At 26.9% G+C, this 72,089-nt stretch overlaps 1 protein-coding gene across 1 annotated transcript; it reads left to right on the top strand.

Moving 5' to 3' along the window:
- Positions 1-43,605: 43,605 nt before the first annotated feature.
- LOC100203474 (histone acetyltransferase p300) lies at positions 43,606-70,454 on the top strand. The gene is made up of 26 exons (XM_065813974.1): positions 43,606-43,903; positions 46,058-46,908; positions 47,087-47,296; positions 48,538-48,790; positions 51,112-51,240; positions 51,322-51,364; positions 51,453-51,545; positions 51,746-51,869; positions 53,831-53,945; positions 54,034-54,383; positions 57,094-57,688; positions 59,449-59,567; positions 59,671-59,757; positions 59,899-59,982; positions 60,123-60,191; positions 60,287-60,375; positions 60,720-60,800; positions 62,083-62,139; positions 65,097-65,174; positions 65,252-65,476; positions 65,562-65,816; positions 67,207-67,372; positions 67,516-67,719; positions 67,811-67,984; positions 68,106-68,384; positions 68,495-70,454. Exons 1-26 carry the CDS (start codon positions 43,801-43,803, stop codon positions 70,082-70,084), a joined length of 6,423 nt encoding a protein of 2,140 aa, XP_065670046.1. The 5' UTR covers positions 43,606-43,800; the 3' UTR covers positions 70,085-70,454.
- The last annotated feature ends 1,635 nt before the right edge of the window (positions 70,455-72,089 follow it).

Here is a 72,089-nt window from a genome sequence, read left to right as displayed (position 1 = left end):
TCAGTGGGATGCTTGGTTTTCAGATGGTACCTGATACCACTAGTGGATCCATCAGTTAACTTGATTTGGATTTGACACTTTTTACATTCACCACACTTAAGACTTGACACAGTAACTTTATTGAAATAATTCCATAAAATTGTAGCTTTTATAGGCATGATTATATGATTGAGAATAACTATGATGTTGAAACAATTAAAATGATGACTAAAATCAAAAATTCTTTTTTTAGTTAAGTGAAAATTAATTTGAATGTTTAAGATCGAAAATGTTTACATCCGACAGATAAAAAACTGGTTTTTTCATAAAATTGTTTTTATAATAACTTTTTAATAATTTTCAAAAAATATTTTTGAAAGTTCAAAAAATATTTTTGAAAGTTATTAAAAAAAGTTGGATATTTTTAGGAGAAACAATTTTTATACAATAAATTAATTAGTTTTGCAGAATATTTAAAGTTAACACAACAATATCGTATTTAGAAGGTTGTATAATAGAATTTGAAGTATTTTATTCAAACAATGATTGCAAACTCTTCATGCGAGTTTATATACAAATATTTAATTTATGTCTGATGAACTTAAAGTTAAAATTTGATTACAGTAAAACCTACCTACAGTAGACAAAATCTTTTTTAACTTCGTTAGATGTGCCTTATGAAAATGATGCTATTGCATTGCTTTGTTAATAAAGCTTTTAGTTAAACTTTCGTTTACGAAACATTAAGTTAGTAAGTATTAAACGTAAAAGTTCATGAATTGCTCGGGGGCGTGGGAACCATGAAATGTCTTTTTGGGGAGGGGAGTTATGAAATCTTCCGTAAAAACCGGTACGAAACAAAACAAGTTTATTTTGTTTCGTAAATAACGGTACAAATCGAAACAATAATTTCATGTTTCGTAACAACATGATACGAAACGAAACAAGATTTACGTGTTTCGTATAAATGCGATACAAAACAAAATGATATTTTTTGTTTCGTAAAAACGGAGCAAAACGAATTATCACATTTTGTACCGTTTCAAACCGAACTTCCGAGAGGATACGAGCAGACGCAGACCCGTAGATATATATATATATATATATATATATATATATATATATATATATATATATATATATATATATATATATATATATATATATATATATATAAGTTAGTAAAAAACACTTATCTAACTCTTTTTTTACTAATTTATTATTGCTCTGTTCTTTAAGAACATTGAGCACTCTATTTGTTAAATACACTAACATAATTTACATTACATAAAGCTTGTGTCCGTTTGTATAACTGTAGCTTTGAATACACACAAATATGTGTAATACACACACTCACATATTACAGTTATATCCCAATTGTAAGCGAAATAATATACCATGTAGCTCTCTATATATATTATTTATATACAGTATATATATTCAAAATATATAGGGGAGAGTATGCACCCATGATCCTAAAAATCTATCAGGCCAATTTACTGAATATATGTTTTCATTTCGATCTCTAAAGTAACAGTGCATAATAGCAAATTTTATACCTTATTATAATTCAATAATCTTTTTTTACCAGAATATTTTAAGTAGATTTAAAATAATAAAAACTAAGAACCCTCAATTGGGATCATGGGTGCATACCAGTATGCTCCCTTGATTCTACCTATATGCACCCTTGATCCTATGTGTGTATACTTGTTCCGTGATCAAATTTATACTATAAATGTGTAAGAATTATTTTTAAGTCGTCAAAACTATGTCTATAATAAATACCAATAAAGTTATTAATAATTTTACTACAAATTTATCTTTCTTAAAAGAAAAAAAAAAAATTTTTCATTACTTTCAAGATCAAGTTTTTTTTTCCTTGTCATGAAGATCTTATTTTGCGTTTCATATTTTTTCTTTTTTGATTGAGACTTTATTTTTATTTCCTGAAGCCTATTTAGTTCATTTCGAACAGGGGTGTCTGTGAGTATTCGGGTACATTGACGCTTATGTCCTTTAATGAACTTCCTTGATCCAGCTTTCGGAAATGGCCTAATTTTTTCTAGACTTGTTTGATGAGAGATATTAATAGAAACACTGGATAGTTGACTTACAGGGTCAGATATAGGCTGAATTGGCAATACACTACAAGCTGGCCCTGATGACAGACTTGACATCAATGATTGATTAAAAGCTGGGGCATGAACAATAGCAGAAACTGGATCAACAACACCTGGAAATGGGTTAACAGTAATAGGTTCTGGACGATCTGTTACATATGAAGCCAAAAACTCATTATCAGAAAATACGTTAGGATTAAAGGGTTCAATTCCTGCCACAGCAAATCCTGCAGAAATGTTAGACAAAGTAAAAGCTTGTGCATAAGCTTTCCTTACAACTGCAGCTATATTATATATCGTCATCGGTCTTGGATTAGATACAACCCAATCATCACAGACTGTATTGTAATAACGTTTCAAAGGCCCATAAACTGATCGATCTAATGGCTGCAGCTTGTGACTACAATGTGGTTGAAAGGACATCATAGTAATGCCATTTTTTTTAGCTAAACCTAAACACACAATTGAAACATGGCTCTCATGGTTGTCAAGAAGTAAAAACACTGGATTAGCTGGTGAACATTTCACATTTTGAATAAAATGTTTCATCCACTTGAAAAATGTTGCACCATTCATCCAGCCAGATGGGTTTGCAACCTCAACACATCCAGCTGGACCACCATTTAACATACTTCCTTTGAAATGAACTCTTGGGAAAATAAAAAATGGAGGGATTGAGTTTCCTATTGCATTAACTGCACAACAAACTGTTACCAATGTCCCTCTTTCTGCTGAAGTTATCCTTCCAACTTGTTTATTTCCTTTTTCAGCAATTACTTTAACTGGTTTTGGTTGACAATCCATAGTGATGTTTTGAAGCCCTTAAAAGATAGTCTGATAAAGATGTTTCTTTTTCATTGGTAAAGATTTGCATGGTAATGAAGTTAGGTTTGCAGACTGTACTTGGATTTAATTGACATTTCCTTACATATCTCTTAAGTGTCATTAAATTGATTCCCCTCTCTTTAGATACACGATAAACTATACCACCATTAAGAACTGCATTAACAGCTGCTCGCATTTCATTTTTATTAACTTTATATATATATATATATATATATATATATATATATATATATATATATATATATATATATATATATATATATATATATATATATATATATCATATATATATATATATATATATATATATATATATATATATATATATATATATATATATATATATATATATATATATATATATATATATATATATATATATATATATATATATATAAGTGAGGTTAGTATTGCGGTGTAAAATACAAATACTCTTGTTCGTATGACAGTGCTCAATATTATAAAATAAAATAATAGAGCAATTTATACTTTATGTAATTAAATGAATGAAAACAACTAAATAGCGGGACTTAAAGTTTCATGCCCGAAGACAGAGTTACTCTTAAAAAAGATGAGATGGAAAGCATTATTTTTTATTAATAATGATCCAACAAACAAAGACGATATGAGTTATACAAGCTACGGTATTAAATCTGCAATGTGTCCGCCGCAAATAAACGAAATGTCTTTAAAAGAAAGAGACCTTATTAAACTAATTAAAGAAATAAAGTTCCGTGATGTAAGTAACACTTTTCAAAACAATATGAAAAAAGATATTAAAGCTATACGTTTATCAGACAAAACCCTAATACAAGCTGACAAAACATCCAATATGTTCAAACTATCAAAAGAGCAGTATTACAAACTTTTAACAAATGCTATCACCACCACATACAAAAAGGCTAACCCAAAATTAAAAGATCAAATTATTAAAGAAGGAAAAAATATTTTATCCAACCACGATGTATACCGAAAAATTGAAGTAAACGGATCATCCGAATGTTTCTTCACTTTAAAAGATCACAAAGAAAACTTTGATAACAACCCATCTGTACGTCTTTTGAACCCTTCAAAAAATGAGGTAGGAAGAATTACTAAGATAATATTATCTAAAATTAATTGTGAACTTAAAAGTAAGCTTTATTTAAATCAATGGCAAAGTACAAAAAATGTAATCGATTGGTTTAAAAAAATCGGCAGTAAACATTTAAACAAGTTTCTAGTTTTTGATGTAAACGATTTTTATCCGTCAATAAACCAAAACACTTTAAACAATGCTTTTATTTTTGCTAAACATCATGTCTTTATAAAAAGCGAAGATAAAGCTTTAATAAAACATGCAAGAAAAATCCCTAATTTTCAATAACGAAACGGCGTGGATCAAAAAAAGAGGAGGATTGTTCGATGTCACAATGGGGGCATTTGATGGTGCTGAAGTGTGCGAGCTAGTGGGAATTTTTTTACTATTTCAAATTTCACAGCATTATAATAAGGAAGATTTCGGATTATATCGTGATGACGGCCTTGCCGTATTTAAAAACAAAAACGGTCAGCAAATGGAAAAAATTAAAAAACATATAACAAGTATCTTTTTAATTGTAACGATCTATTCATCACCATCCAAGCTAATATAAAAATTGTAAACTATCTTGATGTTACGTTAAATCTAAATAACAACTCATTCCAACCTTACTGCAAACCCGACAACCAACTAAGGTATATCCACACTAACTCTAACCACCCTCCGAGCATAATTAAAGCAATTCCTCGCAATATCGAACAAAGATTATCTTCCATGTCATTAAACAAAACTACTTTCATGAATTCTACTCCACAATATAAAGAAGCTCTTAAAAAATCAGGTCATAACCCAGAGCTTATCTACCAACCACAACAAATCCAAGCACCAAAAAAACATCGCAAACGAAATATAATTTGGTACAACCCTCCGTACAGTGTAAATGTCCAAACAAAAATAGGTAACCGTTTTCTGGCTCTTATAGATTCTCATTTTCCACCAGGCCGCAAGCTTCATAAAATATTTAATCGAAATTCTATCAAGATTAGTTACAGCTGCATGCCTAACCTGAAATCAATAATCAACTCACACAATCATACAATATTGCACAACAACAAGCAAATAGAAACCAAGCAATGCAACTGTGTAAATAAATCAATTTGTCCATTAAACAGTGTTGGCTCAACAATATTGTTTACCAAGCTACAATTAATAATGAAGGTAACAAAAAAGTATATTTTGGTATTAGTCACACATCATTTAAATTAAGATATGCTAATCATCTAAAATCCTTTGCTTCAGTTAAATACAGAAACGACACTGAACTTTCAAAGGAAGTATGGAACTTGAAAGATCAAAACATTCAACCTATCTTAACGTGGAGAATAATTAAACGTTGCAGACCCTATAATCTTACAACAAAAATATGCCACCTCTGTCTCTATGAAAAATATGTAATTTTATCACATAGTGGAACAAATTTACTAAACAAAAAGAATGAAATTGTATCTCAGTGTCGACATTCAAAGAAATTCTTGCTCTCTTTATTTGACACAGGAGACTAGTAAACTATAACGGCTTCTTGTTTTGTTTTTATTCAGATTTGTTTATCACGTCTGAATCCGTTCTACGATATTTAATTTTAAGTTTTTTTAAACGGTTTTTTGACGTTTTTTGTTTGTATTCACGGCTGATGATTGCCTTCGGGCATGAAACTTTAAGTCCCGCTATTTAGTTGTTTTTATTCATTTAATTACATAAAGTATATATATATATATATATATATATATATATATATATATATATATATATATATATATATATATATATATATATATATATATATATATATATATATATATATATATATATATATATATATATATATATATGTGTGTGTGTGTGTGTGAATACAATTATATTATATAAAGTATTAGGAGGACAAAAATAAACACAAAATAGTATAAAATCTACATTTTAAGGCTATATTTTGGAAGAAAAAAATATATTTAAAAACAATATGACATATTGTACATGTTACTTTATTGGTTAAACATTTTGTGTGTGTGTGTGTGTGTGTAATATTACTTAGTCAATAAAATATATAAGTTAAAAAGCAAAAATTTTTATTTAAATTTTTGCTTTTTAACTAATATATTTTATTGACTAAGTAATATTTAACTAAAAATATTTTTAAAAGAAGCAAAAATTAAGTTTTAAATCGTATTAAACCGTTACATATTTCAAAAAAAAAGAGTTAAAGATATCTTAAATTGTTTAAAGTATTTAAGAATGATTAATTTAAAAGAGTGTATAGACCTTAAAATGTTGACCTAAAATGTTTAGCAAAGTATAATCAAAAGTCAAATAAATGGGTAATGTATAAACACTTAAGTGTTGCGAGATAAATGGTTTTTTAGGCGTCTGAGAGAAATATAATAAAAATATTTTTTTTACTCATGGTCCGAAATCGAAAAGGTGCCCGCGCATCTCACTTGAACGCCGTCCAACAACTAGTTGATGTGCATTATATTACCATTATAAATACCTATCTTTCGTCCATTAGATATTTTGTCATTTGATTCTCAGTGATAAGCAGCAAAACACCCTGTTGCTTATCATTTTTTTAAAGGCCTTAAATTAACATAGCAAACTCTTAGCCCAACAGTTGTTGCAAACTATTACTACTATTCCCACTATGTCTGGATATCCTACAGCTATCAGAGCAAGCTGGTACTTAAGTTTTTGTAACAATTTGAGGGCTAGAGTTTGATACTTAAGCATTAGACTGACTGAACATAGAATACTTTAACGACAAAAACACAACGACTCCACAGCCCTGCCTAAAACTAAACGAACTTTAAAACGGTCGCGCAAACATTTATAAAATCGTGTTGAAAGATTTTTTTTGCTAAAGTTAACGCCGTGTATTTTTATATTTACTTTTTTGTAATGTCTTTTTAAATAAGCTCTTAATTATTATTCTCGTTATCTGATCTATATTTAAATTATTTAAAATTGTGGTTTTTGACAAAGTTATCTGTAGAACAGAAATTTTGATGTTAATAATTGTTAAATAATTATTTAGTTATTTATTTGTATTTATATATAATTTATATTGTATTGATTAATTTTGATTGTAACTTTTAAAATGAAATACTAGTATTGAAAATTTTTCTCAGATTCATGTTTTGGTTTTGGTTGCAACCCAACCTTGAATTTCAAATGTACCTACATTTGAACCTTTCAGTGCTATGTTGCACAGCTGGATAGATGTTTCAAAAGTTCCCTGGAAAAGCTGCCAACTGAAATCGGGCTTTACTCCACAAAATGCTCTTTATGTGTCAAAACACGAAAGTACAATTATTTATATACAATTTTTAAGTATTTTCAACATTAGTTTCTTTTCTTTTTTTTTTACTGTAAATAATGATTTTTTTATCTAATTATTATTTAGATGTATCACAAAAATTAATCCTTGAAAAGAAAATTAAATCGGAAAAAAAAACTGGTAAAAAAGAGTACATTGGAGCTCGCCATAAAGTTTTAAGCTTTTTAAAAGAACTAACACCGTTTGAATGGACAAAGCATCAATAGATCAAAAGATCTATTGATTTATTTATATTTATTATAACTATTATAATATAATATATATAATAACTATTATAATATAGTATAATTTGTCATAATAAAATATTATTTGTTATCATAAGTATTATATAATATATAAAATATAATATACATATATATAATAACTACTATAATATAAAATAATTTGTTTATATTTATTATAACTATTATTACTATAATAATTATTTCATCAACATATGAGGAGTTTATCTGGAAAAAGTCCAAATAAATTGAATTTAAGAAAACGAGTTAAACCTGAGCTACTCATAGTTGTGCATCAACAGAAATTGATATATTTTAGACTTAGCACGTTTTGCACATGGTTTATAGGATTAAAATAGATTTTCTTTAATGTTTTGTAAGTGGCTAAAGTACTCAATACTACTGAGTTTTTTTATGGTGTGTTTAATGTGTATTATATTATAGTTTTTATTCTTTAAAATGCGAGTAGTTTGTTAATAGTTGAATAACATTTTTATAACAACATACAAATTCTATTCATTTATTTTTGACTTTCGCGTAAACTCTGTAAGATATGTTAAGTAACTGTCTTTGCTGAGTTCACGGAGTTAATTTCGTTAATTTCATTTATTTTTGACTTTTGCGTAAACTCTGTAAGATATGTTAAGTTACTGTCTTTGCTGAGTTCACGGAGTTAATTCCGTTAATTTGAACGGGAATAATGTGTGATTACAACCCTAATGTTTTCCATTACTTAATAATTTAAAAACAACTTAATTGAAAGAGTTTGTTACAGAAAAGTTCTTAAATGATATATCAAAAAGAAAGAGCTATATTGACATAACTAGGTTTCGTAACCCGTTTCTGTATTTTCTTTAGCTTTTTAAATAAATATAATTTTAATGAAAAAGTTATATTTTATTATAGCCTTAAGTTTCCAAAAACACCGGGAGAAATGTTACACAACTGTCATCTATGTTAAAGAACTTTTATATATAAAATATTGAAGTTAATAAGTTTAGAAATGGTTGGTGTTGAATAGACTTATCAAGACCCTTTAATTACGGGTTCGGACTGCCAGTTTTTATAAATGAGTTTTGATTAAAATATAAAGTTAAGAGTATAAATTGATATCTTGTCATATTTATTCTTAATATTATTATATATTGTTTTATTTATTTATTTTATATTATTTTTAATTTACTTTTGTTCCATAGTATACATTTTCGTGATTACATAATAAAGATTCGTTAAGATTGAATAAACATATTAATATAAAAAATCACAAGCATAAATAATAAACAAACTTCTCTAAAACGAACTGCAAGAAGGACGCGGGAAACTTGCAGAAGACCAAAAGGTCTTATCATCAAGAACATATATATATATATATATATATATATATATATATATATATATATATATATATATATATATATATATATATATATATATATATATATATATATATATATATATATTGTGAGGGTGCAGTTGTGCCTCACAATGGGGGCAAAGCTTACTCCGTCCTAGACTTTTGCATACTCATAATTTTTTCTGTAAAAATGAATGCATGCTTTAGTGGTTTTCAAAAACAATTAAAGAATTTATGTGGAAGTTATGGCCTCAGAGATATTAATGCTCAAAGTACGTGTAGAATTTCAAATTTAGTGGTTTTAAACCGTGATTTCAAGACATCAAAAAGTGAAATCATGCTTAATTTTTATTTTTACTGTAAAAATAAAAATTAAATATAATTTACAAGGAGTAGCAACAAAATAAAAAAGAAATGCGTCTCTTAAATTCATGTTGCTAAAACTGCTCTTAAAGTATCAATTGCACTCTATGCACAAATATTTTTACAGAATGGGCCGAATTTCGGGACCCAATATTTCCTTAAATAATTTAAAAAAAAAAAAAAAAGTTTTTCAACAAAAAAATCTAACATTGGCCAAACTTCATTATTTTCGACAAAATATCTAAAAAATGAAGACAATTTGAAAATATAACTTCAAGAATTTGTATATTTTGCCTATTTGTATATTTATTATTTATTTCTCAGATAATGGCTCTTAGGCCATTAGTTCAGCTGTGTTTATAACTTGTTATTTTTGATAATTGATTTTTACTTATATATAAAAATTCTATTTGTTACTTAATATTCTATTTCTTCTTGTATGCAAACATTGTCAATTTAAATTACTTCTAAAATATGATTTTATCAAGTTATCAAAGCCACAAACATAAACGAAAATATGAAAATTCTAATTAGAAACCAGATAAATATCAACATTGGTTTGAAGTCTTTCATTTAAATTTATGTAAAAATGAATATGAAACAATTTACTTTAGTTGTTTAGTTGGTTTCATCATTAAAGTCGAGTAAACAAAATTATTTAATATTTGTTATTTTATATCAACAATACTTATTGGTAATTGTTAATTGACCCTTGTTTTATATTATTTGACATAATTTTAAGTTTAATTTTAATATAATGTAACAGAATATAAATAATCGGTAGCCATATTACTTTCATATATTGATAATACAAAAGGCATCGTACTTAAGATCCAATGGGCTTAAAGGCTAAGTCTCCATTCTCCCCTATATATCGACAATAGATAGGGGAGAATGGAGAGAAGTGGGACGTAAAAAAATGTTTCTAGAATAACTTTAATAACTTATTTATATAATGTATGTACTGCACCAAACAATTTTTAACAAACAAAGTATCATTTCGGGCACAGATTCTATTCCCAAAGATTGACAGCAGTTTATATACTAATCTTAAGTAAACACCTTAATTGATAATTTATATACCTCTTAAAATCATACCTTAAAAACCTTAAAATAATATATATGTAAGTATGTATGTATATGTACATCAAGTACATGACAGCATAAACAATGAACATTAAGGGAGGTCGATTTTTGAATTCAACTTACCTGATTCCACTTGAGGAAAGAGAGTAGATCAAAGACCAAAGGTCAAGGGAACATTTAGTTAGGGCCAATAGATTGGAGTGGTGTAAAAAAAAGAAAAAAGAAAATCAGCAAAGCGTCCGAAAAAAGTTGCAGTTAATTCTTCTGATATTGGCGAATCATCTGAATTTGATTCTAATATGGAGTCTGATTCAGTATAAAAATAACTTTATATTTTTTTGATAAAAAGTTTTTCTAATTAGTAATTTTTTATGAAGTAATTAGTTATTTAAAAGATTGTTGTGCTGTGAGTTGTCCTGCTCCGGGCGACACATGTACAGGCTATTGTTTGTTTGAATATAGGTTCGCATAAACACAGTACAAGCGGATTATATATATGGAGGTAATTTGTAAATATGCACGTGCACGTAGTTTTTAAATATGTATATTTTTAAATTTGTTTGTAAAATAAAGGTATGTTTTTAAATTGAGTGGTTTTTTATTAGTTTATATAAAATAGCAATTATTTATCAAAATACTTATGTGAACTTTTATTAAATTTTTCACATTGTTCAATCTTTATAACTTCGAGTAAATTTTTTATAAATATTTATAAAAAGTATTAAACTAGTTTATATAAGTTATAAAAGGTAATTTTAAGATCAATTGTTTTTAATATTTGACCCAGACAACGTGTTTTCTTTTAAAAGTTATAAAACAAGTTTTCATGAATTACTGTTTTATTTAAAGGAGCAATGCAATGAATAATATAAACAAAGTATAGCTAGATATTATACAATGTGAATAGCTTGATATTATGCAATGTGTCATTACAAAATCATGTATCCCAGAATGTGCAAATATTTGCATACTTGTGCAAAGAAATTTTAATGCAAATATAATAAAAAATGACCAGTGTGATAAAGTTATGGAATAGTATAAACAATGCCTTGGTCATCTATTTTACGTAGTGCGAAAATACATTTACAAAACAACATTTAATTTAGATGTGCAGTTTTTATATTATATAAACATTGATGTTTGTAGAAAATGTTCAGAAATGATTAACTTTTATATCTACATCGTAAATACTTTATTTAGTAATTATACAATAAAATTATATTTAAAGAATATAAAAACTGTAATTAAGTTAGACAATTCCTATTGGTGTAAAGTTACAGCTAGTTTTTGTCATATTCAACATTTTTGTTATTACTACTAGTGCAAGAAATAATTTTTTATTTTAAATTATAGTTTTATTTAAAAAAAAAAATTAATGTTTTCAAAAAAATTCCTCTTCAACTTCAAGTTCGTTTTTGATAGACATTTTAAAGCTAATTTCATTATGTTTTTCTCTTCCGTTTTTTTTTTTTTCTTTGTTTAATCTTTGCCTTTGCCATATTTCGTCCGTTTTTTTTTTGTTTTTTTGTTTTTTTTCTACTTTAAAATTTCTATTATATGGTCCCTCTATACATTCCATTTCAAACATCAAAAATTTCATGACCATTTTATTCCTTTATTCATTTCTTATTTTTTCTAAATATAACCAATATTATATATTTTTAAATAATATTTTTCCTAAATATAATCAATACTATATATTTTTTAAAAAAACATTTTTATATATTTATGAAACCATTTACAATTTTAGAATTTAAATGAGTAGCAAAAAAAGATTTTTATTTTAATAAAACAATTAATGTTATTAGTAATTAATGTTATTAGTAATTAATGTTATTAGTAATAAAGCAGTACAAATAAATTTTAAAACAATTAATGTTATTAGTAATTAATGTTATTAGTAATAAAGCAGTACAAATAAATTTTAAAACAATTAATGTTATTAGTAATTAATGTTATTAGTAATAAAGCAGTACAAATAAATATTAAAACAATTAATGTTATTAGTAATTAATGTTATTAGTAATAAAGCAGTACAAATAAAAATCCTTTTGACTAATTTGATTGTAAAAAAAACATTGCTTGAATATAAAGGAAAAGGTGTTTAATTGAATTGTGTGCAGATATAATCCTATTTTCTAATTTATTGTTTATTTCTATTTGATTTTTTCTACTTTCTTAAATACTGTAAAAATGTTTTAAATTAATTCGACTGTAGAGACTTTATGGTTTTTTTCAATTCTTGATTTTCTTTTTCTAAGTTTTGAACTTTTTTCCCCATTATTTCCAATGCTACAGGAGAATTATGTTGATGATGTTACATGCTTTCACTTAACACATTTTTCTTACAAAAGTAGCAAGAAATATGTTTTGAAAAATATAGCAAACATTTTAATACATAAACTTACATAAACTTTCTTAATATAAAAACGTCACAGCATTAAATATCTATTTGAGAACACAAAAATTATACTTAAAATTATTTATAAAAACATGTTTTGTATAACGATTGAAACTTTTCTAATTGTTTGCAACCATTTATAATGATGATATATACAATATATAACAGTAGAAAATCGAAAAAATAAAATTGATTCAAACTTTCAAATATTATTATTAAAGAAATATCATTTAAAAATCATCTAATATTATTTCCATGTCCCAAGAGAAGTTATTAATTTTTAAATTTAATTGTTGGATCTGTTTTGACGTCTAAATGCGCCCAACATGCTATCTCTAGTTCATTGTACATTTTGCATTCAAATAATATTTTAAGACAATTCATCACTAAAGAAACTGTATCTATTAGTATTAGTATCCATTTGAATAGTATAAGTATTGTTATTTGAAGCTAAAAAGTTTTATAACTAAATTCATTTATAATTAAACTTATAATTTTTGTTATCGATTTAAATAACTTTAGTTTTTCTTATTCAAGTTCTATAAGTGCATAATTAGTATTCTAGAAATATATTTTTTAGTTGTTTATATTCATCTGGATATATTTCAAAATATTTAGCACTAACAGCGTTTTTTCTGTCGAAGCATCTTTGATAATAATGTGCAACTGCGCTAATATCTTAACGGTCAAGTCGCATTCTTTTCAATAACTTGCTAATTCTTTTGGAATTATTAGTTTGTTTGTTTTTTTTAATTTTTAATAATGTGTTTTTTCTAAACATAATGTATAATGTATATTTCTAAACAAATTGTATAAGATATAATAGGTAAGTTTAAATTAACATTAGTATATATGCGTTACGAAGGATAATATAAAGAAAATTGAGTAGAAATGGCAGGTACTAGAAGACTCCGTAGAAAAAACCAAATGTTACATTTGTTGATGAATCTACAATTAATCGAAATATTGTAAATTTATTTTATTAAATCTTTATATCGTAAATTTATTTTATTGTAATTGAAAAACAAAAAGAAGATATACAACGAATGCTTAAAATGAAAGAATAGGACGAGTAGGAAAGCGCATTCAAAAATGGGTGCTTACAAAAGCTACTCTCGCTAATAGGAGGCAGATATGATTTATAATAATGATTGAATAAAACTTTAAACTTGTTTTTAACATGTTTATGCAATTTTTGTGTAGTTTAGTTTTTCCTAAGAGTAAGAACTCCTACTTGTTAAGACTATGAAATTTACTTTTAGATTTTATTAAATTATTTAATAAATTAATCAGTGTCTTAATTTATAAATTTATTCATTTAAAATGCTAATTTTTTTTTGTTTAAAACCAAATCTTAGCTGCTTTTATCAATACCGTAAGTGTCGACGATACCAGGGAAATGGAGGGTGGGTAGTGGGGCATTGGCACATATCCACATGGCCAGAAGTTTTATATAAAGAACAACTTTAAATATGCCTTGTTCAAATGGAACAACCAGATGTTCCATATAATTTCTGATGTTCCGTAACATTCTAGGTTTATCCTGAAAAATGGAACTTTTTGAAACTTTTTTTGTCTATTAATAAATAGACAATTTAAATGCTTTTTTCAATTTCATCATAAAAAAAAAATTTTGTCCTGCTTCTAATTAAAAAAAAAAATTGTTTACAAGCATCAGCATTATAATAGGTATATAAAGTATTAGACGGAATCACTTCGCGAGTCAATAGTGTTAAATGTTCTTATTTTTCTAACAAGACTATCCCTGTTTATAAAAAAAGAGTTTCTCTTTCTTAATGCAAAATATAGACTTTTTGTTTTTTTTTGTTTTGCAATTATTGCAGTCGTTCACATTTCAGTGGACGTTGGAAATGAAAAGTGAGCTGCTTCAAAAATCAAACTTCTAACTGGCTCCATAAACTTACGCTAAACTTATATGCCCCAGTTTGATTGATATGGCAACACAACTTGTTTGTTATGCAAGTTTTTTTAGCATTTTTTAAAAATTGCCTTTTTTAAAAAATAGCTTTTTTTTAAAATTTCCATTAACTTGCTTTCTCCCTCTGCAAATAAATTTTTATCATTTGAGTTACAGTAAGTCAAACTCACCAACCAAATTTGCTGGGAAATAATGTAAATTATGACTTTTTATGGTTATATTTTAGTGTGTTTTAGCATTTAATCGAAATGTGAAGGTTTTCGAAACAAGGAGATTCTAATTAGAGAGATTAATTAGATTATTAAGGAGATTCTAGTTAGAGAGATTGCACTCTAGTAACAAAATTAAAGTAATAGAAGTAATATTAATAATAAAAACTATAGGAATATTAATACTAAAAACTATAGGAATATTAATAAAAAAAATGGTAAAAATGATAATAATAACAATATTAACATTAACATACCAAAAGAATAAAAACAGTAGTATAGCAAAAGCAGTAACACAAGAAGTAGGGGAGACCGGGGCAAGATGACTATGTTTACAGTTTCTGTTTCTTATCAATTTATTTTCCAGGATATTAAAATAAATTTTACATGAACATGTTAGACTAGTCCTTTGTGATGTTAAATATACTAACATTTACTTATGCAAATAAAAAAATAAATAAAGGCCAATTTAATTTTCTCACAACTTTAACAAATCGTCATCTTGCCCCAGTACTGGGACAAGATAACTTTGACCTTGGGATAAGATGATAACACTGAAAATAGTTAAACATATTTTATCTTTTTAATATGTTACATGGTTTAACAAATGAGAATTTTTACATCTGAGAAACTATCAATCTAAGATTAATGCAATATAATGTAATGTTGAATTTTTTAGTTATACCGCTAACAATAGTCACTAATTGCTTAACTGTTTTCATGATTGGAACAACTCACGGCATTTACTGCACTGAATCCATTCTTCTGTTGGAAGGTCACAATATTCCACTATACTAGCAGGACATCTTATTACATCATCCTTTGAAGTTGATGCAACTAGATTGTTTTTAACAGGAACAGAATTAAATTTTTTTTAACATAAGGGATAATAAAGTTATGCAAATTGTTAAACAACTCTGAAGATCCAAGTTTTGTATAGAATTTTATGCTATCATTTGAAAGGAGTTTTTTTACACAGATTTAGGCTTAGTTGGTTGCATTATAATTTTATTTTGTAGTTTAATATTTTCAACTTTTAGTTTCTTTATTTCTAAATAACAGTTGATAATTAAAGCATAAAGTGTTAAAATTAAAAAAAAATATTTGAGTCAAAATAATTGAATTTAATGGAACACTATTTTCGGTATCTGAGCCAAACTGACGTTTTCAGGAAATTCAAGGAAAAAAATCTTGAAAAACATTTCTATGCATTACTGAAGCGTTTTTGCTAATATTAGTTTGGATTTCAGTTTTGAAAGTAGAATTCTGTAAATTATTCTTTAAAACAAATTAATATTTATTCTATTTACAGCTATAATTGCAGATCCAGTTTAACAAGTAGAGTCTGTTATGAGGCTATTTTTGTCGAACATAACTCAAAAATTATGATGTAATTTTGTTTATTTTGGTCGATTACAAAAAGATGAAGCAGGACGGACCAATTGTCTTATTTAATGCATTTTATTTATGGTAGTTTATTCCATCCGACTGATTTATTCTATACCACTGCGTAAAACTCAAAACGAGAATGCGTTATAGCCGAAGTTATAGCCGTTAAAAATGACAGAACATATGACAGAAATAGTTCCGTTTTTTACGCAGTGGGATTCAATAAATCAGGCGGATGAAATAAGCTACTATAGTAGTAGATTATTCCATCCCAATATGCAAAACATTAAATTGGACATTATTTTACAATTTTTTTTCCATTTTTATGTTGTAAAGATAATGGTCATTTAAAAGTCGTTTACAAATTTTTCATTCAAATGAATCAAATAAATGTGATTAACATGCAGTGGGATGGTATAAATCAGGTGGATGGAATAAACTACTAAAAATCTCCCTGTCGTTCTGTTGCGGTTCCAAAGAAATGCAGTTACTTTGCTGGGTGATATTGCAGAAATTTACTTGTAAATTAAGATGAATCCAAAAGATCAAAGATATCACTGATTTCTTGGGCGGAATCTAGAAGAGAATAAACATCATAGTTTACTTGAGTTAACAAGAGTTGTATTCGGCATTAATTCCAGCCCTTTTTAAGCAAAATTTGTTATACAAAAATGTGCAGAAAAATATAAAAATAAGTTTCCACTTGCTGCGGAGACTGTTGATAAGTCTACTTATATGGGTTCAGTTGAAACTGAAGAAAAAGCAGTTTCAACTGTATAACTAATTTACACAACCGTGGAAATAGACTGGAATGGCTGCAAAAGATAAATTTCTAATTCAAAGAAAGTAATGAAATATATTCCTACAGAAGAAAGATATGTCTACTTTTAATTAGAACCAATAACGAGTAAAAGCAAAGAGTTATAATATATATAAAACTCTCTCTCTCTTTATATATATATATATATATATATATATATATATATATATATATATATATATATATATATATATATATATACATATATATATATATATATATATATATATATATATATATATATATATATATATATATATATATATATATATATATATATGATATATATATATATATATATATATATATATATATATATATATATATATATATATATATATATATATATATATATATATATATATACAGGACCGTCTCATAGATAGCAAGGGCTCTGTGCCAAAATATAAAATGAGGCCCCCTCAATTAACTTTTTCTTTTATAAATAAGTAAAAATCAGTTTTATTCAATGCATAAAATAAAATATTCATTTGAAAAGTGCAATTCTGCTAGCGTTTCTAGAAATAAAATTATCAACCAACTCTTCGAATCTAATTTTCTCCAAATGCTTATGCTCGATCGCGATCACCGTCAACCAATTAAGTCTTTCCTGAGACATTGAAGAACGCAAATACGACTTCAACAACTTCAGTTTTGAAAAGCTTGGTTCTGCAGATGCAACTGTAACAGAAATAGTCAACAATATTTTATAAGCAATCATCGCATTGGGTAAATAATCAAATTTCTTCAAAACTTTCAAAACCTCAACGGGCCCCTTATTTTCTTGAGAAAGCAAATTATCTCCATCAATATCAGATTGACCATCCTTTGTAAGTACATTCTGAAGATTTGCACAATGACGTTTTAAACTCTTATCCTCTAAAGAATGCAACTTGTCTAATGCAAACAAAATATCAAAAATATTTCCATATTCTTGATATTGTTTAAATCTTTTATTCAATGAAACAATTACTTGGTCAACAATGAAGAGTAAATAGTTAACTCTGAATCGCTCTTCAGATGTTAATGGTGGTGGATCATCATTAGCGCTTTCATCAAAATGTTTTTTCCGGCAAATTTCTTGTCTCCGAGGAAAAATAGAATCAACATTCATTTCAGCAACAATCTCTTTAGCTGTAACAAAGGCATTGGAAAAACCAGTTTCTATATATTTTTCGAAATAAGAAATAATTTCGAAATAACACTTCATGCCAAATGACTATTGAGATAAAAAACTCAAAGTCTCCAAGTTCATTGGTTGCTAATGATTTTGCTTCATTTCTTATTCCTGAGTCACTATCGCAACTTCAAGCAAAGCTTCTCGAATATCAGCCATTTGAAATCTTATAGCTCGAACACTATCAATACGACTCTCCAGTTGACAGTGACTTCAGAGTCAACCCTTTAACATTATCTTTCAAAATACTCCGTCTCTTCGTAGAATTTGCAATAATTGTGTAAATCCGTTGTATAACTCCACAAAAGTCTTTAGCTTTACCACAAGTTTTGGACATATCACACGATACTAAATTTAGTCATGACAACCACAAGAAGTGTAGAATGCTGGAGGATTTTTATCTAAAAGTCTTTTTTGCACAACTTGATGTTTGCCTCTCGTGTTAAATCCGTTATTATAACCTTGACCTCTTACATTATCTATGTCAAGACCTAAAGCCTCCCATTCTTTTGTCAAAACCGCATACAATCCTTGCCATGGCTTTGACATTCAGAAAAGATAAAAACAATTCTTTCACAGCAACATTATTTGAAGAGACATTCACATATAATAAGATCAAAGTGCTCTTTATGGCTGCAATCAGGAGTACAATCAAGAATCGCAGAGAAATATGACATGCGTTTGAACTTAAAGCCCGTTCTCCATTCAGAACTTTTTGCGCTTAGGTGGAAATATCCGCGCGATAATTTGCTCTTGAGTGGTAAACTTTGAGCGGAATTTGAACTACATTTACCGCGTTGACATTTGTATTGCTCTGTGTTTTGATTAAAAAAAAAACAAGATTCTAAATCAAAGAAATCGACTAAAAAAAAAAAAAACTTTGTTGCTGATATTAAAAAAGTGTATTTTATTGAGAAATCACATGAAGCATAATATGTGGATGCATAGAACTTTTATGGAACGTTCACAGGAAGGTCTTTTTAAAGTATTAGTAAAAGATTTAAAACTATTTGACTGTGAATATTTTTTTCAAAGTTTTCTCATGAGTTCACAAACTTTTGAAGTGTTACTATCCTGGGCTGCTCCATTCATATCTAAATCTTCTCTAAGACGGGCAATCGCAACTGCTGAAGAAAGACTATGTATAGCATTAAGATATATTGTTATTGGCGATGCTCAGATAACAATTGCAATAAGTTTCAGAATGAGCTCAACAACTATAGGAAGAATTATCAAAGAAACTTTAGAATGTTATGTGTAAAAAAATGTATTTCTTAGCACCATCTTCCCAAAAACAATGGCTTGAATATCTTCTGAACTCTACGAACGATGGAATATTCCTCATTGTCTTGAGGTAATAGATGGTAAACATGTGATTATTCAGTCGTCAGCCCAAAGTTGTTCACTTTATTTTAACTACAAAAAAACCTTTAGCATTGTACTTTTAGCAACGTGCAATGCAAAACATTAGTTCACTTTGATTGATATAGGTGGTTCGCAGGCGTCAAAGCGATGGTGGTATTTACAATAACAGCAAAGTTGAATCCGCAGTTGACAATTAACAATTAATCTGCATTAAAACCACATATGATGAGGCCTTATCCACGAAGAACTAATCTCAATAAAACAGAAATTGTATTTAACTATCGCTTATCAAGAGGAAGAAGCGTAATTGAGAACCTTTTTGGGGTATCGGCTAGCAGATTCCGAATATTAAGAAGACCAATAATATCAAAAGTTGAAAATGTGAAAATTGTCGTAAAAGCAACTGTAGCTCTGCACAACTTTCTAATGAAAATACAAATAAAAATAGACAATTTTTCATATTTTCCAAGTGATTATGTTAAAACTCCATACGAGAATATTCCTGGTCAATGGAGAAAAGAAACAAGTAATCATCAAGGACTTTAATCAACTCAATGTCAGAGAGCCCATAATTTTGTCAAAAAAGCAAAATCTATTATTATAAAGATTACTTTAATTTGGAGGAGGGCTCAGTGTTATGACAAAATAGATTAGTTAACAGTACATTTAAATCTTTTGATAAAGAATATTAAAAAAAAGTAAATAATGTTCAGACATTATTGTTTATAAGGAATAAAAAAATAAAAAAATTTAAACTATGACTTTTTTATCATAAATATAAATAAATTTATATAATTTTTATTCAGAAACAAGTTTAAATAGTTATTAGTCTTCTAACTCTAAATTAAATAAAACTTCTAAATAAGTTCTTCAATTCTTATTCTGGCCAAGCGATTTTTCTTTTTGGTAGCTCCTTTAACCTGCTTGTTAGACTTCTACAACACAAATCATCAGAATCGATGTTACTAGTTTTATTGTCAGCTTTATTTAGTTGTTGTAAACTCTCAACAATTAAGGTATAAATGCCATGATTGCTTTGGGTATTTTTTTATTGCAACTTGAACAAGTTTTAGTATTGAACTGAGAATTGGTGGAACTGCGACCAACTTGTCCTGCTAAATCTTTTATGTATATAGTTGGTTCAATTTGAAACTCTATATTGACATTTTCATCAACCATTGAATCTAAATTCGAATCTGTTTCTTGAGGACAGACTGTATCTGTCAATAGTTGTAGTTATTTGAAATATTTACATGTTGGCAGTATAGATGCTGCTGCACCTGACCGTGTAGCTTTCTCTCGTCTGTCATTGCATCGTTTAAAATTTTCTCGTAAACCTTTCCATAGCTTTTTCAGGGATTTGACGATAATTAATATAATTTAATTACAACAGGGTGAGTTGTTAACAAAAAAAAAAAAAAAAAAGTATAACAATAAAACTTAAAAAAGGCACAATGGTACTTAGAGTGCCATGAAGCATCAAAATAGGTATAATCAGTTACGAAAAGACTTATTGTTTGACCCATAAACGCCAAACTATATATTTTTGCCGATTTATAATATAGATATTATTATTTTAAAATATATATTAATTTAATATAAATTTAAATATTTTACATTTAAATTAATATAAAAAGATTAATTTAATAGTAAAACTTTTCAACTTTAAAAAATAAAAGTTTAAATTTTGTTTAAACTATGTTTAAAAAGTTTGAAAAGAAAAAAATCGATAAACATAAACCAGCCAAAACTAAAATTTTTCTCTGTAGATAATTTCCCTTTCTTTGAATGCAAGAAGTTTATTAACCTGTAGAAACATCAACGAGACTTTCATTAATCCCAAGCATTATTTCTTTTATCATAATCTTTCTGCGAAGATAATGCAATATTCCATAAACAAGAGTATTTTTTAACACATTCAATAAACTCTTCATTGTCATATATATATGTCATATATTCATTATCATATATATATGCTCTAAAGAAATTACTAAAAAAAAAAAAGTAAATACAACTCTAAAAAGAAAAATTAACCACAATAATATAAACGAAATTGACAATGAAGAGTTTACAGCAATTGTTTTCGTCAAAACCAGTAATTGAAATTTCAATTACTGGTTTTGACGAAAACAATTGCTGTGAATTGTTTTGTTTTTGAAGCAAAGATAAAATATACGTTTGTTTTTCAGGTGATAAATTGTCATGCCTAATAATATCCATTTTGCTTTTATAGCTTTATATAATTGAGAAACAAATTAGTTGTGAAGTAAAACCTCATAAAAGTCTAGTTATATAGTATTCTTAACGTAATTAGTACTTTAATTATCCGTTTAATATATCAAATTTATCATTAACATTTCATAAAATAGCATAATTGTGAAATGTAAATTAGTATACCAAACATACTTGTATATTTTTTAGAGTTTGTTTAAAAGCAAACTTTAAGTTCTTCTATCATGTGATAGTTTTCTTGTTTTCTATTGGATAATACGATAGGAGCATGCAACTTTCCGCTAAAAGGCTCAACATTATGGAGCTTTTATTCCTCCAACTTTTATTACAATTTTCCGCTAGTTTTTTAATCACAGTTTGCGCATGCGTAAAGTAGCTTTCCGCGCGGAAAACTTTAAACTTTTATTTTTAATTTTAGAAATCCTTTATTGATATACTATTATTATTTTGCTATAAATATATAAGCAAGATTGAAAAAATTTCAAAACTTATTACGCAAAGGGTTGGTCTTAAACCCCCGAAACGACACTGATGACAGCGCATTAAACCACTGAGCTATAAATGAAATGCATTTAGAAGAAAACAAACCTAATTGTAAATCTCATACAAGCTCTACGTTGATTTTTTGACTCCTAAAGCTGTTTGTCAGAATAAAATATTTTACTAAAAAACATTGAAGTAAACAAGGAATAGGTATAGAAATAATCAGTGTGTAATAGATATGTATAGAAATGGTAGGTTTGGTAAAGACCTGTTTTTAAGGGTTCGGAAAGCTAGGATAAATATAAGGAAAAAATATAGAAAAATTTGGTTCGGAATAAACTTACAAAGACCCGTATTTATACGGGTTTTTGTAAAGACCCGTAAAAAGTTGGGTCGAATTACTTGCTATTTAGGTATTTGGTGTTTTTTTTAGCACTATTTTTATACTGTATTTTTACCCAAATATATGTATACAAATAGTGCAAAAAAGTTTAAATTATTTTTCAGCATTTTTTTTGAAAAATAACCGCCACATTTTTAAAAATCTAATTTGTTACGAACCCTTTATTACAATTTCCAAGTTACGCAGTTTTCGTGAATTTTATGTCATAATTAATTCACTACTACTGAAATTTTTAAAAATTTATCTTTGTTTAATTGTGAATTTAATCACGTAACTATTGAAATTATACAAAGAAGTACTATAAATACTACTATCAGGTATGAGTCTCATGCTTTTTTAGGTTGCGTTGACTAAACTAATATTTCATTTAGAAAATGGCGAGTGAAGTGTGGAAACATTTTTTAAAAATCAGGTAAAATGTCAAGTTGACAACTGTAATGAAGTTTGTACGATTGTTAATTATGGAACAACGAATTTGATGAATCATTTAAAATTGAAACATGGCATGGATATATCTCTTAAAAGAAAGAATACATCAGAATCAACAGAAGGTTTAAGTAATCAAAAAATTCAACGTCCAATAACAAGTTTTACAGTTTGAGAGTCTAGAGAGTTGTTAATATCAAAATGTGCACCCAAAGATGAATTTTCAATTAATCAAATAATAAAATTGGATGCTACCAAATCATATTTGTTTTCACGCGGTCATCAAAAGCCTAAATCAAGATCAACAGCTTGGAAAGACATTAAAAAATACTACGAAGAAGTTTTTAATGAATTTGTGTTAAAAATTCAAGAGTCTTAATTCATGGGAAAGAAATTTAGGATAATAATTGATGAGTGGACTGATAATACATTCAAGAGATATTTAAATATCAAATTTTACAACAGCACTGAATCTAAGCAATTTGCATTAACTTCTGTTGAATAAGGTAGTTGTAATATTGAAAAATTGAAAACAATTGTCAGAAAAAAACTCTAGGACATCAAACTTGACATTTCAGAAGATATTGTCTCAACTATAAACGATGGAGCTTCCATAATGAAAAAAAATGCCACCTTGATGCCATTTGAAAGTCAACTTTGTTACAATCATGGAATAAATTTAGTTAATGTTGACTGTTTATATCAAAAAGATCGTGAAGAGATGGATGAATATAATGATAATGTTGAACTTGATGATGAAGGTGAAGATTCTGATGACACCATCAACCACTTTGTAAACCATCAGAAAACAGTTAAAACTTTGATCGAAAATAAAATTAAGGCGTTTGAAGGAATAAAAGAACGTACAGATAAACTTCAGATGACCTACGATGCCTTATTAACTGTGCAAGCAACGTCAAAAGACGTTGAAAGAGTCTTTTCTGTAGCTAGAAACTTCAAGACTAAACTTCGTAATAGAATGAAGGAAGAAAAATTGAATATGCTTGTATTTTTAAAATATCACTTCTTAAATAAAAGCTAAAATTTGAATTGAAATCAATTGATTTTTTTCATACATTTTACTATTTGGTATTTGTACAAATATTTGGGGAGTCACTATTTGGGGTACTTGGTATTTGTACAAATATTGAAAACCCAAATATTTGACATCCCTAACTCTTACAAATTACAAAGACCCGTATTTATACGGGTCCAATCAGCTAATAAGTAAGATAATAGTAGAATGTGAATATTTACTAGATAACCGCTAGATATTTCTAGGTAGCAATCCTCGTTACCAAATCTCTAAAAAATTCTAATTCAGGGAAGTGTTGTATAACCAATATTATATAATGTAATATAATGTCAAGTTTATATAATGTAAACAATTAGACTTTTACCACTTTATTTAGCAAACATAGCTTTGTCTCCCAGCGTGCAGTAAAAAAAACTTTTTTTAAAGTACCTCATTAAAACGATTTTTTGAGGGTTAAAGTGAGACAGAGAAAATTAATTGGTCTCCTATTTCTCCTTTATCACTTTTGTGTACTTATCTCCCATATCACTTTGTGCACTTATCTCCTATATCACTTTGTGTACTTATCACTCATATCACTTTGTGTACTTATATTATGGAAACGTCATAAATAATTTGATGAAGATTACGTGGCTTACGATATTAATAATAATTTTTAAAATTAATAATTAATAATTTTTTTTAAGATGTTGTTATTTACTCGCTTTTCCACTTCACCCCATGGTTGTTTCATTTTACCCCAACAACACGGTTCTTCTAACATCAATATATATACTTTATCATAACTTATTGTCAGTCTTAGGGGATCAGTGCCCTAAATGATGCGTTATTTGTTAATTCATATTTTGTGAAATGCATACATTGTATTAAAAAGATACTAAAACTATTCTAGAAACACTTTTTAATTTCCCAATCTTCCCTATTCTCTCCAACATCTCAGCCATGATATGGGTTTACTATTTAAATTTACTAATCGTTTATAAAAATAAAATACAAGTTCACGTGAAGACCTAAGCTGCTCTTCTAAATGATACTATCGGTACCAAACAATAGCAACATAACCGATAATTTTGATACCAGTATTGCGTGATCTTGGTATCAATACTTTAAGATATCGCATAATACCAGAAGATAAAGCAAGAATCTATAACGATTATCTAGTGTCTAGTAACTATATGCAAAATGTTATTTTAACGGTCATTAACACACAAAAACTTGCAATTTTGCCCATGATTGATCTAATAATAATATTGATATTTAATATCAATATCTAATATTAATATCTACTATTAATATTAATATCTAATATTAATATTAATATCTAATATTAATATTAATATCTAATATTAACATTAAAATCTAATATTAATATCTAATATTAATATTAATATCCAATATTAACTTACTGATAAAGTAGTACTAATACATTCGTATTTTTCAACATTATTTAGATTTAGGGTCGCTATCTATACAAATCGAATTAAAAAAATCCGTTCTAAAAAAATACTAAATACAGATAAAAATTTTATTAAATAGGCTATTTTAAACTTTTTCAGGGTTTCAATAGATTTCAGATATTCAACTACAGTATGCAATCGCAAATCTTGTAATTTGGTAATTACAAAATAAATGTTCCATTGGTATTTTTACTCACATAATATGTTATTGTTGACGCATAAAACAAGCCAAACAAACAGCCAAAAAGTGAAAATGAGTAGTGAAAATAAACCATTTATTAACTTGGCCATAAATGGGACCACGCCCCAGGGTCGGACTGACACTGACGGGCCAGGAGGTGACATAGATGGGGCCCGTATGGTAGCAAATTTCCATATCTTTGACCAAGCCCATCGTCCATTTATTTATTCTACACGTTTAAAAAAATTAATTTTTTTTTTTTCCTCTCCATTTTTGCCGTATAAAAAAATATAAATACAACCATGGCCGGGGCAAGAAGAAGACACAATTTGTCGCCAAGCCTCGAGATTGATTCCGTAAAAAATAAATAATTTCGTATAGAGTATATAAATGTTACCAATATATATAAAATAAGACTGTATTTTTAAAAAGATAAAACAAAAACAAAAAGTTACAGGGTCATAAAGAATTTTTTTTTTTTTTTAATTCAAAAAAAAATTTCTTTTAAAGTAATAAAATAATGAATAAAAAGTAAAATAACAAATCATTAGAAATAAATATTAAATAAATAAGTATATAAAGATTAATATAAATTTGCATAAAGTAAAACTTGCAATAAAATAAAAAATAAAAAAAAAAGAAGGTTTTTAACAACTTTTTTTTTATTATTATTATTAATTAAGATTAAATACTAAAATTATTAATAAAACACAGAATTGAGAAGAAATTGAACCTTTCCAATTAAACAATATATATATATATATATATATATATATATATATATATATATATATATATATATATATATATATATATATATATATATATATATATATATATATATTTATATGTATTTAAGCATGTTCAACCAAATCCTTCAAAGGGTTGACAAAGATAAACTTTAAACTAAATTGAAAAAACTTATCTGTGTCACCCGAAAAAGTCAAGCACTCCATCACTAACTAGGAGCATTTGCTTTAATTTTACTTTAAATTCGTCAAGAGTTTTAAGTTTATTAGATAGGATTTTATTCCATACTTTTGGTCCTCTAATGGATAATGAAAACTCAGTTGCGGCAAAAAAAACTTTTGGGCTGAATATAGGTGTTGTTTGAGTATCTGGTTAAGTATCTATGTTTATTTATTTTGAATAACGAATTAAAAATGTTTATTGTTGTTCTTTTATTAACTTTATACATGAAAATTAAAAGATGAAAAATATTTATTTGGTAGACATTGAGTATATTCAGCTTTATGAATAGTTCTTTGGAGTGAGTAAAACGGCCTACATTAGATATTATTCTCATTGCATGTTTTTGTTTATTAAAAAGTTTTTTAGTTTTGTTTTGATTTGTGCTACACCAAGCAATGTTTGCGTAATTCAGATAACTATGAACAAAGGAGAAATATAACAATTTTAAACTAGTTTGATTTAAAAATAGCCTTGCTTTATAAAGTAGGCCAATATTTCTTGAGATTTTACTTTCAAGATAATGTATATGATTTGTCCAAGTAACGTTTTCCTCAAGGAGTACTCCTAAAAATTTTAATGATTGTTCTCTTTTTATAAATTGACTGCCAATATAAAGTTTTGGAAGTTTTAAAGGGATTTATCACGTTCATGAAAGCGATTGAAAAAAGAATACTTTGTTTTATCTAAATTAATTGATAATTTATTTGCACTAAGCCATTCTGTGAGTTTTATGAGTTCCATGTTAACTGAATTAAACAGCATTTTAATATCGTGACAAGCGTGAAACAAATTTGTTTCATCCGCAAACAAAATAGTGTCTTGTAACTCACAAGATTTGCTTAAATCATTAATATAAATTAAAAATAAGAGTGGTCCTAAAATTGACCCTGAAAGATACCTTGTTCAAGAGACAAAGTAAAAATATGCATGAGCGGAGATTTTAAATAAGAAATTGATTTTATTATTACATTACTGCAAACATCGTTAACGCCTAGACCTTTGTTTGGTTTTAAATTAGAGGCAGCATTTTAATAATTCTTTTTCAGTTAATTTATTATTTTCCATTATGGTATTATTAGCGGTTAGGTATGATTTAAAATCAGATTTATTAAGTTTAATTTTTGATGCTAAATTTTCGCCTGAATTCATGTGCAAGGTTTTAAAAATATAATAATTCTAAAATGCCGCGTCGCACCACTCTATTTGCTTAAAACATTAAAATATAATTTGTTTTTGCACCAAATACAAATTATTTTTTAATGTTTAAAGAACATAGCCATTATCACAAAATTAAAAATTAAAAAATTTAGTTTTAGTTTCATAATATAATGTTATATATTTTATTTTATTATATTATACATTTTTTTAAATTATATATAAAAAATTTCTAAAAAATTTTTTTTTAGAAAATGAGAAATTTTTTACATTACCCATTTTATTTGTGAACCTCTCTGGTTGGGAAGCACGATAAAAACACAAAAAAAATTTTTTGTATTAAATTAATTTTTTTAGTCTCTAATTAAATTTCCAAGATGCTAAACAACCCTCTAAGTACTGTCTCAGCTGTAGTTAAACATTTTAAATGACTAGTCGTTTTAAGAGAAAGCTTTGAACTCCTCAACTTCTAAGCCTTATTCTAAGACACAAACAACTTTTTAATAAGTAATTTGAATAATCGTTTTATTAGCCATCAACCAGCCCAAGCTGTTCCGGAGCTTGTAAAGTATACATTCAAGACCAAACATTTGATCTTTGCTAAAATACTGGTCAAAAAAGTTATATTCACTCTGGATGTATGTCAAGAGCTTGCTAACATCCCGACAACATTGTCAACTCTCTGAAGGTTAATATCAAGAAGGAGTGGGAAAAGGTGCTCAAAGACTACATCCAAACAACCTCATACATTCAAATCTCGTTCGTCTCGGAAACCTCGGTTTCGGAAATGTCAGTCAATTTTTAATATCGGAATTTCGGTCACGGAATAACAAGAAAATAAATGTGAAAAATATTAAAATCGAGATTACTAGAACTAATTTATAAACTTCTAAAAGAAATATTTTGGTGTTTTTTTTTAATGACATAAGAGTTGCATATATATTTTTTGGATTAAGGTGGTTAATGGTAAAAAAAAATATTTTTTGATTTCTAACTTTTTCTACATGCCAAAATTAGTAGCAAGGCAAAATAATGCTAAATTTAATTTCAAATGCTGAAATAAAAATTTATTTATCCTTTTTTATGTTGATTCAGCATTAAATGCAGAAAAATCAATAAAAAAGAAAACTACTTTTTCTCAGCTTTTTTATGATATTACAAACTAAAACTTACCACACTGATGGATCATAATGTAATAAACAAAACCTTACTAGAAAAACTTAAATAATAATTGTTTTTAAAATGGCAGCTCTTTTAGTTTTAAAGGATATTTTTGATGCAAAAACTAGTGGTAAAATATAAATATATTCAAATGGAAATAAGTTTAAAGTTAATTCTAGTAAGGTATTGCAGTTCTATCAATAAAGAAACAACCCTGAAAATTTGAAGTTAATTGCATATTTGGTTAAAAAGATATGAATGATTTGCTGTTCACAGTTTGTAGATTTTTGACCTAACCCCAACGAAAACACCCGGAAAAATCCTTTTGAGGGATGATAGTACATACCAATAGGAGTTCATAGCAATAAATCTTAAAATCAGGGATTACCGTCCGTGGGACTTTTTTGCGTTTAAAGTTCTAAATTAGAGTGAAAGTTAGTTTTCTTTATTTTCCGAATTCAATAATTAGTTTTACAAAAAACTTTATAAAACAAAAAAAATGTTCTACATAAAATTCTAAACAACTCTTATCTTATTCATATTATCACAAAAACGCGTTTTTAACCTTCAAAATTTGAGACAAAAAATTGGCATTTTGTCTACCATAATGTCACACTGAAAAAATATCTTTTACAACCATCGTGACACACACTTAAAAACGATTTTTTGACGATCTCATCTAGTCGCACGGAAAAACAACGCTTTGTTTTGGGAAATGGCACTTGAAAAGCTTTAACTTTTGACTCATTACGACCAAAATGCCTAATGCATCAAAAACACATGATGAATGCAGAAAATCTGTATGTGTTGTGTGCATGAAAAAAAGTGATAGAGAACTGACAGTTGCAGCAAAGGAAAAGATTCTTCAATTTATTGAACCTGATTTAGACTTCAATGATGACAGGGTTCCATTAGGAATTTGTGTCAACTGCAGATTTCAACTTGGAAAATTGGATGGCTCCATGAAAAAAGTTCCAACACTTTTCAACTTTCAGAACATCTCAAAAAAGCCTTCAACTCGCTCATCACTTATTTGTGATTGTTTGATCTGCCAAATAGGTAAACTGAGAGGAAAGGAGCAACATCCTCTGAACAAACTTGAGGACTCCTCTGAAAAATCTATCAAGCCTGAAAACCAGAGCGTTGAAAAGAGATGCACCAAATGTCTTTCATTAATTGGTCGTGGACTCCCTCACAACTGCACACCTAGGACTCGCCATAAAAATTTTAAAAAAATTGCTGAAGCTGATGGAAAGGGCGCAGAGCTAGTAGCTTCTGCAGTTATTGCTTCAAAAGATTTATCTCCTAATGGAATAATTCGTCTACCTCAACAAGCTGGAGACAAAGCCATTCCACTGCGAAGAGGGGCATCAGTAGCACAACAGCTGTTCAAAACCCCGCTTTCTACTCCGGATATGGTTCACATTCAGCAAAACACTGGACTCTCCAATAATGGTATGCGAAAGCTTGGCTCCAAGTTTGAATCAAATCAGTCTCTTACGATTGGTATAACCCAACTTTCAACTGAAATTTGCTCAGGCAGGACAAAAAGTAGCAGACCACTTTACAATTAGCAGCATGAACCTGTCAGAAGACAACCAGACCAGGGAGGTGGTGCACTGCCATAGTCTCATTGACCTCAGTGTCAACGTACAAGTTTCAAGAAATTTTGGGTGATTCAGTCATTTTGAAGCTGGGTATAGAGGTGGATCATTTTTGAAGGTCAGTTTCACTCACATTGAACTGGAAAGGAATGAGTTGGAGCCACAAAGTCCTGTTCAAAAAAACATGAAACTAACTTCTCCACTTTCAGCCAAAGCAACAAGTGTCAAGCAGCAAATGCTTGTTGCTCTCTCTCAAGACACACCTGAAACTTACCAGAATGTCAAGCAGATTTTTGGTCTCATCAAAATCCATGAGAAGTCTTTGCTAGACTCTTTGGTTATTTCCTGCGATTTGAAGCTTGCTAACATTCTCTGTGGAATTCAATCACATAGTAGCAAACACCATTGCTGCTGGTGTGAGGCAGAGAACACAAGCCTCATCAGATGTGGCCATCCAAGAACCTTCGGTCAAATTCGGAAGCAAATCGCAGAGTTCATGAAACCAGGCGGTGACATTCGCAAGTCGAGAGATTTTAAAAATGTTGTTCATCTGCCCTTGCTTGATTTTCATGATGACATGCTTGTGCTGGAAGCCATCCCACCTATGGAGCTTCATCTACTTCTTGGTGTGGTCAACCATCTCTTCAAAAACCTCTGCAATCTTTGGCCAGATGCAAAGCAATGGCCAACCACACTGCACCTTTCTATTCAACCATTCCATGGGGGCCATTTTAATGGAAATGATTGCCTTAAGCTGCTGAGAGAATTAGATTGCCTGAAGCAAATTGCAGAGCAAAAGCACTTCAAACAGGCCGATGGATTTATTCAAGCTTTGTCTCTGTTCAAAGATGTTGTTACATCTTGTTTTGGAACCACTTTGGATCCTGATTTTGAAGCAAAAATTGAAAGCTTTAAACAGAGCTACATTAATCTTCCAGTCTCCATTACTCCCAAAGTACATGCTGTCTTTCATCATGTACTTTGTTCCTCAGTTCATCAAGAGAAAAAATATGGGACTAGGACTTTTCAGCGAACAAGCAACTGAGGCTCTTCACTCAAATTTCAAGCGCTTCTGGGACAGATACAAAAGAAATCCAGAGAATCCTGATTATTCCAAGCATCTCCTCTCTTGTCTCATTGAATACAATAGCAAAAAAATCTAGTCTCAGCAAGTCAATGGTAAGTTATAGCTACAGATTGCTAAGTTGCATCTTAAAAAAACAACATTAATTTGGGGGAAAACCCAGATCAAAAATGATTTCAAAGAATAATCCAAAGCTTTTTTTTTAGTTTCCTCTAGAACTAAAGGAAAGGTAACAAGAAAGAACAAAAATGTCAAAGAATCAAGTGAGAACGAGCCAAACCCAATGAAGTTGAAGAAGAATATTCGAACTTATTTTGAAAAATATGAATAAGATAAGAGTTGTTTAGAATTTTATGTAAAAAATTTTTTGTTTTATAAAGTTTTTTGTAAAACTAATTATTGAATTCGGAAAATAAAGAAAACTAACTTTCACTCTAATTTAGAACTTTAAACGCAAAAAAGTCCCACGGACGGTAATCCCTGATTTTAAGATTTATTGCTATGAACTCCTATTGGTATGTACTATCATCCCTCAAAAGGATTTTTCCGGGTGTTTTCGTTGGGGTTAGGTCAAAAGTCTACAAACTGTGTGTTTGCAGTCAGACAAAAAAATATTATTGAGAAATTAAGCTTCAAAGTTTTAAAACAATGTATTAATTAAAAACTTCATACGCTCATTTTAACTTACAACATTAGATTTACAATTTTGGTTTTTAAGTAGTTTAGTGATTAAACAAACTCAAAATTAAAAACGACTATTTAAAATTTTTTCTTAGATAAATATATCAAAAAAAAGTTTGGTTGCTATGGGCATAACTGAGTAAATTTCTTAACTCATAATCAATAAAATTAATTTTTTAACTATTTTTTGTTATTAAAGCCATATCATGTTATATATGGTTGAAAAGCTAGTTAAATTTTATAAAAAGTTAGCCAATAGAATAAAAATTAATTTTTTTAATGGAAATTGCTAAGTTTTTACTATATAACTTAAAGAAGAGTCCTCAGCATAAATTGTCTTACAAGGATCCATTTTCATTAAGTTGCAATTGCAATGCAACGTTTTTGCTTATTTTTGATTAAGTTGATAAGCGATTTGTCGCATAAATAAGTGTAAAATAAATAATTAAAAAAATAACAATTAGCGTTCTATAAAAAACTAAAAAAGAACTATAATTAATTTAATTTACAATATTTGCCATTGTAACTTATATAATTTTCAAATTTGAACAAAAAATTCAATTATTAAAATGAAAAATCGTATTGTACGAAACAGTATCGCTCATTTATGAAAGGTCAATCAATATTGCCATGTTTCTTTTGTTTCTGACAATTCCAAAAAATCTATGCAACCTTATTTAAAATAATCGACTTTTTTTTTATAGTGACACTTACATTGACTTACAAAATGCCAAGTTAGCATCAAATCTTGGACTTAGTTTCAACCAAATTGCAAAGTTACAAGGTTGAAGCTCTAAAAAACGTCAAAAAAGTTTGTTTGATAGTTTATAGCTCAGCAGCGTGTGCGAAGAACAAGTGATGAAATCATAGGTTTAAGCAAATTAGAGTTGTTAGCATCGGTATTTTTAGACAAGATATTTTAATCAAAATCTTGGTATGATTAAATTGAGTATTAAGCATGATGCTAAAACGTTGTTGAGAATGCAAAATCATCATTAAATAATTTTCGGCATTGATCCTGACCGAAATTTCATTGGTCAAACTATGAATGGGGCAAGTGTTTTCACTAAAAGCGGCCAGTTCTCACAACGACTTAATCACATTTGCTATGATCATGGTAACCACCTTTGTGTGAAACAAGCACTAACACAAAAAATGTCAATTACAGATATTAATCGAGCAAAAGTTCATCATCAGACCAAAAGCAAAGAAGAATCAGACGCATAGAGTGATCTCTTGCAATCAACCATGCGTTCTAACTTCCTCAACAAAAGAAGAAAAATGTGAAAACGAAAATGATACTGACGCAAATTCTGATGAAGAAAACGAAGATAAAGAAGCACTTGAGTGCGATTCTGCTTTGTCTAATACTAAAACTCTTGAAGATGTGCAAACTATTTAGAATAACATAAGTATAACCTTAATTTAGTCATAAAACCTTAAAAAAAATGACTAATCTCTTGGAATCAAATTTGAATTACTGGTACTCGACGTCAAAACTCAATAGAACAGTGCTTTAAAAATGTTGACGGCTTTCAATAACATAATGCCAGCTATCAAAAAGACTCTTTAAGCATTTGGACATGATTAGCCTTATTATTTAAATCATTTCTAAATTAGTAGCAATTCTTCCAACAGGTAAAATGGTTGCCATGAGTGACGATGACTCTGACTTGAACTTTGCATAAGGTGCATTGCAATTTTTATTGATGGAATTGCAAATAAAAGAAAGTTTTATTCATAGACGTTTGCTTAAAGAAATTGAAAAAGATGTTCTTAAAAGACATCCAATCTTAACCGTCAATCTGCTATAATTTCTTAACATTCAGCAGTTCTTAAAGACACCGAAAGTGTCCCAATTCTTGATCTCATCAAATAAAGAAATTATTGAAGATGCAAAAAGACTCTGGCTTAAAAAAGACTCTAGCGTAAACATTTTTTTACTCTATCCAGTAATCATGACAGTGATGATGTTTTAGAAATCTGAAGCTCAGCTGGCAGCCGACCAATGCTCCGAAGTTACGTCTTCTCGCTTCCCTCAATTGTCAAACAACTTCAAACTTTGTACCATAGCCGAAAGATCCATGATTATAATGAGGGCCAACAAATTCAGCAGATACTTTATAACTGAACTCAAATTAGAAAAGTTATGCCAATTAGAAGATGCGTCAAAACTAATCAAGCCATCGATTCGATGTGAGCAAAATTTTTCAATTTCAATTAAGCACGTTTTTATACAAAAGGGTGTCCGAAGCTATTTTCTTAATACCTGCGCAAAGCTATTATCTTTTCAAAATTTATATAGGAATGTATGTTCAAAATTTCATCTATTTTTGATCAATAGTTTCAGAGAAACTTAACTTTGTAGCATAAGCGTGTCTAAGATTTTTTCTACGGGGGGAGGGGTTTTGGTTCAAACTCACAAATGATGTTTAAAATCAAAGATGCTCAATCGAATCTTAACCTAAAATATTCTAAAGTTAAAAATACTCATAGCTAAAATAAAAAAAACAGGTCATAAAAAATATTTAGGTGAAGAGAAAAAGTTAAGCTTTTGCGCCCCGGCCCCTTCTCTTTGTCACTCTAAGTTTGAAAAGTCAAATAAATAATTTGTACAAAAAAAATCACCATAAGTTTGTTTATTTTTGTGCGTATGTTTGCAAATATTTTTAGAGTTATTTTTCAAATAAAAAAATTTGTTTTATTATCATTTTTATTCCAATCATCATCAATATAAATGTCTATACTAAAAAATCTTTATTAAAGTTTTTAATAAATCAATAAATATCGATGTCATCATCTGATGTGCCATCATCATTTTCGTCGTTGCTTGCATTTACGTCTTCTTTTTCTAATATAAAAGGTCAGTAACTTATTTTGGAAGAATAAGAATTTTGGAAGAATAAGAATTTCGGAAGAATACGCGCTTTATTTTTAGATCGTGTATCGTTTTCTTCGCGAAAGATACAAATATGGACGCATAATGTTATGAAAAGTTTGCAAACATAAAAAACTTTTTCAATTTACTATTTGAATTTAATATAATACCCACCATATTCATCTTGTATCATCTTCTATGATTGACAATATTTTAACAAACAGTTCCCTATATATTAAATTTGAATCAGGCCTCTTTATTGCAGACTTTTCTGATCATTTACCAGTTTTCTATATAGCACGCGATGTACTATCAATATTGACAATAAAAAATGCTTGTGACTTTCAGAAATATTTCTATAAAAAAAATCTGAATAATTTTAAAAACAAGCTGCAAATAGAACGATGGGATAACGTTTATTCATCAACAAATCCTAATTTTGCGTTTGATAATTTCTCAAACACATTTTAAAATATCTTTGATAATATATGCCCAAAAATAACTACAGAAATAAAAAAACAAAGGGTATAAGAATCCATGGATGACAATAACTTTAATTAAAGAATCAAAAAGAAAACAAAAGCTTTACGTAAAATTTTTGAAAACAAAAAAAAAAGATGGTGAAAAAATCCACAAAAATTATAATAAGTTTTTTCAACATAGTATAAAAGAAGCAAATATAAGGTATTTTTTTAATCAGGTTGATAAGCATAAATTTGACATAAAGAGGACTTGGGCTGTTATAAACGAACTAACAGGAAGAGAAAAGAAGAAGCACACTTGCTTCCCACAAAACTAGTTTCCAAAAAAAAAATTATAACAAGTGAAATAAATATATGTCGAGAATTTAACAAATATATTGTTAATGGAGGCCCTTCTCTAGCTTCTAACATTGTGCAACCAAATAAAACATTTTTTGGGAGAAAAACCCAACACTAGTATAAATAATGAAAAGATAACTAAACTTGAATTTAATAAAGCAATTATTGAACTTAAACGCAACAAGTCATGCGGATATGATGATATTTCCAGTAATGTAGCTATTTATGTTATGGACAGCATTAGTAAACCATTATTTTATTTAATATCATCTTCATTTGAAAATAAGGTATTCACTGACAAACTTAAATTAGCCAAAATTCATCCGATTCTCAAAAAAGGTGATTGTAACAATGTTTCAAACTACCGATTTCTCTACTTCAAGTATTTTCAAAAGTATTTGAGAGAGTATTTTATAATAAAGTTGATAATTACTCTACATTAAACAATTTATTATACAAAAATCAGTTTGGATTTCAAAGAAATTGCTCTACTGAACATGCTATTATTATACTTGCTGAAAAAATATATAAGTTGTTTGATAGTGATGAACTAGTATTTATTATTATTGGGAGTTATTATTGATCTTTTCAAGACCTTTAATACAGTTGATCACAGTATTTTACTTTCCAAGCTAAAATATTACGGTACATTTAAGTGGATTCAAAGCTATTTGTCTAACAGAAAGCACTTTGTATTACTAGAAAATTCTGGAGCCCTTGATATTACGTGTGTAGTTCTTCAGGGTTCAATTCTAGATCCATTATTGTTTTTATTATATATTAACAATATGCATAAAGTTTCCCAAAAAATATCTACAATTATGTATGCTGACGAGACAAATTTATTTTTAATCATCCAGATACAAAGACTTTGTTTGAAACTATGAATATTGAACTCAAAAATTTCAACCTCTGGTTCATAGCAAATAAATTATCCCTAAATTGTAAAAAAACTAGCTTTACTCTATTTCATAAAAAAAACAATCAATTAATCTTCCGTTGAAGCTGCCTAAACTGTTTATTAATAAAAATTAAATTGAACTTGAAAAATATACAAAATTTTTGGGAGTACTTTTTGATGAAAATTTGTCATGGAGAAACCATATTGGTCTTCTTGAAACAAAGGTGTCCTCTGTAATAGGTTTTTGTATAAGTCGAGACCTTTTCTCGATAGTAAATCGCGTAATATGCTTTACTTTAGTCTTGTTCATAGTCAGCTTTTGTACGCAAATATTGTATGGGCCAGCGCCCATAAAACCAAATTGCTAAAATTGCAAAGTCTGCAAAACCATGCATGCAAAGTAATTAATTATTTAAATAGGTTAGTAAATCCGGCCCGAGTGATGAAAAGCATGATGGTTCTAGATATTTGAAACTATTTCTAGGAAAATGGTAGTAGATTGTTTCTAGAATTTCTAAAACTTGGTAGTAGATTGTTTTTATGTTTAAGTATAAAAACAATCTACTACCAAGCGTTTTTTTCGGTATTTTCTTGATATCATTTTCTGAAAATATGATCTGCGTTCAAATACCAGGTACAACTATCACCTATGGAAAATTAAATAACAGCAATCAAGTTTTCTAATTACAAACCGTGGTCCATCAATATGGAATCATTTCCAAAATAAAAATATTAAAGACCAAAAAAGCATTTCATCGTTTAAACGGCTACCTAAAATGCATCTTCTTAATTCCCTACATATATTTTATAGTTTACAGTATTTGTTTTCAGATTTTTGAATTTTTTTTTCTTCTTTTTTTCTTTTTATTTGTTTTAATATTTTTTGTTTTCAATTTTTTACACAAAAAAAAAAAGAACTTTATTTTATTGACTTTTTATTTTACTTTAAAAATTTAAGTATTTTTTTTAATGAGTGACTAATGGGGCTCTATGAAAAGGTTGTGATGATAAACGCATCATACTTACCTTTTTTGAGTTCCTAACTGATTATAACAGTATATATATATATTATAAACAAACTAAAAACGTTTTTTATAAAGGTTTTTATGTTTATGATGTTATTTATTTTTTACATGATCATATGAAAAATTGTAATATTGTTTAATTAGCGAAATAAAAATTAATTATAAAAATTTTAAAAAATGTACTTAAAGATAATAAGCTTTTAATTGATTTGATGAGCCTGGGAACAGAAATGTTCAAAAAAATTCACCCCTTGCCCAAAAGCAAGGGCAATAAGTTAATAAATACTTTAATTTACAATTTTATACTAAATTCAAACTTTTGTCATTCGAATTTTATCTAATTATCTTTTAGTATTTGAACATGTGAAGCTTTCACTTTCGTTAAATGAAAAGGTTCTAAATTTTTCTTAATCGTAACAATCGAACGCTTAAAGATAATTAAATGAAATTTAAAAAGTAAGGATAAATTAGAAGTTAGTAGAATATAGTAAATAAAATATTTAATTAACTTATAACCCTCATATTTGGGCAAGCGGTCGCAAACTTATTTGAGTATTTTTGTACCCAGACTCTAATCACCTCTTTTTTTGCAAAGTATTTTAATTTGACATAAGCATGAACATAATTAAATTTGGAGTTTTAGCAATTTCTAAAGTTGTCATATTTAAAACATCAAAAATTCTGAATTCGTTACTGATTACAGATGCAGGAAAGACATTTTCAAAGATCTTGCATCAATAAAAAGCAATTAATTCAAGAAAGTGTCAAAATGTGCGTCTACATCATTCACTAAATTTTTTAAAAACAAGTTTAGGATCAATAAATGCTATGTTTACCATGTAAACAACTAAATATTAGTTTTTCAGCTAAAATTAAAATGATATACTATTTTTCAATATTTTTTCATAATTTCACACTTCCTTTACCTCAACAATCAAATTTTTTTTAAAACATAAATTAAAATTAAAAAAAAAATGTAATCTAAAACTTGTTTCATAGAACTTTTCACAAATAAAATGCTGTTTTGTTCAAAACCTTAAACTTTGACTCAGATAAGCTCATCAAAATTGCTTCCCTTATACCTATGTCTGATGACAGTTTTCTTTTCATAAAAGTTCTTCAAGTTTTTATCATTAAAAAGGGGATATTAGTTTTACTAGGAGATCAGCAGTAGTTTTTTAGGATAATTTTTTTACTAAGAGATCAGCAGTAGTCTTTTTTTGTGAATTGTGGGGAAATATGATGGAACTATTTTAATAATTGCCTTATTTATTTTTTTATTTAACAGACATGAATTAGAGATTTTTTGTAAAACTGCATCTGCATGTAAGACTTGTTATCAAATTGGTACTTCCCGAGTTCATCCTTGAAACTACTTTCTTATTAATCAAATGAATCTTATGAAAACAAATGAATGTTAATTACATTTAAATATATAAAAATAATTTTTATATATTTAAATGTAATTAACATTCAGACATAACTAACTATAGATCTATATCAATAGTTTCTTCATTTTCAAAACTTTTCGAACGTGTAGTTTATAATAAAATTTATTCACTTTATTAAAAACAAATTATTATACCCAAACCAGTTTGAATTTCAAAAATACCTCTCAACTGAGCATGCAATCATTGAAATAGTTAATCAAATAACTAATGATTTTAAACATAACAAATTTACTTAAAGAGTTTTTATTGACTTATCAAAAGCATTTGATACTGTTGACCATTGCATTTAGATTGCATTGCATTGCTATAAGATAAACTAAACCGCTAAGGTATAATTAATAAAACTTACAATTGGATTAAAAGTTATCTTACCAATAGAAAACAATATATATGTAATATACAATCTGGAGTATTAAATGTTTTACGTGAAGTCCCCCAAAGATCTATTCTTAGTCAATTCCTGTTTTTAATTTTTATAAATAATTTTCGCAATGCGTCTTTAAAACTGTTATTATTGTTAGTAAGAAATCTATTTGTTACTAACAATGATATCAAGAAATTATATGCAGACATAAATACTGAAATAAATAGTAAGTGATTGATTTAGGGCTAATCAACTCTCGTTAAATTCAGAGAAAAAAAACTATATATAATTCAATAAAAAATACATGCAGAAAATCATCCTCTTAAGTTGCCTGACTTTATCTTAAATATTAAACTATTTAAAAAACAAGCAAGTATAAGATTCTCTAAAAATTTTTGGTGATGAGAATTTATTCTAGTATTCTCAAATATATATATTCAGTCTAAGATCACCAATATATTTGGTATGATGTAGTGAGTTCGTTTGTATATCAAGAAAAAAAATCTCAAACTAATATATTTTGGACTAATTCATTGTTTCATCAGCTATGCAAATATATCATGGGCAAGTTCGCAACCATCAAAACTTAAAAAAGTTTATAGCTTTACTAAAACATGTGTGCATAATCATCTACTCTAAAGAAAAGCGTGAACACGTTGAACCTATAATGAAAATGATGGATACTTTTGAAATAAATATCAGAATTTAATTTTTATATATCGATTCAACAATCTCTTTCCTGAATACTCTAATAATAAGTTTGAAATAAATAGAAATGAAAACTATTATCTAAGAGCAAATATAAGTAACACATACAAACTGCTTCAAAACTATAATAAGTATATTGAATAAACATATCGAGGACCAAATATATGGAGTATTCATCAAAAAAGGATTCAAATATACAATGGGCAAAGTCATTAAGTTCCTAATCATAAAAAAATTTAATGTGTCTTCTTCCTTTTACGGACATATTTTTCTTTTTATTGTAGAATTTTTTTTTCAGCTCTAAATAGATTATTTCTGGGTCTTAAAAAAAATTACTCTGCTAAAACCAAAAGGACTTGTCAGTAAAATACTACGCAAAAGTATTTTGTTAGGAAGTTATCGCCATTATTCAACTGATTTTGTTTGCTTGATTAGATGTTCAATTTTGGGTTTATGATCTCAGCGAATGTCAGCTTTCTCAACGGTATACCTTATTTGCAGTTGTCGGAATATCTGCAGGACATCACCCCTCGGACTATAATTAAGACCCTCTAGAGGGCAACTAACCTTAGTTAAAATTTGTCAGAAAAAATTATTAATAGTTGCCCCCATAAGACAGGGGGCAACCAACCATTAAACTTAGGCGGCGTTTTTCAAGCACAAATCTTAAAACTGAACTCTTTTTCTGGCATCATAGAGTAATTCGATACTTGGCCTTTTGGACTCGAGCAACAGCACTTTCAAACATTGTTGTGGCTTGGAGCCTCCTCCCTTAAAGCCTGTCAATAGGGTCCCAAAATCTTGAAAAAATTTTCCTAGGTATTACTAATAATAATTTAGAAAGCTTCTTAAAAAAGGGACCCTATATTTGTGAATAGGCCTCTTAATTTTGCTAGACCTCTAATTGGGAAAAGGGAATGTGGGGTAGCCTAGCCACAGCTATGTTTCATCAAAGCATTTTCACTCATTTCATGGGTGGTCATAAGCCACTTATTTCAAAGGACAGAACTTTCGAGTAAATTGCAACTAATGAAAAAGTGTTGACATCAAAAAAAACGATCAAAGTACTTACTATTGGTCCAACATAGCATTGGAACCTAAATTCTACAGGCCAAGGTTGGTTCAATATATGAAACTATTTTTTATTTAACAACTTTTTTAAAGATAAAGGAAAACTGTTTCTAGTAGCATAAAACAATATAAAGTTATATGTACCATATCAAGTCAAAGAAAATTTTCAAGAGTACATTTAAAAAAAAAATTTGTCAACATAGTAATGCTCATAGATCGCTAAGCTAACTATAAAAATAATAAAATATCTATTATTTTTCTATTAAAAAAACTAAGATCTTTCTTAAATTCATTGTTACTTTACTTTGATTATCTGTAAGATGATTATGGTTTTTATTTTTAATACATTAAACAATTTAAAATTATAATAACAAAAAATATGTTAATTATCAGAAACAACTTTTAAATCATAACACAACTTTATAATAATCAAATTGCAATAAAATAGTTTCATGTTGTAACATTGATAAATATTAGTAACTTCAAATTGAAATGCCTTTTGCAGCCAATCTTGCTTCTAATTCTTTTGCTGCTTTATCTGCATCGAAATCTTTGTAGTAAGCTGCATACTTGGCCTTTTTTGGTTCAACATACCCAAATTTCCAAGTGCAACCAGCTGCAACTCCCAATGTTGAACCAATTAAAATATTTTTGATAATATTTCTATGAAGCATTTTTCTTAGCTGAGGTGCCATTTTATCTAAAAACAAATATAATTGAACACATAAAAGGGTATTGCTAAATATATTAGTAAGTGTAAAAGGCAAAATATTTAAAATAATAAAAAAATTATATATTATATATATATATATATATATATATATATATATATATATATATATATATATATATATATATATATATATATATAATTAAAATATATTTGCGTATTTCTCTATATGCATAATAGTAGTATCGATAATATATATTAACATAATATTAAAAAACACACACTGATACACTTTATCTGAGGCGTGTGTATTTGGAAAACAGAATACTGAAAATGTCTAACAATAATTCAATTTTTTTAGTACTAATTTAACGATTTAAATAAAAATATTTTAGAATATTAGAGATTATTTTTAACTATTTAATAGCAAGTTAAATTTTAACTAATTAATAGCAAGTTAAGCCTAATCAACTGCCATTATATTTTAAAAGATATACTAAAACATATCTCTTGTAAAACGCCGAACTTAACGACGTTACTTACCCTGATAGTTGAAATGCGGCCAAGTCGAAGTTCATATTTCGCTTTAAGTTAGTTCTGTACAAAATTAGCCATAGTTTGTAATAATTTGTTTAAAATGTTTAAAATATATAAACCCTTTTTTAAAAAAATCAAAATTTTAACTTTATATAAAACTATTATTAAGAAAAAAAAACTTTGTTATTTATTTTGAATAAAAGCAAAGTTGTAGTCTCCTAAATGGAATTATAGTTATTGATTTTTGCAATAAACTAAAATATTTTGTTTTGTATTTATTGCTAACTCAGTAAGAAACGGCTTTTTAAAGATTATTTATGTTAATATATGCAAAGTGACGATTTTTCCTGCTTGATCCCCCGCGAAGTCTGTGTTTCGCTTGATGTTCTCCGTAAAAAGTTTACAGAGATTTCTATAATTTTTTTTGTGTATGTAAATGCTGAAAATCATTATTATTATAAAGTAAATCTATTTTGGATTTTTTTTTATAATTTGTTGATTTAATAAAACTGGTATTTTGTAAAAAATAATAACAATAGAAAATTTGATTGATTTATATCTAAAATGCCACTTTATTATGGTAAACGGTGGCCATTTTGATATTTCATTGATTTTTTTTATTTGTTTATATAATCACCTCTAAGTAAGTATACAACAAATAATAAGGGTAATTTATTTTTAAGGATCTATTTCTAGATGCAAAGTAGAAATGTAAAGTTAAATTTGAAAAAATTGAACAAAATACTACAATAGTTCAGAAAAAATTAATGTGAGTTATCAAAATAAAAATATGAAGCGTTAAAGTTGGTAATTTAAAAATGATGTCTGACCCAGATCGTATGGGAGAAAATAAAGGACCTCCTTCAAAGCGACCAAGAGCTGATTCACCACTGGAAACCCCAATTGCAGATCATTCAGGAGGTATGATAGTAGTTTAAGTTTATAAAATATATTATTTCGTGCTTACATAAGTTAAACAATACATTTTAAAAATATATTGAAATCTTGAAAAATCTGCTTTAAATTCATAGCCTAAATAAAAAACTGAAGGTTTGAAATAAGTAAAAAAAAGAAATGTTTCATAATAACAACAACGTATATAAAAATTAAATTAGTTAACAAAATTAAAATATTTAGTACAAATATAAACAATATAGTAGCATTTTATATATGTTTATAAAATATTGTTTTTATAACATGGTTAATGTAAAAGTAAAATTTTATATATTTAAAATATAGATATTTACTGATATTAAAACAATAAAATCTATTGGGTTAATCCAACAGGGTGCCAACCAAAAAAAACTAGTATTTTGATCGTCACCCTGGTGGCACAAAATTTTAACTCAAAGTTTCACTATAAAAAAAATAGAAACCAGGTCAATAAAAAATAGTTTACCTCATACACTTTTAGGTCAGCATTGCTAAATCTTGACTTTAATTCCGAGATATATATATATCTTTTGTAAACAAAGAAAATGAAACTTTTTGTGGTACTAATTGTTTCATGTCTAAAGGTATTCATCAGCTATGTAATACAAAACAAGAAGTTGTTTAAAAATATAAAGTTACAGAAGAGTTTGCTCCGTTGTTAAAATAAAACAAAATATATAAAAAAATTACTATTATTTTATTTTAATAGTAGAAGTTTGTATAAAAAAATATTTTTTTTGTATAGTTTTTTGTTTATTAAATATATTAACACAAGTTTTTCCTTTTTCATTTATATTTAATTATTCTTATGGCGTAATTTAAAATTAATGAAAGTTTTGTTCCCAATTATCTTATTGTTAATTGATAAAGTTTTTAACTTCTTTAAAATCCTTATTAGTTCATTATCTTGGTCAATAAAAAAGTCAGTCATTAAAAGATATTTGAACATAAGCAACTGACTCCTCATTAAAAAAATATACAAATGGAAAACTATTATGTTACATATTTAATTGTTTTAAGAAATGAACATTAAAGAAATATAATATTTTTTAAATAATAAATTTAATTTTCGTATGAAAATTTTTTTAATCATTATATTATTTTATCAATTTTTAAAATTGATGTGGTAATTGTAAATAGGTAATTTATTCAATTTTACTTTTAATAATGTAAATGTTAAAGTTAAGTTGAGTTGTGTTTAAAAAAAAAAAAAAGATTATATTTTTAAAATTTTAAAAAGATTATTTATTAGTAAAAAAAGATCATTATTTTTCAATTAAAAAAAATAATCTTTTTATTTAAACACATTGAAGTAAATAATTTAAACAAAATTCATGAAAAAATTATTTTTATTTTTAGATAAAAATTTATAGTTTAAAATTATAAAAAGATTAAAAACGAATTTTTTTTGGGAAAATATCACTTTTTAAAAAAATTTTATGCAAATGTTGATGATTGGAATAAATATTGGCTAACTCTGTGTTTGTTTTTCTGTCATTTTTTTATGCTAAATGTTTGCATGTCAATTTATCGAACTCTGTTTCTAAGTTTTATGCTAATCTTGTTTTTCTTAATTTTGAGGGATATTCTGACTGATCTATTTATATATACATATATATATACACAACCCTCGGAATTAGGAAAAATGAGGTCGGCAATAATTTGCTGACCTCAATCTTTTTGAGGTCGGCATTAGGTCGGCAAAAATTATTTGATACAAAGGTCTAACCATAAAGCATAGAAACAAGGTAGGCAATTTTTTGCCGATCTCAAATACTTTCAGGTTGGCATTGCCGAATGCCAACCCTAATTCCGAGGGTTGTATACATATATATATATATATATATATATATCTATATATATATATATATATATATATACACTTATATATATATATATATACACTTATATATATATATATACACATATATATATATATATATATATATATATATTTATTTATATATATATATATATAAATATATATATATATATATATATATATATATATATATATATATATATATATATATATATATATATATATATATATATATATATATATATAATAGGTTTATAGTTAAAATAGGTTTATAGTTTGCTCACAATTTTTTTTCCTGTTTTACTTTTTTTTGTTTTTAGGATTTTCGTATGAAAATATTCTCAATGATTTGCCAGATGATGTTATCATTAATAATAGTAGCAACGAGAATTCTTTATCAAATGGGAACGATCTTTTAAGTAGTTTGGAGTCTTATGATATCAACAATTCCAATGAGAACCTTATTTCAAACGGTCCAACGTCATTGCAAACAAATATGGAGAAGGGCGGTCTCCATAGTCTTCCATCTGGAATTCAAATGAATGTTTCTAAGGCTTTAGGAATGTTAAGTCCTCAACCTGGGATGAATATTTACTCTCAAATTATGCCACCGCAAGGACCAGTGAGTACTAGTGCCATGCCAACACCAGCTACTCCTATGTTAAATCCAGCATCATTGAGGTCTGGAAATATGATGCAAGCAAATGTTCCAATGTCTAGTACTTCTAACTCAATAATGAATTCTATTTCTCCTCAGTCTTCCTATACCAGTAATCCAATGCAGAATACTATGATGCAAAACAATACTCCTATTAGTTTAATGCAAGCTATGTCAACTAACTCTATTTATAATAATCAAATAAGTATGTCAAATTCAATGGCATCAAACATGAACTTGATGAACATGAATCAAAATTTCATGAATCAAGGATTTACAAACAATATGCACATGATGCAAAATAATAGATTGTATCAAAATAATTTGGCATCTGCTGGATTCAGAATGGGCATGAATCCTAAGATGCCTTCTATACAAAACAATTTTAATCCTATGGGTCAAATGATAAATAGTCCAATGAACAACATGGTTATGCCAGAAAATAGTTGTCAGGACACAATGATGATGACAAATAATATGGGAAATTCTGGGATGTTACCTATGCAAAGGATGGTAATTATTTTTTTGATTAAATGTTAAGTTAGGTTGTAATACTTATAGATATTTTTTGGTTAAATGTTAAATTAGGTTGACATACTTATATTTTGTTTTTCATATTAAAGCTATTTCATTTAGTTTTTATTGTTTTGAATTTTTTTATTCAAAGAAGCACTTTTTATTTTTATTTCAGCATTCTCAAATGCGTTTCGAAATGAATGCAAATATGAATGTCATGGCTAATAACCTACTTAATGGTCCAGGATTTCAACCAGGAATTCCTAATATGAGTGGAAATTCTATGGTATTAAATATGAATCGACCTCAGCTAAATCCAAATATCCTGGATGTACAAATGCAAAGAATGGCACCAATGAATGCTAACGATCCATCAATGCAAATGGTATTTTATTTTTGTAAAAACTTTAGATAAGTTTAAAAAATGGATTAAAACAGTTTTTCAAGTAATCTGATAAGTAAAAAAATGTAAACTTTAAATAAAAAAGTTCTGTACAAAAATACATTCATATTATTATTTTTTTTGTGTGTCTCGCAAATCACTACTTTATATTACATGAAAAACTTTATTAGTAGTATTAGGTTTAATATTTTAAATAAAGAAATGTGAAACCTAGAAACCTGTGTTGTTTCATGTTTATTATTTTAGTTTTTGTTATATAACAGTAAGTTAGTAATAACTAGTTGTTTAGCAATAAAATATTTTTCTGTTAGTATTACAATTACAGTTAAATTGTCAATATTAAATGGTAAATAACTGCCAATAATTCATGCGTAAGAGTTTTGAATTGTTTTAAATTAATTGGGCTTAAAATTTTATAAATTCTTAAATAAACACTGTATGTAATGTATAAGTATCAATATTTTTAAATGAAGTCAATAAATTCTGTCATTAAGATTTAATAGGTAAAAAAATACTATAATTACTATTTCTATGAGTTTTTAAATACTGAAAAACTAATTACTGGTTTAAGGATGACAAGTTAAACATACTCAAAATAACATTGGTATTAAAAAATATTATGGCAAGGATGGTTTGATTTTTTACTTGAAACAATCAGTTGTATGTACACTGACCCAAATAGCTTTTATTTGCTATCTTATCAGAAAAATCCGTTTTATTTATAACTTTTTTGTGGGGTTAGAGAATCTAAAGTTGGCTGTATGTATCAAGCAGATAGGAAATATGGAGTAGCTCTTTGTTAACTACAGAGAGTCTGGTTTTACATTAGCTGTCATATATATAAGGAATGTTGCTGATTAAAAATTTTCAAAATCAGCCCTGATGTTTTAAGACTAAACCCTTAAGTTTTAAGACTTCAGGATTTACAATACTTGTAATTTTAGATTGTAATCAAGCCTCATTAAAAACTAGACTAATGCAGTTATGTACATATGTAATTTTTGATGACAACTTTGGAAATTTGTACAGCTTATCTACCTTTAAAAGCTTCTCAGATAGTTCATTAAAATAACACTGCAATATGATTTAGACCTCTTGCCTAAAGCATTTTTTAAGAAAAAATTTAACTTTCTTTTATAGTTACCAAGGTTATAAAATTTTAATTTTAAATGTATTTATATCTCTAAGGTATATTAATATATAATTTTTATTGTATTTTTTAGAATCAACCTTTAAATCAACAACAAATGCAACAACCAGGAAATCCAAATGCACCAGTTTCTACTACGGCTGATCCAGAAAAGAAGCGGTTAATTCAGCAACAATTAGTTTTGTTGTTGCATGCTCATAAATGTCAGCGAAGAGAGCAACAAGCTCCTAATGGTGAATACAAGCCTTGTGACTTGCCACATTGTAGAACAATGAAAAGTGTGTTGAACCACATGACTGTTTGCAAGGCAGGCAAAGATTGTCAAGGTAAATATGTCTCTCTGTCTACACACACGAACACACACACACACACACACACACAGAGTTTTTTCCATTTAAAATTTAATGCACAAAAAAGTGCTGGCTGAATGGTTATTTTTTGGGAGTGTGTGTGTGTGTGTTAAGCTTTTAAAATCTTTTAATTTTGTTACATAAATTTTAACATAATAGTTATTTTAATGCTTATAAAAACCTGTACTTTTTATTACAGTTTAACTTGAGTTATATTATGTGGTATTAGTTTTTCCTCTACAGTTTTTCTAGTAAAAGTTGTTTATAAAATTACTCATAAATTTATCAAAAAATATATATAAATATAAATGAATCAAGTATGTATAATATTCAATGATAATTTAAATAAAATGGGTTTATTGTATACAATCATTGTTTTTGCGATTGATATTTTATAATAATTTAAATAAAATGAGTTTATTGAAAAACAATCATGTTTTAAAAGCATTTTACATAATATAAAAATACTTTTGAATTGAAAAAAATAATAATACACTTTAAAATACTTTTTATATTATGCTTTATAAATCGCAATATAAAAGATTTAAATTGCGTTTTTTACAAATTCAGCACTAATAAACAGCTTTCATTAGTCAACAACCGCCTCAAATAAGCAAAATTGCTGTTTTGACCTCCTAAAATGAGTTTTGACTGTCAAGGTTGATCCGTAAAAAAGTCTTAGTTTTAAAAAATAAGCATTTACAAGCAACCTGGATGTATTTTTTAAATAATAAATAATTATAACATATAAAATATTTTAGACAGAAATATTTTGAAAAATCATTTAAAATATTTTTATATTTTATAATAAGCTACTCTTAATTCATTTTGTTGGCGCGTATTTTATATGACGTAACCTATCTTTAGTTTCATTTCACAGTAAAATCAATGGTTGTCTTTTATATACTTGATTTGATAAAATAAAGTTTAATTTTATTCTTACTTTCTTGTTTTCTGTTGATTATAAACATTCGATGATTTTTTTTTTTTTTTTTAAATCTTTTAAACCTCTTGTATACTTTTATGTATAACTTTTTGTATTATGTAATTGTATTTATTTCCTACTAATTATACGCATGTTTAGCTTATTTGGATAAGGTGTAGACTTGTCCGTGGTTCTAGGCTAACCTCTTCTTAAATTTTTTTGTTTTTTTACACGCACAGAGCCGTTTGTTAAAAAGAAATGTGTCTCTGTTAAATTGTTAAGGATGAAAAATGAACAAGAAAAGAAAGGTAATATGAAACAATTAATGCTATGTGCAGACAGCATGGCCTAATTGAAGCTTAAAAACTATGTATATATATATTAGTGTCCCTTACATAGAAAATTCAATGAAAAGCTTAAAGCTTATGAATATAACACCTTATCCAAATGAGCTAGACATGCGTATACCTAGGATAAAATAAATATACTGATATAATACAAAAACTTATATATAAAAGTATGTGTGCATTACATAGACGTTTTCTTATAGGGACAATATATACTTGTTACATTAAAGTTATACAAATATATTTTACAAACAGATGACAATTTTATATTTTCGCTTTCCTCTTTAAAAAACCAAAACAACTAAAATATAGGAAAATCATTCTTTTTAATGTTTAAAACTGTTTTTCTTCTTTGCTTTGACTTACCGAATTTAGTTGCTAAAATTAACAACCACTCTGAAGAAACAAAAATAAAAACAGTACACAAATTATTTAAATTATTATTATTTTCAATTTAAGTTTATTTTAATTTCCTATTTTGTTATTTTTGCTTTCTTTATTTTTGAAACTTTTTTCAGCAACACATATAATAAAACTTGCAAACAGCAGTGACCAAGTTGTCTAAAATAAAATACTAATGCATGGACATACAAGACAAAAAGCCACACGTATTTCCTGGGAAGGCTTGTAACCTGTTTTGCAATATAAATAACTATAGTTGTCTTTTTTTTTTTCTTATTTTTTTTTTCTGAGTTATCAAGAAAACAATTAACATTAGTAGTTTTTAAAAACTTTGTTGTGAGTTTTTGTTAAAAAAAAAAAAAGCAATTATTTAATTTAAAAATGTCAAAAGTAATAGCATTAAGTATGTTTTTATTTACAAAGTTTAGTAAATGCTATAAAACAAAAATTAAAACGGACAAATTAAAACAGTTGACTGACAAATCTATGTTACCCGGTCAAATTGATCTTAGATTTTTATTTTGTGTGCTTCAAAATCAAGTTTTTTTCAGTTTTGTTTTTGTTTGTTTTTTAAGATAAAGATGTGTTTTTTTTTTAGTTTTTTTGTGCTTTTATTTTTTTAGTTGCGCACTGTGCCTCATCGCGTCAAATTATCTCTCATTGGAAGTTTTGTAATCGGACAGATTGCCCTGTTTGTCTACCATTAAAAAATGGACCTACTAGTAGAAGGCTGGGTGGAAATGAGCCAAGAGGTTGATTACATATTGCTTATTTTCAAATAAAGTTTTTTAAGTTTTTATGAAAAAATATTATATTTTCAGTTTTAATTTCAGATTCTAACAACGACAATGTAAATCGTGGAAATATACCACCAGGGTTAGTAGCATTATTTAACAATTTAATTTTAACAATATAATTAAAAAATGGATTTGTGGCTGATAATTCAATTTTAATTTTAAATTAGAACACAGACTAATCCATCTTCAACTAATGAAGACAGAGAAGCCTGGCATAAATCAGTTACACAAAGTCAACGCAATCATCTTGTAGAGAGACTGTATTAAATAGTTTTATTTTTTATATTATCTATATTTATCAATCAAACTTTAGTTGTTACGTTACATTTAAGTACAGTTATTTCAGCTCAAGTAAATTTAGTGCAATTAATGGTTTTGTTTATTAAGTAAAAAAAGTTATTTAGTAAATAATCTCCTAATAAATGTTTAAATAATTTCTTTTCTTTTTTTAATATTTTAGAGTGTCTGCTATTATACCAAAAGCCAGAAACGATCCTATGACTATGAAAAATAAACAAATGGAAAATCTTGTGCTCTATGCACAAAAAGTAGAAGATGATATGTACAGTACAGCAGCAAGCAAGGTATTTCTATATGTGTGTGTGTTTGTAAAACTCCTTAAATTCAGCATGCTAAAATCTATATATATTTTAAATACAAATTACAATATACATTAAATGTGGTTTGATAATTTTCTAATTATTAGTTTTATAAAGTTTTCCTAAATAAAAAAATAAAAAGATAATCTTGTCACTAAATACTAAAGTAAATTGTTAATAAACATTCTGATTGGCCTATAAAATACATTGCTATAATAAACATTTAAACTGTTTTAAAGCTGTTTGCAGTTGTAACTATTTCAAAGCAGGCTTTAACAGTAGACATTTTTCAAATATATATATTCAAATATATATATCAGTCTTCGTTTGAAATTTAATGCCATCGCACAAAAAAGCGCTGGCAGGATGGTCATTTTTAAGTTAGCCTGTGCAATATAAAAATTCATTTTTTTGTGCTACTTCAATTAAAATAAAAATAGCATAAAGAATGCTTTGAATAAATACTAGATCAAATAATTTTAAAAAAACTGGTTTAAAAAAAAGCCAATTTTTTAATAAAAGTTTTATTGCAATTTAAAACAAAATGCTTTTTATTTTTTTTTTGCAAGCGCTCTTTATGCGCTCGCCAAAGTTTTTGCGGGCATGTGGGCAAGCGCGAAAAGAATTGAGCGCAAAAGTGCTGGCCAAACAGAGAAAACTGATATATATATATATATTTGTTATGGTAAGGCGCTTGCTGCATAGAGGGTTTTAGATTTTTTTTCTCTTTCATTCAAACTTTCCTATTGAATGATTGTACAGCTTTATTCCATTAATTATATTCTGTTAAATGAATCAACTCTTTATATACAATTTTTTGCTGAGATACAGTTGACTTGATATTATTGTATCAAAGTAAAATTCATCCAATTTTCAGGTATATATATATATATATATATATATATATATATATATATATATATATATATATATATATATATATATATATATATATATTTATATTTATATTTATATATATGCATATATACCCTACCGTTCATAATTCTTCGAATGACATTTAATTTTCAAAAAAATGCTTTGATAAAAATCATAAAAATTCTAAAGTAGACAAAACTACATAAAAAATGGACTATCAATTACTTTAAACATTGGACCAACATGCTAAAGTTTTAAATTTTTGGTTCCAAGAGAAGATTGTTTGTCTTAAAATAAAATTATTGAATGTATGATAAAACACTGTGTATTATGGACTGTGGAACATGGTGGATGAAGTGTTAAGGTGTGCAGCTGTTTTAGTTGGAATGCCACAGGTGACATTATAATCAGAGGGAATAATAACAAAATAGTTCACTTGGACACTTTTAAAAAGTCATTTTATACCTTCGGAAAGTTGATTAATGGGAAGTCATTTATTATTTAAGAAGAAAATGACTTAAGCTTAAATCCAAAACATATTCTTCAAAACATATAAGTTTTTAAAAAATTTGTATAAGTTATTTGACTGAGTTCAAGAACAATCAAATATTGAATAAAATGATTTAGCCTCCCTTATCACCAGATATCTCTCTGATCGGATTTTAATGTGATAAATTAAAAGTAATATAAAAAATTTATACCTATCGATGCAAAAGATGTGGAAAAAACTTATTAGTTAGTGGTATAAAATTGACTTTGACAACTTATACAAGTTGTTAAATAGAATGCCAAGAATATGTATGGCGTTTATTATCACTAAGGGTGATTTAAAGGCAAGTTAATTATAAACTAATCAAATGGGACTTTGCATTAATTTTTATGTAAACTTAACAAATAGGAAGTTAACATATAACTCAGGTAGAATTTGTTTTCAGTTTATCTTGAAATAATATGTAAAACTTAGATATTTTTTATCAAAAAGTATGGCTATTCGAATAATTATGGGCTATAGTGTATATATATTTTATCAGTTAACCTATTGATGAGTTTTGTTTGATTTTTTCTTTTAGGAAGATTATTTTCATCTATTGGCTGAAAAAATATATAAAATCCAAAAAGACCTCGAAGAAAAACGTATGGAAAGGTTACGAAAAAACAGTTCAAATATGATTAACCCACAACAAGGTTTTTATTAAGTGATTCCTGATTTTTTTTTTTGATTTGCCTTCATTATTTTTATATAATTTAATTTTTTTTTTATGAACAATTTTAGCACAAAATCAAATGAATGGACCTAATAATATGATGAACCCTGCAAATATTAGTTTGCAACCTGTTTCAAATATGAATGTTCAGGTGTCTACAAACCTCAATATGGCATTTCAACAGCAACCTTCATCAAATGGACCTCAAAATCTTATTCAAAATAATGTCAATGTATCAGATTATCTTAGTAATAATGGAAATATGACAAATGGCATAAACTCATTTGATTTTTTTCAACAACCTAATATTCAGTCTTTACAACACATAAACAATCAGCCTAGTTCTATGATGACCAATATGAATCCAAAAGGAATGCAAAGGAGTATGAATGCGATGGGTCAACGTCAGCGTGCAAATGTACGTTATTTTTTTAAACCTCTATTTAAAACAAAATTTTGTAAACTAAAATTATTTTTATTATTACAATTATATTTATATTATTCAATGTGTTATTTAAAAGTTATTTTAAAGTTCAAGTATAGTTCTCAAAGCTGTAAGCAAGCTAAATGGTGCATTAAGCATAATGTAAAGCTGGCTACTCCCCTTCCCTAAAAAAGATGCATTAAAGGGATCCCAAAGTGCCGAGACAAGTGTTTATTTTAAAGAGAATGATTTAAAAAAATGCTTGAGCAGAATTTTTTTAAGTAAAACAAAATAATAAATGTATACCAACAAAAACAAACTTTGTTGTTTTACTCGAAGCTTGCCATCTCCAAAGTAGCAATTCTCTCGGAGTCTTTAAAATATATGCCGCAATATACAGACTTAATAATTTATTCAAGCGCGTTTAATTCCAAAGAGTTTTAGTAAATTCGTCATTGAAGAATTTCGATAAATCTTAAAAAAAAATTTTGTTAGCAAGTTATAGATTTTTTTTCCATTAGAGATTATTAAAGAATTTGTTTAGTTACTTATCATTATGTAAAAGTTTTTTTTTTAATCATAAATTACTATAGAATTTTTTTTAAAATTACTATTATTTTGTTATTTTTATGAAGTTCGCATTAAAAATAATAATAAAATATTTCAGACATTTTAGGCTTGTTTATTGCTGTAAATTAATTTTGTGTTATATTTATTGTTATTAAATTATTATCATCCGTATAAAGGTTCTTTTAAAAAACTTATTTTGTATTTTTTAACCTTATAAAAGTATACGACATATAAATTAGGAAATATTAAATGTTTTTTAACGCGCGCTTCAACACAATAACATTTTTAATCCCCATCTGTCTTAAATTATTGCCATAAAACATTATTTATTACTTTAATTAATAAAAAGCTGTCTGTTTCATGATCTGTTATGCATTGATGATTTTTTTTTTTTTTAAAAAAACTTTTTTTACTTTACATAGCCATTATGTACAAAAAAGTTTATGTTTGTTATTATTATTATTATTAATACTGCGCACATCAGTTTATACTTTAAAGAATGTTACTCAATTTGTAATACCTGCAGCAATATTTATTTCCTTTATTTCAACCCAACAAAGACATTCTTTTTCAAGTGGCATAGTTTTACAATATCCATATTTACACCATTGTTCAGCGCCAACACTTAAACGGCTTAACTTTGACGTTTTAGCAATATCAAAATACGTTTTAGCAATATCAAAATTTAAATTTTCATAGCTGATACGATTTTCAACTATTTTGTTTCTTTTATCCGTACTGGTTTTTTTGTCTTTTTTTTGATCCGGTATGGAGTTGCCAACATTTTAATCGTTTAGTTATCAAAATCCACTTGCAAAATACAAAATTACCTTTATATTTATATGCAAATCATCAAAATTTATCAATTTCCACTAAATTGACATAATTAATAATAATTTTTTCTAATAAATTAAAGAATTTGGCTATTATCTCTAATAAATGATGTTGTTAACCAAAATTATTTATTAATTAAAAATTTTTTAATTTTTAAAATGTCATTTCGATAGGAGAGTAAAAACGTCATAGCAATAAACGGCTCAGATAAACTAAAAAAAAGTTCCCATTATTTACATAAAAAGAAAAAAAGATTCAGAATATATAATAAGGTAATCAACGACTTTTATATATTTATTTTATTTAAGAGTGTAATATAAAAATCTTAATTTTATTTGGTTCTCATGCTCTATAAAAAAATATTCTTATGTTTTTACTTACTAACTTTTACTTACTTAATAGCTTACTACAAAATTTTAGGAAAGTCATACGATTGATAATAAACTCTATTTTAAAAAACAAATAAAACAACAAAAAATATTGATTTAAAAAAAGTTCTACAACATCGTCAATTATAAAATATAAAAATCTTAATTTTATTTGGTTCTCACGCTCTATAAAAAAATATTCTTTTGTTTAGCTTACTATAAAATTTATAAGAAAGTCATACGATTGATAATATACGCTATTTAAAAAAAAATAAAACAACAAATAATATTGATTCGAAAAAAAAATTCTACAATGGCGTCATTTACTAAAACTCTTTGGAATTAAACGCGCTTGAATTAATTTATAAAGTCTGTAGATTGTGGCGTATATTTTAAAGACTCCGAGAGAATTGCTTCTTTGGAGATGGCGAGCTTCGAGTAAAACAACAAAGTTTGTTTTTGTTGGTATACATTTATTATTTTGTTTTACTTAAAAAAATTCTGCTCAAATATTTTTTTTTTATCATTCTTTTTAAAATAAACACAACTTGTCTCTGCACTTTGGGATCCCTTTAACATATTTATATTTGAAGAAATTTAAAATTTTTGATATTTTGGATGCATCTAAAAAAATAAAAGAAGGAGTTTGCTTTGTCTTCTTTTTTATTTTGAAAATGTAACTTGACTATAAAATATTTCTAAAATTTGTATGGATGATTGTATATTTTTAAAATTATTTGCTACTGATATAAACTAAGCTAAACTGTATGTTTTTTTGTTTTTGTTTGTGTACTTTCAGAAGGAAAACAGCTTGTTACCAATTTAAAGGTGGTAGCCTAATTTACCACTACCTTGCTACAGCCCTGATTGTTCTACAAAATATTTTTAGTAAAAACAAATTTAAATATTCTTTTTTTTTTTAATCTCATTAGCTTTCTTCGTTTCAAAATGCAGCACTTAACAACCAGCAAATGCAAGCAATGCAGCAGCAGATTCCCCAACAGCAATTATTTTATCAACAAAATCTTCAACTGCAACAACAAATGAATTTACTCCAACAAAAAAACCAAATGTTGCCTCAACAACAGCAACAGATGCTTCAAAATACTTTGACACCTCCTCCTTCAGCACTAGGATCAAACCAAGTAAAGATGGAAGTTAGTGGTAGTCCTCAGCTTCAACCTCAACAATCGTCAAATAACCAAAATCTTTTGATAAGTAATTGTGGTGATGCTTCACCTAATGTACGAACTATTAAAAAAGAAGTAAGTTTTGATAACAGCCCTATGAATGTAAAAATTGAAAATGTTTCCTCGCCAATGAATGTTGAGACAGAAAATGTAGCAACATCTATCTCTGAAATTAAGCCTGTTATCAAGACAGAACTTTCCACTACTCCATGTTCAATTGGACAAAAATCTTCTCAACAAATAGCATCAAATACCAATCCTGTAGCTTTAGTTAAACAAGAAGCTTTACCTAGTCCTTCATCAACAACTCCTGATGAACGTACAAAATCACATAAAGGTATTTTATTTATTTTTAACATTTTCATATCTAACACCCCTGTTTACAGATATTTCAGTAACCAAATGATACTTTAAATCAATTTAATGCAAATCTAATTATGTAAAATTAATGTGTTATTTTTATAATTCTAATTATGCAAAAGTTAATGCATATATTAGGGTGGAGCATAAAACATCTAAGCTTTCCTAAAAAACTATAAAGAGTTTTCTGGTTTTTTATTATACACAAATAAAATTTCTAAAAATTACACATTTGGTTGGTCAAAAGGGGTCCAAAAAGTTTTATTGTGTGTGTATAAAGTAGGCAGGGGGCAGGATCATACTTTTATATATAGAAAAAGTCAACAAAATGTGAAAGTATGACTACAAAAAACATTAACCATAAAATATAAAATTAATATTGCTTGAAAAAAACCAAAACAAAAATAACATTTCCATTAGAAAGTATATTGTAAAGAATTAATAAGTTTAAAAAAAATTATTAAAAAATTAAAATTTATAAAAAGAATTTTTATATATTTTAGAAAATAACATAAATGAAAATTAATTTTAGTCCATTAGAAAAAAATATGTTCCTCTTTTTGTTGCAAAATCTTGTTGTAAGAGTTTTGTTCATTCATTATTATCATAATAAAATAATTGCTATAAGTCATTACAGTTTTCTTCTGCACTGAATGCAACAATTGCTTCCCGACAGTTCTACAAGGATTGATATTTTTTTATTTCTGAGCAATCTATTTTATGACAAATACTATAAAGTAATAAAGTATAAATAAAATTGTATGGAGTATTTAAGATAACTTACATGTAGTATTTAAGATGTAATATTGTCTAAATTTTAAATTTTATTTCGCACTTCCTAATATAATAATTAAAGGTACACCATCGGTCTTGAAACTCAGATTTAAGATTTTGTAGTTGTTAAAATATCAATTCTAAAGTAGTATAGGGGGTTCTTTAAGTAGTATAGGGGGCTTTTAACAAGTTTCTTTGATTTTCAAAGCAATCTAAACCTTGTTAATTAAATGATACGGTATTTCTAAATTATATCTAAAACTAAGTGAGGCGCTATCACTAAGTACAATCACTTAGAAAATGTATGGTATTTAAATAAAAGAATTGCTATTATTTGCTTTCTAATAAATGTTTAGCTCTAGGTGAGTTGCAATTAGCTCATATTTTTATGAGCAAAGTATTTTTAACTTTATTCTGAAATACCTATTGGTGCATTCCGAAATATTTATATCATTAAATTATAACAGTTTCTAAAATATTTATTTTCTCGTTATACTTTATAATATTTATTATAAAGTATAACGAGAAAAATTAAAGATCTTAATGGGAAAATTTTTCTTTAATAAGTTAAAAATTGTAATTTTTAACTAATTAAATAAAAATTTAAAAAAATGTCTCTGGGTTTCTTTTTGTAAGTTTCTGTGTAAAAAGTGAAATTGGTCAGCACTTGATTTAAACTTTTTTTCTGATTTAAAATCAATAAGTGTGATTTTAAAAAATTAAAGTGAGCAGAATATTTAAGCACATTGCAGATATTCTTTAGCGGTTAGGTCTACACAATACTTTAGTTTCTTACGTACTAAAATTTTTTAAATAATCGACTCAAGTGCATTTTTTTAGGAGATCAAAATTAAAAAAGAAAAAACTTCTTTTTTTGTAATGAATCACTTCTACACAAAGTTATTTACTAAACTTACAGGGTAGGGTCTGTCAAATATTCTTTTAGTATTATGCTTATTTTAGTATGGACTGTTGAAGAGCTAACAGAAAATTTGCTTCCATTATTCGATAAAGTTTATAATATTCAACCTGAATCTGGGCCTTTCCGAAAACCAGTCAATCCAGAGATTCTTCATATACCTGTAATTTTTGCTTTATAAATACTTAGTTTTTTTTGTCTATATGTTTGAAGTATATAATTTATAGTATAAGTATAATTGTTTATATAATTTTGTATTTTTAAAGGATTATTTCACTATTGTCAAAAATCCAATGGACTTATCTTCAATTAAAAAGAAGTTAGAAGAAGGTGGTTACAAAGATCCCTGGGGTGTAAGTTTTATAAGATAATGATGGTTTTCATATTATCAGTGATTTCATTTTTGATACATATATTTATAATTGTATCTATTACAAATTAAAATGTTGTTTTGATAATAAGTTGACACTTATTTTTTTTTATTATCTTTTTAGTTTTGTGATGACATGAGGTTAATGTTTGAAAATGCTTGGTTATACAATAAAAAGACAACTAAAGTTTTTCGTTATTGTACTAAAGTATATATATATATATTTTTTTTTTTTTACTTTATTTTGTTGAGTTTAATTTTTTTTATAAATCCTAGCTTGTTGTATTGATTTCAATGTGGTATACAAACTAATATATTATGTTAAAAAAATTTAATATCAATTTTTAGCTTTCAGAAACATTTGAAGCAGACATTGAACCAATTATGAAAAAACTTGGATATTGTTGTGGAAGAAAGGTAGTTTTACTAAATTAAAATAATTTACACAAAGAATCGTTATCTTTTTTTGTTTAAGCCAAAAGTTTTGTTGATTTAAATTACTTTTCTTTCAGTATGTTTTTAACCCACAAGTCTTATATTGTTATGGAAAAAATCTTTGTTCAATCCCAAGAGATACCCCTTATTATTCATATCAAAACAGGTAAGTCATTTTCTTAACTTTTTTTTTTGAAATTTTGTGTTTAGCAGTAATCAGTAAGTTTTTTTTTTTTTTTCACCAAAGATGAATATAGAAACATAAGCCTAAATATGGTTTGTAGTGTCATTAAATTTCTTTTTATTTTATTTTTCTATACATTGACATGAACTTTTTTAAACTATCGCAAAATCATTTTAATTGAGAATTAGCTCAAAAAATGTAGTGTTATTATGTACAAATGTTATAGGATGCTTATTTTATATATATATATATATATATATATATATATATATATATATATATATATATATATATATATATATATATATATATATTATTTTAAACAGGTATCACTATTGTGAAAGATGTTTTAAAGAATTTGAAGGAGAATCTATTGATTTAGGCGAAGATTCAGGTTTAAGGACAAGGTTATTTGTGTTATACTTTAAGTATTTTTTTGTTGTCAAGTAAATTTGTTTGTTATGTAGTGGTAGTCAGTGTTGGGGTCAAATACATTTGATTAAATACAATTATGTTAATTCTAGATTTCCAAACTAATACTTTTGTTCTTAGTTTTAAGAAACACTTTGAAAAAATCTCTAAAATATTTTTACTTAAAAAAGCAACAAAAAAGACTCTGTTGCCAATATTGTTGCTGTATTTTACAAAAAAAAAATGCTTCTTTCAATAATTTAAATGTATTATAATTATTTAAAATATTTAAGTTTTAAAGATAAAAAAGTTTGTTACAACAACATCAACAAAAAAACAAAGAATTTCTTGTTGTTTTTTCAAAAAAATTGTCAGTCAACCCTTAACATCGATGAACTAAAGTTAAACATAACAGAATCTGAGAGTGATCTTGGAGTAATCTTATCAAGCAACATGAAATGGAAAATTTATGAAATAAAATGCGTAGGCAAATCCAACTAAATGTTGGGTTGGATTAGAAAATGCTTCGTTTTTTAGACTTTAGACTTCAGAGAATACTTTATGTTTCTTTTGTGCGACCACTGTTAGAGTTTACAGTACCAGTTTGATAAGGTTGAAATAGCTTCATTAGAAAGAGTCCAACATTGTGCAACTCTATTAATACCATCACTTAAAAAAATCAACTATGAGAATAATCTAAAAGCTCTTGATTACCTTGACAAAAAGGAGACAAAGGATACATGATTCAACTTTTAAACATTAAAACCATTAAATTCTTTAACGTTATTAACGATTTGGAAACAATCATAGAAATTAGTTTTCAACAAACTCAAACCAGAGGTCACCATTTAAATATGTCAAAGAAATCAATAAGCAAGCATTTCTTGAAAACCTTTTATTTAATAGATCAGTCTATTTATGAAATAGCTTGCCAAGTGAGTTGGTTAACTCACAATCAGTTAACAGTTTTAAATCAGGTCTTGATTGCTGGATGAGCAACAATTAAGCAAATCGGCTATCATAGTGTGTTAATACAACACTCACTGGCTCATACCAGTTATAGCAGTTACTAATACTAACCTAATTTATGAAACTATAAATACACTTCAATCAAATATGTATTTGATGCCAACCCTGGTGATTGTAAAGTTTAAACAGTTTTTATTTTTATTAATGTTTGTAGCACTTGAATGAAATTTATTTTAAATGATAAATGATGAGTTATAAAATTTATTTTGAGAAAATTGAAGTTTACAAGTACAAAAAATTATATTTTAGCATTATTAATAAAAATGAATTTGAAAAGTTGAAAAATGATCACTTGGATTTGGAACCGTAAGTAAAAGTTTATCAATATTTTATTTTAATGCCAATATGAATTAATTATTGGCAAATTATTCTTAAAAATAATTTCCCTTGTAAGAATTATTCTTAAGAATAATAACTCTAGTAAAAAAAATAGCTTAGCGAAGTTTTAGGATGTTTTCTTCCCAATTTTTCTAATCTAAGATCTTAACCTGGGACTAATTTTTGTTTAGTTGCATTCATTGTTATGAAAAAAAACTTTTTTTAGTGCTAAAATATGGTTATAAATAGGGATGTACCGGAATTCTTTTCTAGTCGAAATTCCGGCGGGAATTTATGACTTTTAGGTCATTCCTAAAAGTTAGTGGAGAGTTTTTAAACATTAGAAATTTTAATATATATGTATGTATGTATATATATATATATATATATATATATATATATATATATATATATATATATATATATATATATATATATACATATATATATTATAGGTTATAAATATATATTATGTAGCCACAATGCTGAGATGCAGGCTTTCACTTTCAATCTTGAAGGTAAAAAACTACATAAATATAAATTTCATTCCGACCGGAATTTTTTCAACAATACCGGTAAATCCGGTTTTGGCCGGAATTCAAAATTTCCAATCTGGTACACCCCTAGTTATAACCTAATAATTTAATGTAATATAATTCTAATGTATTGAAACCAAGATCAGATTTTTTTTCTTTTTCTTAATCTGCATGTCTCTGTGTACAATTTACAGTTTTTTAAGAAGTAAAATAATTTAAGAAATTTAAAATAAATTAAAAAATTTAAGAAAGAAAAAAATTCTTCTATAAGAAACGTCATAATAGTTTTTTTACCTTCTCTCATTATTTAATAATTTTTCCCTGTAAGTCAGGGGTTTTTCCCGGTCGCCCTGCAGGTGACTGAAACAGTTTTTGTTTCTCATTTGAGTCATCCGCTATGATAATCAGTAGTCTGGTATAATAGTTTTTTCGGTATTTTTTCTTAGGTGAAGATACTGAAGAAAAAAATTTAAACATTTGACTACTAAAATACATCTAATAAGAAACCGTTTAATTAAAAGTAAATTAATTAATAAAAAAAAGTAAAATGTTATAACCTGTTAAAAAATATTGTTAAGTAATTTTAGTTACAAAGAGATATTCGTAAAGAGATAACCATAAATACAAATTTTAAAGATTGTCATTTTTGTTGCAGTCGATATTTGTTTTGTTTCTTTTTTTTCTTTTCTTTTTTTTTGTGTCAGTCTAAACAAAGGTTTCATTAAGTGAAGCATAAAAGTTTAAAGCCAAAATCGCAAAGAAATGTTTTATTTAAAAAAAAAATTCTATTATTCTCTCTCAATCTTCAATCAAATTTAATTTAGTTGAATGTTTAAAACACATTTTTAATGTTTTAAACATTTTTCATTATGCTTCTTTTTTTTTTAGAAAAAAAAGAATTTCCACATGCATTCTAATAATTGCATTCTAGTAATGATTTTTCATGTGCATCTTAATGTTCTTTATTATGTTAATTTTGTTTGACAAAGTTAATATAAAAATATATTTTACTTTGCGTAAATTTTTGAATGATTCAAAATGCGACTATAAGAGTTAAAAAATGATGCATTAGCATATGGAATTGAAAGAAAATGAATTTTAAAACTCATTTTAAATTGAGAAGAAACATGCTTCAAAATGCAACAACGTTTAAAAAAACAGTGCAGTCGCACTTCGAAACATTAAATGGCTTGTCAGCTTCTTTTTATTAAGTTTAGTACAATTATATAACGCACCGTAGTGTATTCATTATTAAATAAAATGTATACTACTTTATATGCTTTTTAAAGTTTTCTTCATAGGTCAAAATATGGTTTTATTAATAAACACACTTTTGTAAGTAACAAACTGTCTGGTTGTCCTGCCAGGATACTGACAGGCATTTTTTTCAAATTTCAGTCACCCTTGGAGAAAATGAGTTGTCCCGTGCCACTGCATGACCGTTAGGGTATACCCTTATCAATAAGCATTATTGCTTTATTATTTTTGTGAGTAAAATTTTAGCTAAAAATAAAATGAATAAGCCCTTAGCCTTTGGCCAAATATTGCTTTTCAAAAAGTTTATCACCTTATTCCTTATTTTGTGGATATAAATATGTACAAATATTTCTTTTGCTAATTAGTGCTGTAGCTTTTCACAAACTGCATGTTTTTCAAGTTAATTTGAGTTTTTTTATTGTAACTTTTTTTATTTGCTTAATTTTTATTTAAATTAGGAAGCAACTTTTTTTTAATTACATGTGTCTATTTTGTTTAAATAATGTATTTTAAATAAACTATTTTTTAAATAACACCATATTTTATTTTAAATAACACCTGAATGTGTTATGTAAATTAAACATGTAGTTTAATTAAACATGTGCTTTTCTTTACCTGTGTTTAACTAAAAAATTTAATTAAACATGTACTTTCCTTTATCTGTGTTTAACTAAAAAATTACGCATAATACATTAGGGTTAATACTTTTGTGACCTTTTGTTAAATTCATTTTAATAATTAATGCTTAACTAAAAAAATACACATAATACATTAGGTATTATACAACTTATGAGACCTTTTATTAAATTTCTTTAAATAATTATCTTTGCATTAGTATCTTTTTGTTTTCTATATTAAATGTTAAATTAACTCTGTATTAGTTGATATCGAACAAAAACAATCTTAAAACTTGATGCTCTGTATATATATGTATTTCTTTGCTTCTAATAACATTCTGGTGGGAACCCATGTTGCATTTTTCAGTTTGAACTATTAAAGTTAATTTCACTAATAATTATAAGCTTGTTTCATTTTTTTTTTTAAACATTTTTATTTGCCATTAAAATATATTTGCTGTTTTGTTTTTATATTTTTGTTTAAAATTTTTTTGTTTTTATAGTTTAAAATATTTGAAACTTGATTAAAATTTAGATTTGTAACTTGTGTTGAATGCGGTAGAAAAATGCATCAAGTATGTGTTCTTCACTTGGACATCATATATGAAAATGGGTAAGTAGCATTCTATACATGTTTTTAAAATGTTTTGAAATTGTGCGTTGAATAGTTTGATTAAACTGATGTTTTAGTTATATTTGCCCTACTTGTCGAGAAGAAAAAAAACTTGGAAACAGAGTAGAAAATCGCTACAGTGCGCGCAATTTGCCGCAATCTAAATTGGCTGAGCATATAGAGAATCGTGTAAACAACTTTTTAAAAACTCAAGTTACTGATGAGTCACCTGGTTATATTCATATCCGAATAGTCAGTAGTGTTGAAAAGGTTGTTGAAGTTCGACAAGGAATGAGATCCAGGTTTTAATGATATCTGTTTACAATTTTTGAAATGTCATAAAGTTAATCCCCAGTTCTAAATGTTTTTAAACTGTTTAAATTACAGATATGGTAATGAATTTCCAGAAAAATTTCCATACCGAGCACGAGCATTGTTTGCTTTTGAAGAAATAGATGGTGTTGATGTTTGCTTTTTTGGTATGCATACACAGGAGTTTGGTTCTGACTGCCCTGAGCCTAATAGAAATCGTATTTACTTGTCTTATTTAGACAGTGTTCATTTTTTTCGCCCACCTCATTTACGCACAAGTGTGTACCATGAAATCTTAATTGGATACTTCGATTTTTGCAAAAATAGGGGGTAAGATTTTTTATAGAGTTGATAGTTAAATCCCTTAAAATATAAATTTTATGAAAAATAAAGTGGTGTTTTGTTTTGTTTTATTTAAAAGAAAATGACGAAAAAACTATTATTAAATGTTTTCATACTAAATAAAAAATATTGTGAATTTAATGTTTAGCTATCAATTGAAGAGTTTTCTAATTTGAAATTATGGTATTTGCTTCTAATAATAGATTTATTGATTTAATTTATTGCTTATGTGATTTTTGGTACCTTTTAAACAGTTGTAAGCTATAAGTTTATCATTGTAGGATAAACTTATGGCTAGACTAATTATTTCAAAAATAGAAGTTTTTTTTATTTTTAATTTATTTAATATTTATAAAAATATGAAAAAATGTATTTAAATCTCTTTAGTAATATCAACAAGGAACTTGTCAAAAATAAAAAAGAAGGAAACATAGTGTTCCATTTCATTATATTGTTTATTTTATGCAGTTTGAATTTAATTGTGTGTGTGCATTTTTGAAAACATTAAATTTGAAAAACAATGTATTATTTTTTAATAACAATATAATTTTAATTACTTAATATTTATTTAGAAAAATTTGAAAACCAAATTTTATCATTATTTCTGTATCTTGTTTTAATGTCTTATTAGTTGTATAGTTGAATGGTTCTTCTGTGAATCATCTTTGTATGCTGATATCTAATCATCTCCTCCTTATGCTATGCATACCTAAACTAGCTTATTCTTTAGACACACTCTACTAGATGCGTTCTATGTTCTTAACCTCTACTCTAACCTCTTTATAACCTTCATAATTCTACTAGATGCGTTCTATATAACCTTCATAATTCATAGTTTTATTTCTTGTCTGAGACTATACACTTTTGTTCTAGCTTTTTAAATTTTTTTCTTATAATTTTTTCTTTTCTACAGTTTTTTTTTAACGCTTTCTTTCCATTTACACACATATGCTACAAAATTGTAATGCACAAAACTCTTTGCTTTAATTCTGCAAAACTCTCAGTCTCTGTCTTCTTTTTTTTATTGCTGTTGTGACATCTTTATAACTGTTGTTAACCATTTTTATAATTATATATTTGTTTTATTTTTATAAAAAAGTAACAATTCTCTATGTAATAATTAATATTTGGTAAACAAATGTTTTGGTAAACTTTGTTTATTAGTTCAAAAAAAATAAGCTTTTACAAATATATTATTAAAGGTGATTATTTTTTTGCATGCTGATCTAATTTTTTTAGAATTTAGACAAACAAATTTTAATTTTTTTTTTCTATATTTGATGATTAAAGAATTTTTTTTTTTTTTCTTGAGAGATTTAGTGTCAAATTTTTTCTTTATTTAATTTTTTTTAAGTTATTCGATGTATTTATATTTTAGATTTCATTATGGTCATATATGGTCATGCCCTCCTAGTGAAGGTGATGACTACATATTTCATTGTCATCCAGTAGAACAAAAAATTCCAAAACACAAACGTCTTGTTGAGTGGTACAAAGTCATGTTAAATAAAGCATGTGAAGATGGTGTAATGGCTGGCTATAAGGTAAAATTTTAGTTAATATTACAAATAACAAATGTAATGATAAAATGACAAGTTTTTTACAAATAAAAATATATCACAAATACTTCACAAATTAACAAATACCCCCAAGATTCTAACAAGCAAGGTTAAAACATTTTTTTCAGGATATGTTTACTCAAGCAATCGAAGATGAAATTACTTCGCCTACTCAAATACCATATTTTGAAGGAGACTATTGGCCAAATGCAATTGAAGAGAGTATTCGTGAAATTAGCCAAGAAGAAGAAGAGCGACGTAAAACAGAAGCTATGCAAGCTGCTGCGCAGTTGGGTACTGAAAATTGTGAAGAAAATGCTGTTTATGAAATGGTATTTTTTTAAATTTCAGTGAATAATTATTTTAATTAAAATGTTATATCAATATTTGATGTAATGTTGACCTGTAAACTTAATTTTTTAGCAGGTAGCATTATCCACTGGTAAAAAAGCTAAAGGTAGTAACAAAAGAGCTAATAAAAAAACTAGTAAAAAAAGTAAACTAAATAAAACACCAGCTAAAAAAACTGTACCTAATGCTATGGGTGCATCTGAATTATCTCAAAGAGTTTTTACTACAATGGAAAAGTTCAAAGAGGTACACTATAGTTGATTTTTTTTTTTATTATTATTATTATTATAATTATTATAAATATAATTAGTAGTAGTAGCTTTTAAACTACAGATATCCACATCTAAGCTCCATATATTTTTTATAGATTTTCTTTGTTCTGCATCTTCACAGCCCTGCAAATATGCCCACCAAAAAAATTGAAGATCCAGATCCTGTTATGTCTTGTGATATAATGGATGGTAGAGATGCTTTTCTGACTTTATCAAGAGAAAGGCATTGGGAGTTCTCAACTCTTCGCAGGGCAAAGTTTTCTACTCTGGCTATGCTTGTAGAGCTCCATAATCAAGGCTCTGATCGCTTTGTTTATAGTTGTAATTTATGTAAAGGACAGATTATTAATAGATATCATTGTACTGTTTGTGAGGTTTGTTGTTTTAAAGTTAGTTTTATATACATAATTAAAATAATATAGAAATCTCTTTAATAATATATTGCATTAATAGAAATTATTTAAAACAAAAATGCTTGGTTTAGGATTATGATTTATGTATTGAATGCTATAATCAAAAAGGCCACGAACATAAAATGGAAAAACTTGGATTAGATATTGAAAGTGAGACACCAAATCTTACAAAAACTCCTAGTAGTGCGCAAGAAGCTCGTCGGCAATCTATTGAGTTATGTATAAAATCTCTTGAGCATGCGACAGATTGTTTGGATAAAAATTGTAAATCGTCAAGCTGCGTAAAAATGAAAAAAGTTGTTTCACATGCTAAAAGTTGTAAGCGAAAAACTAATCATGGTTGTCCAATTTGCAAACAGCTTATTGCACTTTGTTGTTATCATGCAAAATCATGCAAGAAACCCCAATGTACAGTACCATATTGTCAGCATATTAAAGCTAAGATGAAACAACAGCAGCTTCAGCAAAAAGTCCACCAACAGCAAGTACTTCGGCGTCGAATTGAAGCAATGAGAATGAGTCAAAATCCTCCAATACAAGGTAGTATACAATTACCTACTCGTATGCCTCAGAGACAGACTCCTCCTAACGATATTCAAAAAACAATTGTTCCTATAACAAGTGTTCCTCCAAATGTTTTAATTCAACAACAAATGTCAAATCCTAATGTTCAATTCCCAATAGATAAATCAAATGGAATAAATGCTAATATTGCTATAATGAACAACTCAAATAATAGGTTTTTTGGCCAGCCGGTTCAAACAAATATGCTCAATCAGACCAGAATTAATCCATGGCAACAACAACAGCAGCATAGTCTAGGAGCACAATTCAATGGTTTTAATGGAATGCCAGTACAGACTAATATAAATACATCTGTTAATCCATCTCAAAATCTTCATTTAGAACAGTTTAGGAATGTTATGTGTGTAGGCAATGGTGTAAATATGAAATCAAATCAAATATTTGACTATATACAATCTCATAAAGTGAGAAATAATAATTTTATGCCAAATGTGAATAATCAATCTTTGACTAATCAAAATAATTTAAACCAAGTATGGAACATGCACAATAAGCGCATGCAACAAAACTTACAGCAGCAGCAGCAACTTCAACAACGTAGAATGCCAATGAATATGAATATAATGAATTCAGGATCTGTGTTTCCTCAACAGTCCAATCCTCGCATTTTAAGTAGACAATTTTCACAGGAGATGCTTCCTCCTGTAGGTGGTATAATAAATAATCAATCTTCGCCTCAAATGATGGGTGGTCGAATAACCCCTGGATCTCAAATGATGTCTCCTCAAAACAGTATTATGTCTCCGCCTTTACCTATGAAACCAAATCCTTCACCTCGACTATGTATGTCCCCGTCACATACAATGCGTGTTCCTTCTCCTCATTCTGTAAATTCTCCTCAACACATACCGTTTTCTCCTCAGCACCAGCATCAGTCCTTAACTTCTCCTATGCATCAAATCATATCTCCAGCACAATTGAACTCTATTGACTCATTACAACAATCAACCTCTGTTCTTTCAGACAGAGGGGATGGTATGACACCCCATATGCAGAATACCTCAGATATAAATGGAGGAGAGACTGATGTTGATGATTTTCCTGACCCTCTTCTGAAATTTGTTTCACAGCTCTGATATATGATATTCTATTCGAGTGCGTGCTTGGCTGCCCATATTGTTGCTTTTGGTAGTATAAAAAGACTCGAGTGAAGATTATTTATTTTCAACTATTTATTACTAGCAACAGCTACTATTGCATAACAAGAGTAAATATGGTGTTGCTGTTTAAGATTCTGCCCATAAATATTTGTAACACCTCTTTACATATTGGAATTGCATTTTTGAATTGATGGGCACTCAAGAGCCAAATTTTAATATGTGCTATTTTTAAAATATATATTATTGATTAAAAAGCAAAGGATTTGTCCCTTAGCTTTGTAGAAAGTTGAATGAATAAATTTGTATTATAGACTGCTTATGAAAGATAGCTTCGTTTTGGTAATAATAATATTATATTTACTATACTGGTGAATTCAACCATTTTTGTATTGATGCGAAAAAAATTTTAGTCCTAGTTTTAGCAACTTTATTTGCCAATTATTTTTCATATTCTGATAGGTGTTTCCTAAGATTTTTCTTTTTTACTACCTGTACTAATGGTAGACGAATTTAAAAAGATTGATTTAATTGCGTAAATTTTGCAACTTACTTTAAAAGAAATGTTTATTTTTTCATCTCTTTATAATTTATCAACTAAATTTTTAATATACGTTTTTTTTTTTTTTTTGTTTGTTTAATTTATTTTATCGAGTTTTCTTAAAATTTCTTTCTGATGAAATGTCTCCTAGTTTAAAGTTCAATTTTTAGAACCTAAGAAAATTTTATCCAAATCCCTTGAGCTAACAGTTTGTTTGCATATTATTTATTAAGAAATAAGCTGTTTCTTTGTTACAATTCTCGTCTTTGTTTTCTATTAGTAACTTTGAAATTTTACGGGATATTTTTTGAATAGTTAGCCTATTCTTTGGAACCCTTTTCTATAAATATTTCGTCAAATTTTATTAGAAAAAGCGACGGATTTTAACTGGAAATCCCGCTGTACAATTTTTTTTAAAGCGACAATTTTTTTTTCCAGTTTGTAAATGTGAATATCGTGCTATCAGCTAAAATTTTTATGGTCGTAAAAAAATAAATTGTTTATTTTATATAATAACTTTCTTTCAAATCTAAAATCAATTTGTAGTAAATTATTTCTCCGAGCATAAACCGGTGAATAAGTAATACTTTGCCGGTTTATGCCCCTTTTTGTTATTTAAAAGCGCGCTAATTTGTAACCTTGCTCTGTGTTGCTATGAGAAATGTAAATTTTTAAGAGATTTTTTTTTTAAAGAATTTAAATTTTTTTTACTTTTTGATTGACTTTAAATTTTAATTTGCCCTAATTTTTTATTTAACTTTAAGATTGAGTTAAGAAATAACGAATATAAATAATAAGAAATAAATTAATATGTTATTATATATATATTAAAATAGTCTGTTGTTTTATGCATCAGTTTAATGAAAACCTAGAAGCAAAGGAAAGTTTTTTTAATCGCACAAAAATGTTAATGTTAAAAATGTTTGTATAAAAATTATCCAATAGAGTATAAATATTGCCATAAATTTATATTATTCCGTTAAAAGTAAAGTAAAAACCATAAGTGGTCTTCCTCTATTTTTTTTTTTCCATAATTTTTTTTTTTATGGCAAAGCTTAATTTAAAAGCGTGCGATATGCATACAACAGAAATGTAAAGGAGTTCTATTTTCAGATTTTTAACTAATGCGTTGAAATAAATACCAATAATAAAATGTTAGATTTTTTAACATGAAAATAAACTAACAGAAAGTTAGTTTGTTTTTTTCGTGGCTTTGGTCTTGGCCAAAATAGAAAATTTTTAGCCTTGTTAAATACTCTGGTTGATACTTAACTGAACTTTTGTTTTGCAGAATTATAAAACTATAATTTTGATACCAATTAAATTTGGTTGTTACCTGTTAAATAATTACATTTTTCATCAGTATTTCCCGATGATCTTTTATATAACTTGGATGGTATACTGCTAGTATATAAAAGTGTTTAACGAAGTATGCGTTAAATG

This window comes from Hydra vulgaris, chromosome 12 (assembly GCF_038396675.1).
Source record: "Hydra vulgaris chromosome 12, alternate assembly HydraT2T_AEP".
Lineage (NCBI taxonomy): Eukaryota > Metazoa > Cnidaria > Hydrozoa > Anthoathecata > Hydridae > Hydra > Hydra vulgaris.
Note: the sequence above shows the minus strand (reverse complement) of the source record. Positions and strands in the feature narration are given on the sequence as shown.

Bases quoted from the DNA above. Each gene is read 5' to 3' on its own strand.
- LOC100203474 (XM_065813974.1), top strand. From the start codon at position 43,801: ATGATGTCTGACCCAGATCGTATGGGAGAAAATAAAGGACCTCCTTCA. The intron at 60,801-62,082 runs GTTATTTGTGTT...ATTATATTTTAG, and splicing joins GATTCAGGTTTAAGGACAAG to CATTATTAATAAAAATGAAT. The intron at 67,373-67,515 runs GTAAAATTTTAG...CATTTTTTTCAG, and splicing joins GTGTAATGGCTGGCTATAAG to GATATGTTTACTCAAGCAAT.